At 51.3% G+C, this 66,256-nt stretch overlaps 4 protein-coding genes and 2 long non-coding RNA genes across 20 annotated transcripts; 3 read left to right on the forward strand and 3 right to left on the reverse strand.

Moving 5' to 3' along the window:
- The first annotated feature begins 15,570 nt into the window (after positions 1-15,570).
- Positions 15,571-32,464, forward strand: DDR1 (discoidin domain receptor tyrosine kinase 1). 7 transcript variants are annotated; one of them, XM_077161250.1, is made up of 19 exons: positions 15,581-15,616; positions 17,134-17,321; positions 21,601-21,733; positions 21,850-21,952; positions 22,152-22,380; positions 23,693-23,840; positions 24,071-24,170; positions 24,650-24,836; positions 24,960-25,206; positions 25,740-25,835; positions 25,929-26,080; positions 26,860-27,025; positions 27,702-27,812; positions 28,938-29,182; positions 29,356-29,483; positions 29,719-29,937; positions 30,410-30,644; positions 31,226-31,375; positions 31,483-32,464. In XM_077161250.1, exons 3-19 carry the CDS (start codon positions 21,643-21,645, stop codon positions 31,621-31,623), a joined length of 2,748 nt encoding a protein of 915 aa, XP_077017365.1. In that variant the 5' UTR covers positions 15,581-15,616; positions 17,134-17,321; positions 21,601-21,642; the 3' UTR covers positions 31,624-32,464. The 7 variants fall into 7 exon arrangements, with proteins under 7 accessions (XP_077017364.1, XP_077017365.1, XP_077017361.1 ...); XM_077161249.1 differs by lacking the exon at positions 17,134-17,321 and having other exon boundaries at positions 15,571-15,616; XM_077161246.1 differs by lacking the exons at positions 15,581-15,616; positions 17,134-17,321 and adding an exon at positions 15,701-15,977.
- LOC143684359 (uncharacterized) lies at positions 26,244-29,333 on the reverse strand. The gene is made up of 4 exons (XR_013176002.1): positions 29,222-29,333; positions 28,624-28,755; positions 28,025-28,472; positions 26,244-26,719 (listed from the first exon to the last, which is right to left on the reverse strand). It is a non-coding gene; the product is annotated as an uncharacterized LOC143684359 (long non-coding RNA).
- Positions 32,465-36,819: 4,355 nt separating the features above from the next.
- Positions 36,820-44,201, forward strand: GTF2H4 (general transcription factor IIH subunit 4). 3 transcript variants are annotated; one of them, XM_077161256.1, is made up of 14 exons: positions 36,821-37,068; positions 37,685-37,827; positions 38,099-38,203; positions 39,971-40,102; positions 40,360-40,456; positions 40,549-40,637; positions 40,855-40,966; positions 41,093-41,161; positions 41,371-41,454; positions 41,709-41,841; positions 42,057-42,187; positions 42,870-42,917; positions 43,074-43,152; positions 43,859-44,201. In XM_077161256.1, the coding sequence occupies exons 1-14, from the start codon at positions 36,835-36,837 to the stop codon at positions 44,029-44,031; spliced, it is 1,629 nt and encodes a 542-aa protein (XP_077017371.1). In that variant the 5' UTR covers positions 36,821-36,834; the 3' UTR covers positions 44,032-44,201. The 3 variants fall into 3 exon arrangements, with proteins under 3 accessions (XP_077017372.1, XP_077017371.1, XP_077017373.1); XM_077161258.1 differs by having other exon boundaries at positions 36,947-37,051; XM_077161257.1 differs by lacking the exon at positions 43,074-43,152 and having other exon boundaries at positions 36,820-37,068.
- Positions 44,202-44,313: 112 nt separating this feature from the next.
- VARS2 (valyl-tRNA synthetase 2, mitochondrial) lies at positions 44,314-55,627 on the forward strand. Of its 3 annotated transcripts, none has more exons than XM_077161254.1 (31): positions 44,325-44,407; positions 44,587-44,680; positions 44,842-45,069; positions 45,186-45,267; positions 45,382-45,482; positions 45,793-45,914; positions 46,026-46,092; positions 46,216-46,313; positions 46,941-47,022; positions 47,162-47,281; positions 47,734-47,845; positions 48,520-48,608; positions 49,217-49,307; positions 49,535-49,662; positions 49,767-49,870; positions 50,052-50,133; positions 50,430-50,506; positions 50,589-50,664; positions 50,951-51,056; positions 51,250-51,320; positions 51,454-51,579; positions 51,803-51,907; positions 52,062-52,130; positions 52,246-52,324; positions 52,443-52,570; positions 52,704-52,856; positions 53,524-53,730; positions 54,431-54,542; positions 54,689-54,864; positions 55,031-55,159; positions 55,269-55,627. In XM_077161254.1, exons 3-31 carry the CDS (start codon positions 44,869-44,871, stop codon positions 55,362-55,364), a joined length of 3,189 nt encoding a protein of 1,062 aa, XP_077017369.1. In that variant the 5' UTR covers positions 44,325-44,407; positions 44,587-44,680; positions 44,842-44,868; the 3' UTR covers positions 55,365-55,627. The 3 variants fall into 3 exon arrangements, with proteins under 3 accessions (XP_077017368.1, XP_077017369.1, XP_077017370.1); XM_077161255.1 differs by lacking the exon at positions 44,325-44,407 and adding an exon at positions 44,463-44,477; XM_077161253.1 differs by lacking the exon at positions 44,587-44,680 and having other exon boundaries at positions 44,314-44,407.
- LOC143684363 (uncharacterized) lies at positions 47,489-56,047 on the reverse strand. Of its 5 annotated transcripts, none has more exons than XR_013176010.1 (6): positions 55,237-56,047; positions 53,713-54,858; positions 53,144-53,214; positions 50,035-52,995; positions 49,740-49,894; positions 47,489-47,827 (listed from the first exon to the last, which is right to left on the reverse strand). It is a non-coding gene; the product is annotated as an uncharacterized LOC143684363 (long non-coding RNA). The 5 variants fall into 5 exon arrangements; XR_013176009.1 differs by having other exon boundaries at positions 50,035-52,534; positions 52,854-53,214; XR_013176007.1 differs by having other exon boundaries at positions 50,035-50,163; positions 50,534-53,214.
- A 3,118-nt stretch (positions 56,048-59,165) lies between these two features.
- Positions 59,166-60,135, reverse strand: SFTA2 (surfactant associated 2). Its single transcript, XM_077161259.1, has 3 exons — positions 59,847-60,135; positions 59,502-59,587; positions 59,166-59,355 (listed from the first exon to the last, which is right to left on the reverse strand). Exons 1-3 carry the CDS (start codon positions 59,905-59,907, stop codon positions 59,269-59,271), a joined length of 234 nt encoding a protein of 77 aa, XP_077017374.1. The 5' UTR covers positions 59,908-60,135; the 3' UTR covers positions 59,166-59,268.
- Positions 60,136-66,256: the final 6,121 nt, after the last annotated feature.

Below are 66,256 nucleotides of genomic sequence, written 5' to 3' on the forward strand. Positions count from 1 at the left end.
ATTAGCTTCTTCTTTTACCACTAGAATTTCTGATGTCCTTATTTGTTTAATTTATGATTGGTTCTATAGCTCAGGACACAGAACTTTTCATTTTAATCCCTTCCTCTACTAACTGTCAATCTGAAAACACACATACACAAAGATGTTACTTAATGAACTGTGTGATTCTTTTGAAAGAGGGATTTTTTAAATGATTTGAATCATTTTACCCTATTTGCAAATAGGATATCCTAGAAATCATGTTATAAAGTCTGTTTAATAATTTAAAAGGCTGATATTATTAGGGGAGGATAGATCTCTGCAAAAAAGTTTCCCCTTCACTTCTCACCTCCAACACTCACCCCAGACCAGTGTTTTCATGGAGAACATCTGCCAGGCTTTGCTCAAGGTGGGATTCCTGCTGTGACTGAGGAACGGCTGGGGAAGTGGCTGATATACCATGTCTTGTTGTTGGTTGTGGGCAGTGGAGAGGTTGCACACATCCAGAGACCTAATGTGAACGCCAAGCCTCAGCTGATGATCGCATGGTTGTCTGGTGGCAGCAGACCATTTCTGTGGTGATGGAGGGAGGGACGGGGACTGCCAGGTGCCCAGCACAGAGGATGATGGGGCACTGTGTCATTTATCACTGTCACTCTCGTGGGACAGGTCATTATGAAGTCCTTGTCAATGCCTTCCCTCCTGGCATGAGCATGGCTGTCCCTTGGGCACAACCTCTGTCCCGACCCCAGGTGAAAGTGGGTATGAAGGGGGTCTGCTTTGCAGCATTGAAGCAGTGAAAACTCCATTTTCCCAAGAAAGCACCTGCGCTTCTGAGAAATGGCCAAAACTTTATTGCTGGCAGGCCCAGAGGATTTCCATCCAAAGTCTGAGCCTTGAATATTCTTGGTTTCCAGATTATATAGGCTAGTAAGCAAGGCGGGAGTCACTACGGGAATGGACATAAACACTGGAAAAGTACGGAATTTCTTTTGTCTGAGATGGGACATGCGCAGAGGACCCCTGTTCTGCAGGCATGACCTGAGGTCTGCAGGCGTGACCCGAGGCAGGGTCTGTGCGTGACCAGGGGAAGAAAGACGCCACAGACATTTTGTTTTACTCCCTGCTTTTTATATGCTTTAGGAGTGCATAATTTCTTGCATAAATTCATACAGTGATACGCACAAATATACATAAATTCATAAAGTTATGCAACAATAATACTGAGGTGATGCTCATGAATTTATAAAGTTATACAAAAATACTGAGGTTAAACTTGTGAACTGCCTCAGCATGACGCCTAAGATTAAATGGTTAAGAGAAGTCTCAGGTTGCCTGTGTGGTCTTGTGAGAGAGGATGGTTGCAGAACTTAGCACTTGTGTGAGTGTCTTTTGATTGAAATGTCAGCTCCTCACCCCTCCTCTGAATCCCATCTGCTGTGTTTACTTAGCTCCACCTTTTTTTTTTTTGCATGGGCAGGCACCAGGAATCAAACCTGGGTCTCTGGCATGGCAGGTGAGAATTCTGCCACCAAGCCACCGTGGCCCACCCATTAGCTCCACCTTTGGCTGAACAGCTGTGATAGCCATTTGTAGAGATCTTTAAGGTGGGTAGTTTTTGTTTCTCCTGCCATCCAGTAGGCCTGATGGGTTATCTATCCACCTGCCAGTTCTGGCAGTCTAATAGGTATATGAATGAGAATTAGAAGCACACACACACACACACACACACACACAAAACCTTATTATTGGCAGTCCTGCCTCAATCTCACTTTGCCTTAAAATCATCCTTTAGAGCATTATAGCATTATGCAAATCTGATTATGCCCTACCTCAATTTTTTATAAAGCTTTCCAGGGCCTACTAAACAAGATCCGAACCCCTTGGCATGGCAGCAGGTCCTGTCAGGAAAGCCTGTCTAATCTCATGGAAGCCTTTTACAGGAGACACTTTAGGTGCCTACAAAACAGCCATTCCCTTCATCCTTGCTGTCAAGGCTCTCGCACTTCGCATGTTTATTTAGTGTTTCAGTGCTGGCCTCTCATATATTCAGGTCCCTTCCCAGACCAAAGCTAGCCAAGCTGCTTCCATTCCTTTGCCCTGATGGGTTCAGCAGTGGGACTCTGGGCCAATGAGACATGAAGGGAAGTTGGCTGGAGCACTTCTGGGAAAAGTTTTCTACTTCTGGACATGATTGTTGAGAATGTGATATATGCAGCTGCGGCAACCACAGAAGACGATGAGAATGAATCTCAGAACACTGAGGATGGGAGAATAGGAAGCTAGAAAGAAGCTGGGTCTCTGATGACATCACTAAGTCACCATATCAACCGGGAACCTACCAGAATTTTTGTTTAGGGTACTTCTTCTGGTACTTGCAGCCACAAGCATTCTGACTGATAAACTTGCCCAATATTGTCTTTTGCAATTTACCTTTTCTTCCTTCTTCTTAAAGCCTGTAAATGGTCTCTCTTATACCTCCAAACTCTCGCACATGCTATTCCCTCTGCCTGGAACTCTCCCTGCTTCTGTGCCTAGAAAGCTCCTCATTTGTCATGTCTAGCTCACATGACCTCCACAGGCAGTCCCACAGGCAGACTCAGGGGAAGCCATCCTTGTGTCCCCCCTACCCCTTGTTGCTTCAATCTCCACATTCTCCAGAGTTTCTCCACCTTCTCTTACCAAAATCACTTGGTGAGCAAAAATATCTCCAAACCTTCCCTTTACTAATGTACCTAATGGGCAAATTTAGGTACGTCATGGGGATGCGTTCGTTTTAGAGGCAAATACAAGTTTGTAAAAAAAGTTAAATTTTTAAATAAAAAACACTTTACTATGGAAAGTTTCCAACATTTAAAAGGAGGGAATACTAGTAGACTCCGTTGTACCTATTGTTCGGTTGCAGCATTGTTAACTCATGGCAGTCTCAGACATTGTCATTTTATCTATCCATATTTTACCAGGGATCTAAAAGAGTAGCAACTCATTTTTTTTAGAGAAACATAACCATAATACCTTTATCACATCTTAAAGCATCAGCAATAATTCCTTCACATCATTATTCAGTCAGGGTATCTTAGAATCAACATCTGAATAAGGAGATGCTCAATATTATTAGCATCTTGCATTAGAAAAATGCAAATCAAAGCCACACAGAGATACCGTTTTACACCTGCTAGAATGGCTATTACTATTTTTGGGTGGGGGGGGGGGGTAGGCACCGGGAATGGAGCCCAGGTCTCCAGCATAGCAGGTGAGAACTCTGCCTGCTGAGCCACATGGCCCGCCTGATGTCTATTATTTTTAAAAAAGGAAAATGTGTTGGCAAGGATGTGGAAGAATAGGAAACTCGTGCTTTGTTGGTGGGAATGTAAAATGGTGTAGCCACTATAGAAAACAGTTTGGTGATTCCCAGAAAGTTAAACATGTAATTATCACATGACCCAGCAGTACCACTTATAGGTATATATACCCAAAAGAATTGAAAGCAGGGACTTGAACAGATATCTGCACACCGATGTTCATAGCAGCATTATTCACAATAGCCAAAATATGGAAGCAACCCCAGCGTCCATCAACAGGTGAATGCATAAACAAAATGTGGTATAGTCATACAATAGAATATCCAGATGTAAAAAGGAATGAAGTCTGATACATGTGCTCACATGGATGGATCCTAAAGAATGTGGGTGAAATAAGCCAGATATAAAAGGACAAATAGTGTATAATCTTATTTATATGAAATAATTACTATATATACAAATTCATAGAGTAAAGAATTAGATTAATTATTACCTGGGCAGGGGTGGGGGCAGGGCATGGGGAGTCAATGCTTAATTGGTAGAGAGTTTCTGTTCAGAGTGATGGAAAAAGTTTTGGGAATGGATGGTGGTGACATAACACAGCATTGGGAAGATAATTAACACCAAGTGAATATACTGAATTGTATACTGAAGTGGCTAGAATGGGAAATTTTATGCTGTACATATGTTGCCACAAAAACATTTTAAAAAAGTACGAATAAGCTCGATATGTTACAATTGGTTGGTATATCAATTAAATCCCTCTTAAAAATAATTTAAACAGATCCGGAGTTTGAAAGGCAGAATTCATGCTTGCTCAAACAATGGACAATGGGACACACAACAAAGGCTTCAGGGGTCAATAACCTGTGGATCGAGATAAGTGAAAGCCCCTCTCAGGGAAGAAGCAGATGGAGCTTCAAAGGCTCTTTGGAACACAAGAGAAATGCTTCTTTTGTTTTTTAATTATAGTGCTTCTAACTCTGTCTCAGTTCTCTAAACTCCTTACTTTTGCCAGCCTATTTACGGGAGCAAATGCTTTCTATTAAAGCTGCACTAAAACGAGTCTCCTACAATTGTGGTGTGAGTATAAATTGGTTCAACCTCTATGGAAGGCAATTGGCAAACTCTATCATGATTAAAAATACCATTTTACCTTAGCAGACCCACTTCTAGGGTTTCCTCTACAAACAGACCCACATGTGTGCAACATGAGTTACGTTCAAGGTGTCTTGCTGCAGCATCGTTTGTACAAAAGTTTGGGAATAACATAAGTGGCTAGGAATAGGCGACAGGCTAAAAAAGTCATGAAACTTCCATTCAATGCAACACTTTGCAGTGTAAACAATATGTGCAAGCTCTATACACTGACATCAAACAACGCCCAAGTTATATTGATAAGAGAAACACACGTGCAGAGTAGTATATATTGCATCTGTATATTATGAGTATATGTGCATATTATGAATTTGCTTGCATATGTATAGAATAGAAGTGGAAAGAGATACAGAAATTTAGCATTATTGCCTCTGGGGAAGGAGACCAGGATGGCCCAGATGTCAGGGTAAGAGAGAAGCTTTATGTGCTTTTCTAATCTTTTGAATTTTGAACTGCAGGAACACATTGCCTATGAAAAACAAAATGATCTAAATACAAAAATAAATACTTGAAAGGGTCATCATAGGGTTTCTATTTATGGAGTGACACTTCTCAGAACTCTCATTATACTGCTGCCATGATCTTTTTACAAGCTACTTTCCCCAGGCCTCTAGCACTCCGCATTCCCCTGGCTTCCAGTCCAGCTCAGCATCTTTCCCGGCCAATCCCTAAACATGGATACTCCCCAGGGCTCAGCCTGGGGCCTCGTCTCTTGTCATTCTATACCAGTGCCAGTGCTTCGCTCTCCTTTCTCCCCCATGGGACCTCAGTTCACAGTACATTGTTATCATGATTCAGTACAAGCCCCATGTTTTTCTGTTTTTTGTTTTTTTTAATTAATTAGTTTATTCCACTACACCCAATCCCTAAACCATTTCCCTCTTTGTTAGGCAGCAGTTCTAATGGGCTCCATGTCTCTCCTTTAGTTCCAACATGCTTTTGTAAATGGTGTATCGCTGTTTCCTGTGCATGTACTTTTCACTTAAATAAATAGCATTGAAACAGCATTGTGTTACAAACCTCATTCTTTTTCTTATATTTTCACTCAGTGCTCTGTTTTTAAGAGCCATCAGTATTCCTGTCTTCCAGAACTCATCCCAACCCTGGCATGATTTACAAGCCCTCTTTCTCTCTCTCTCTCTTTCACTCTCTCTCGCAGCAAACCTTTATTGAGCATTTACTATGTGCCAGGCCCTGTGCTGGGCACTGGGGAAATAATAGGTGACATAAGTGACTAAAGCTGTGGGGCAGAGAGGAAGACAGTGGAGGGCTCATAATAGGAGATGAGGCTGGAGGGGTTGGCAGGAACCTGTAGGGGATGTTGGAAAATTATGTCTTTATTCTAGGAAAACAATGAGAATCATTAAAGAGGTTCAGTCAGGAGATGACATGATCAGAGGTTCATTTTGAAAATATTCTTTCTGTCTGCAGTGTGAAGAATGGATTGGAGGGGCTCAAGGAGGAGGCCAGTGGGTCTGGCTTTATTCCAGGCAAAAGGGCATGTGGGCTAGGAGGGCTGATGGAGGAGATGGGAAGACATAGGCAGATTTGAGGAATATTTAGGGAGTGAGATCCACAGGATATGGTAATGGATTGAACCTAGGTATAGAAAACAGAAGGCAGTCATAACTGTGAGTACGCCAAACTGCAGTGTCTAATTTGCTTATCTAGCAGCTTCCTACACAGGCAACTCCCTGGAGCCATATTTCAGGTTTAGTAGGAATTTGTTTAATGCCAGTTGGTAACGGGGAATAACACAGAGAGGCCAGTTAATCTTGGACACAGAAATATCATCAACTGGCCTCCACACATCCTAGAGCTTTATGAAGTTCAAAGGAAATAATGTGAAAAAGGTCTTGGAACACAAAAAAAAACTGTGCAATTGTGTCACTGTGATTATATATCAGTCAGGAAAGGTTAGGTTTTGCTGCGGTAACAAAAGCTTTACATCTTAAGGGTTCACAACATCCAAGATTCATTTTCTGCCCAGTGTCCATTGCCAATGGGCCATCGTTCTGCTCGTCATTTCCACCCCAGGAATCAGATGGCAGGACCACTTCTAGCTGGAACAGTGGCAGTTGTCATGACAGAGGACTTTGAAGCGATTCCCTCACAAGTGACGTAACACTTCTGCTCACATTTCGTTGGCCACAGAAGGTCACATGGCCAAACCTGACATCAAAAGGTGAGAAAGTGTAATCCTCCCATATTTTTCTTGTTTCCTAATGTTCCAAGATCCCTTTTTTTTAAAAAATCATCTTTGTTTCCAGAACTTCTTTTAGCCATTATTTAGCTGGTAGGTCTGCTGGCGGCAAATCCTCTTAATTTTCCTTCTAAGAATGTCTTGATTTCTGTTCCATTCCTGAAGAATATTTTCAATGAATCTAAGATTCTGGCGTGGAATACACTGTCATTTGAATTGCTCTTTCTCTAAAGGTAATGTGTCATTTCTTGCTGCTTTCAAGATTTTTTTTTTATCATCAGCTTTCAGGAGTTTAATTATGATGTTGTCTTGCCACAGATTTCTTTGGGTCTATTCTGTTTAGAGTTTGTTCAGCTTCTTGAATCTGTACGTTTATGTCTTTTGCCAAATTTAGGAAAATTTCAGCCATCATTCAAATTCTTTTTCAGTTCCATCTTCTTTTTTGTCTCCTTCTGGGACTCTGCTGACATGAATATTAGATCTTATGTTACAGTTTCATAGGTCGCTGAAGTTATGTTTGTTTTTTTTTCATCATTTTCTCTCTGTTGGATAACTTCTGTTGTTCTAATTTCAAGTTCATTGATTTTCTCCCTGTCCTCGCCATCCTGCTGTTGAGTCCAGAGAATTTTTTATTTTTAATTTTGGCTATGATATTTTTCAGTTCTACAATTTCCATTTGGTTTTTCTTTACATCTTCTATTTCTTTTCTGAGACTTCCTATTTTTTCATTTGATTTATAATTGCTTGTTGAAGCATTTTTTATGATGGCTATTTTAAGAATCCTTGTCAGGTAATTTTTAAATACGTGTCATCTTGGTGTTGGCATCTGTTGACTGCATTTTCTCATTCAACTTGAGATTTTCCTGGTCCTTGGTATTTTTTTTATCATATCCTGGACATTTTGGATATTATATAATGTGAGTGATTTTTTTTTATCATATCCTGGACATTTTGGATATTACATAATGATTAAATAATGAGAATATGGCTCCCATTTAAACCTTCTGTTTAGAATTCCTCCTCACACTACACTGGTAGAAGGAGGGTGCTGCCAGCTGCGGGTAGACGTCCAGGTTCCTCTCTTGGAGGGAGGGTTGCCTCAGTTCTCCTGGCTCCTCTTTGGTCTTCACTGACAGCTTGGGGAAGGAGCTGAGATGAGGAGCCCTTATTACTGCTGGATGATGGTGAAGGTTCAAGCTTCCCACCTCCCACTTGGTCTCCTCTCCTTTGGGGAGAGGGAGGAGCACCTCGTTACTTCTTGGGGTGGTGGAAGCCCAGGATCCCCATGTGGTCTCATTGGCACCACTGGGGGTGACTTTTTACCACTGGGCAGGGATGAAAGTCTGGACTCCTCACTTAGTCTTCTTGATCCACTCCCAGGAATGGGGAGGAGTCACTCAAGAGGTGGCTGTCACGGTCAAGTGTTGACGGAGGTCTGAGATTCCCCATTCAATCCTTGCTGATGGGGATGGATATGGAGCTATATTTTTTCCCTCCATGTTTGACTAGGGAAATGAGTTATTACCTCAAAGTTTTCTGCCTTGTTAGTTATAAATTCTTTCTTCTTCAAAATATAAAATTATTGAAAAAATATAAAATTAGTTAAGCTCATTATAAATAATTTTAAAGTGCTGAGGAGTACAAAATAAAAAGTAAAATTTCTTTTCCTCCCTCTATCCCCAGACCTCTGTGATCTCCTCCAGGTATCTTTCTATAGCATTCACCCAGGTCTGCCTATTCCAAGCACAGCATCCACACACACATAAATATACATATACACAAGCACCTCAGTCTCTGCCTCTCTGCTGGGTAGCTTTATGTGGTGCCAAAAGAGCTTGCCCAGCCTTTGCAGGCAGCCCAGGAGTGCCAGGGAATTAATTCCGCCAAGGTCAACACCCTACCAAGGAGAACCAGGAACCAGTGGATAAGTCTTCCCAGCTTCTCCATCTTTCAGGAGATAATCCTGAGGAACATTCTATATGGTTTCCCAGTAGCTTGATATCCGGGTTGCCCCTTCCCTCCAACAGTAACTTGCTCATCAACACAAGCTTCATTGGCTCATCTCCCTTTCCTGTCTCGCTCTTCCCACCTAGTGGGATCCCCTTCCAAATAAACTCATATTCAAGTCCTTGTCTCATGGTGTGCTTTTGGAGCAACATAAACTAAAACAAAAATAATTTTTGTGGCTTTTCACCCCTATTTATGAATGTTGACGTTTCTTCCCTCTCTACTCTCTTCCTTCCCTCTCTCTTCCCTTTCTTCTTTCCCTCCTTTCCTCCCTCCCTCCCTTCCTTTCTTTCCTCCTTTTGCTATACAAAACAAGGTCATAAAATCCTTGCACACATCTTTGTGCATCTGTGCAAATACATCCATTCGTAGAATAAATTCCTATAGCTGGAATTGCTGAGTAAAAGTATGCACATTTAAAATTTTCATAGACACTACTATTCCCTTAAATATTTTGTGGATACTTATTTGGGAAAATTTCTAAATGCTCTCACCTCAGTTCTTGGTTCTATCATGTAAATGTTCATTGGTGTTTTCCCAAGGAAACCTGCCTTGTGACCTCCTTGCTTTATAAATCTCTCCCTCACCCCAATCCCCCCAACCAAGCTCAGTAGCTGAGATGCTGAATGTTCTAATTTCGGTGCATGGATCTTGAGGGTGGGGAAGGTTTTGGAGTTTAAACAGCATTTTCTTAGGAGACTCCTGAAGGTACAAGTTTAGTTCTAGTCTTGTCCCTCTCCAACCTGATAAGGTGTGAATCCTTTTGAAAAGGAAACAATTCTCATGGACAAATTATTTTTTATACCTTGAACGTGTGCAGACTATGTGTGCAAACATAGCTAACCATGATCTGCTTACACTTCCGTTCCTGTGCCATATTATACAACCAACACAAGGTAGCAAATAAGTACAAATGAAAGTAGAGAGGTATTTACATTTAAATTCGCATTAATTTAATGTGATGAATAGTGTTGTTTTTCTGAAATGAAGTTGCTGCTGGCAACATAACACATATTGCCTGGTGCAGATCCTTCTGAACTTGGCAGGTATCCCGCTGTTTGCCTGGGGATGAGTCAGTTCTCCTCCTTTTAGTGTCTATTCAAAATACTGAGAGATTTTTGTCAGTAGAGGTCTCCCAGCCTTCATTTGGTATAAATGTAACCTTTCTTGTTCAGCCCGAGACAATTAAAGAAGTGCTAACAACCAAAGATAGGTAAAAACAAACACGAGTACAGGTGTCCACACAGCAGGGCAGGAATCAGCTCCATATGATCCAGAACATGCTTGTAAGACTTTTATTCTTACTACCAGTGAAATGAGAACATGGAATTTAATAATTTTCACAGGACATTCATGGGTCCCCAGGAGTCCCGGGACTGCAGTTTGAGAAACGCTGTCCTAGCACATTTTCTGACCTTGACTTTCCGTGTAACCTTGAGCAAATCATGTGCCATGTTTGGACCTCTGTGCATTTATCTGTGTGCAAGCAAGAATGATTTGAGCCAGCAGTATCCTTGAGCGATGAAGGAAGCTAGAGGAGTTAAAGATAATGCTCCCAAGATATTTAAGGACAATAAGGGAAAGGATACGATTTTATTACAGACCCCTGGAGCTGGAAAAGTAATGGTGGATAAGACCCCCTGTCTAGCTTTGGCTAGAATTCCAGATCTGTCCATTCCTATCTGTGTGTCTGTGGGCCAGTTATTTCACTTCTCCAATCTTCAGTTTCGGTTTGGGTAAAATGAAGCCATTTCTGAATGCTACACTGAGGAGCAGCTGGGAGGGCTCTGTGATAGGATCCTGGAAAGTGCTGAGGTCAGAGCTCGGTTCCGTAATCCCAAACCTACCAGGAAGAAGCCACGGGCTTTTAGCAAAGGACAATAGAAAGGAGAAAATGGAGATTCTAAGATTCCGTCTATGAATGACAATGTCTCTGACAGATAAATCACAGGATATTTCTACTTAGCCCTGCAACTACGCTGAGCTTCTGGTCAGCCTTTCTCACATCTCCCTCCCCACCTGCCCCTGTGCGCTCTTCTCCCTGCACACCCTGACTTGCCCTCTTTTCTGGGAGGCTTTCACTTCTCCCCAGTGTCCTGCCTTAATTTGTGTGGATGACCTGTGTGGACAGCGCCTCTGGTGGCCGCCCGGGCCACTGCAGGGACCAAAGCGAACCACAAAAGGCTCCCACAGTTGAGGTTTACGAAAGGTGGGTTCCCGGTGAGGCAGCTCTCGAGGGGCTCAGGCATGTGCCCAGTGCAGAGGCCCAGGGCCGGGCATTCTGGACTCCCCCACTCTTAGCCCCTCTTTTCCTCCCTTTTTGGGAGAGTGAGACGGAGAATGTAGGAGAAGTTCTGGGTAAGAAGTGGCAACTTGCCACAGATCTAAGGCAAGTTACAACGTCTCTGGGCCTTCTTCCCTTTTTATGGAAAGCCACCTCAGAGGGCCCTGAGGACACAATTAAATGATAGGTGAAAACACAAGGAAAATACCCAGCATGTGCGTTGCATTCCTGTAGGATCCGACCACTTCCTTGCCGTTGTTCTCCTGGCATTCCAGGCTGGGGTGCAGGCGGAAACGTCAGGGGGGATGTGGGCAGGATAAAGCTGAAATTAATCCCTCAGCTTCTCCTCACTAATACTAAAAATGAACAGCTTCTGAGCGTTTACTACAGGCCAGACACTGTTCTAAAGCATTTTAGCCCATAATAGTGGGTTCTACAGACAAGGAAGCAGAAACACAGACTCAAGCCCAATCAGGTGGCAAGTGAAGCCCCCGGTGCCCACCCTGACCCCTGAGCCACTGTCCTGTACAGTGCATCTGTCCCCCCACCAGACACGACTTTTTAAAAATATATATTTTTGTTGGGAAATCCTCATACACATACATTCCATACGTGGTGTAGAATCAGTGGCTCACAAAATCATCACATAGTTGTGTATTCATCACTATGATTATTTTTTAGAATATTTGCATCACTCCAGAAAAAGAAATAAAAAGAAAAAAACTCATACATACCATACCCCTTACCCCACCCTCTCATTGACTACTAGCATTTCCATCTACTCAATTTATTTTACCCCTTGTCCCTTCCTATTATTTATTTATTTATTTATTATCCATATTTTTTACTCATCTGTCCATACCCTGGATCAAAGGAACTTCAGACATGACTTTCACAATCACGCAGTCATATTGTAAATGTTGTATTTTTATACAATCGTCTTCAAGAATCAAGGTTACTGGAACACAGCTCTACAGTTTCAGGTACTTCCCTCCAGCCACCCCAATACACCATAAACTAAAAAGGGGATATATATACATAATGCACAAGAAAAAACTCTAGGATGACCTCTCAACTCTGTTTGAAATCTCTCAGCCACTGAAACTATATTTTGTCTCATCTCTCTCTTCCCTCTTTTGGTCAAGAAGGCTTTTTCAATCCCTTGATGCTGGTCCCAACTCATCCCAGGATATCTGTCCCACTTTGCCAGGGAGATTTACACCCCTGGGAGTCATGTCCCATGTAGGGGGGAGGGCAGTGAGTTCACATGCTGAGTTGACTTAGAGAGAGAGAGACCACTTCTGAGCAACAAAAGAGGTTCTCTGGGGGTGACTCCTACGCCTTACTTTTAGTAGGCTTAGCCTATCCTTTGCAGGAAAAAGAGAAACGACTTTTAAAATAACAAAATCTAATCCCGTCATTTCTCATCTCAAAACAGCAGGACTTCTCACCTTCAGAATAAGCCAAACTACCAGCAAGAGAGTCCACTACCTGCCTTTCTGGGCTTACTTGCCAGAAGAGAACCCCTTCTTACAGTCCCAACAGCATTTTCAAATAACCACACTCAGGTCTTCTTGCCCATCTTCCCTCGGCTTCCTCAGCCGGAAACGTCCTTCCCTCATCTCTGCAAATTCTTAGCCTGATTTAAGGCCTAGATCAAGCGCCAACTCTTCCTGAGTTCTCTGTCCTCAGGAGGACCTGGTCTGGCCCTTCCCCCCGCCCCCCACCCCCACAGCCTCTTCCAGCTCCTTCTCCAGTGCAATCCTGCACTTCTACCTGTCCCCCTCCTAGACTGGAAAGGGGCAGAGGGCAGGGAGTGGGTCATATTCCTCAATGAATCTTTCAAAGCTTTGACCATCACAGCCCCGCCCTAGACAAACCCTTAATAATAACTGTGGAATGAACTGGGGAGTGGAACTCAGAAGGCCTGAGAGACACATCAGAAAGCTACAGAGGGAGAGCATGCTGCAGGAGCTTGGAAGGTGGCTTCCATCCAATGGACCTGCACTTCGCAGATGTTGTGTCACTTCCTCATCCCAGCAGACCACCGGGGCAAGGATTATTATCTCTACATTACTAGGGAGGGCACTGGGACCCGGTACAACTCAGCCAAGATCTGCTAGATGGTGAGGGGCAATTTCAAACCTCACCTCTCAGATTGCAAGGCAGTGCCTTCTCCCCTCCCCATTTGGTCCTCTCATTCTTGTCACCTGCTCCTGAGAGGCATTTGGTCTCTGCCTCCATGCCTCACTCCCTCCAGACCTCATCAGAGTCACATTTGGCTTTGGGGAGCATATTTTTCCAGACCAAGAATTGGACTGCGTTGTCCAACGATGACATTTGTCCTTAAGTCAGAGTATGTTTGAAATCAGGCTTGTTCTTGAAAATGGGGGATGCCTTTCACGGAACCAAGCAGGTTGTCGCCCAAGGACCACCACCAGTTAGTTCTCATCTCTGTGCTCCCACTTTAAAGTGTGGCTGTCCCCCTCTGGTCTGGATTCTCTCTCCTCCTCAGGAGGGCCCCCCACTGCATAAGCGCTCAGCTGCAAAGTTGCTTTCTCCCCACTCTGCCGCCCTCCGTGTCCCTTTGTCTGGGGTCTCTTTGTCTGGGGTCTCCCTTTGGTTGGTTTCACAGTCCTCTGCTTCCCCTCCCTTTCTCCGGGCCAGGCTGCTCCCTCCCTCTCTGCGGGGGCTGAGGGGAGCGGGGCTGCGTTGTCATGGTCACGGTGAAGCCAGCCGCAGCTGGCCAGGGCAGCTGCTCCAGGGCACCCGGCCCGGACGGGCGGACAAAGCCAGGCAGCCTCGGCAGCCCCAGACCTGGAACTCCAAAGGTGTAAGGCTGGGGGGGGGCCCGGACCCGGGAGAACCTAGTGCTGGAGGTAAGAGGGAGGAAAGCAGAGCTGAGTTGGGAGGGCAGGCCTGGGCACGGGAGCTGGGCCCTCCCCTTGTGGGGAGGGGCCAGGCGGTCCGGCTGGAAGGAGAGTGGGAGGAGGGGAGCAGGCTGAGAGCGGGAAGGATGGGGAGCAGAGCTGGGGCAGGCTAGGATGGCCCCAAGGGGAGGGCTGGGACCTCTGCGTCCTGAACCACAGAAATGAGGTTTGACTAAGTCTCTGGGCCTCGGTCTTGCCTCCTCTGTTGCGCAGTTGTCCCCATAGCCCTTAGTTTCAGCCCTTGTGCCTCAACCTTCTGTTTCTTTCCCCAGTCTCTCAGTTTGACTCCAACGTCCTCTTCCCTCCCTTTGTCTTTGCTTCTCCTGCCCTGTGGTCTCTCTCCACCCCTCTCACTGCTCCTGTTTCCCACGGTCCTCTCCGAGGACCTCTGTCTGCTCTGCAGTTCACTCACCAGGGCCACACCTCAAGGCTCTCCCTTGAGTCCTGAAGTCTTCCCACCCTAGGTGGCCCCTGCCTCTATCCTCTTCCTCTTTACACCCAGTTTCCCTCAGCCTCGACCTCAGTCTATCTCCTGCCTCTCTCTGAGTTTGGTCACCACTATCCCCATCTGACCATAAGCCTCCCTCCTCCTTCTGGTCCCCTGTTTCTGCTCTCTCCCTTGCCCAGGCTCTCCACAGCTGAGCCCTGTCTCATGTTTCCCCTGGACCAATGTCATCTCTTTCTCCTCCTTCTACTCCTGGACCTCAGTTTCCCATATGTACTGGGAGCCACCAAGCTCTGACTCATGCCCGGGCCTTGTTCACTCTCACTGCACCCCCACCCCCTACCCTCAGCAGCTTCTCCCTCTCCCCAGCTGCTGACCCAGCCTGCTCCCTCCAGAGGCAGCTGCATCTCCAGGAAGGTAGCCTCTGGGGGCCCACCTGGGCCATCCTCCCTCTCACTGGTCCTGTGGGTTTCCTGCAGTGGCCCGGTGGTCTGCAGGCCGGAAGCCGCTCTCTCCTATGTGCCTCTCCTCACATTTTTTCAGCTGTTTCCCCTCCTCTCCTTCCCCGGGCCCCAGGAGGCCACTGACTGGAGAGGGAAGCCCTGGAGGGAAGCCCTGGAGGAGAAGGCATGGGGAAATGGGTAGAGGGTCCTTTTGGGGATTCAGGAAGACACGGGGGCCTCTAGGGGTGGGGAGGGGCCTCTAGGGGTGGGGAGTGATGCAGGACGTGGGATGGGCTCTGCAGGGGCACAGGCAGGTGGGTGGGTATTCTTGGTCTTTGGTGCTGCTCTGGGGGCCCCTGCATGGCTGGGATTTCCCTCCTTGGCCCCTGGGAATCTCAGCTCCGAGCCCACATTCCAGCCGGCTCCAGCCTCCTGTCCACTGTCACTTGACTCCGCAGGGTCCCAGCCCTGCATACTTCCCCACTCTTCCAGCCCTGGGTTGGGGCGAGGTGGGCATCACCCACTAGGAATTTCTCCTGGGGGAGTAGGGAGAGGGTGTTCAGGACTCTCTGGCTTCCTCCAGTCTCCCCAGCGGAACCTGCTGTCTGGCACCACCATGCCACCTGGCCCGGTCAGCGCCAGGCCTGGGGTTTAGAATGTCTCACTGGGGTGTGAGGGGCGCCTACTCCATTCCAGCTTAGCCCTGCCAGCCTGCCCCGGCCTCCCCAGAGTACAGCCCTGGTAGGAGGGACTGTGGTCTGCCCAGGTGAGGTTACTTGGGAAGCTGGGCTCCACCCCTCCCCCAGCTCCACCCCTGGCCCTGCCTCTCCAGGGCCCAGATTCCCCAGCGGCTGTCTCCGGAGGGGTGAGAACTCTGGGTGGGGAACCCTAGGGGTCCGGTGGGAGGGAAAGGCCGGACAAGGGACTTGTCTCAGTGACCACCGGGCTCTCTGCTCGCAGATGTCCCTTAACAGTCGGGGCGTCCTTGGGTTTATGTGTTCAACGTGGGAGTGTCCCTATGTGCCATGGCCTCTCCCAATGGCCAGCCTCTTCCTGGTGGTGTTGCTGTGTACTTATCTGGTCGGGACGTTGTGTTTCTTTCCTGGGACTGCTGTCTGGGACAGCACAAAGCTCATATCTGCTGGGAGGTATCAAGGGACAGAGCTCTCTACTGGATGGTGACATCGGCTAGTTGCCTGGCAGATGTGGGCCTGTGGAGAGAGAAGGTGCGGCCCCAGGGAGGGCTTAGGGTGCAATGCCTTCGCCCCACAAGCTCTGTCTTCATATCTCACCCCATTTGTTTGGTTTCTCTCTCTCATTTCATTTGTTGACCCTGTCTACTTGCACCCATCTTCTCTGGCTCCCTTCTTCCCTCTCCTGTCCACTGTGTCTGATTCCCATGGTGCCTCTATCCTCCCCCTCCCCACCTGGTCCCTTGGTGGAGGACTTCTAGCCAGTCCCTGCCAGGGACCAGACCCTCGGGTCCCCTCCAGGGCCAGAGCTGGCTACACCTGAGGAGTCTGGACAGAGGCTACCCTGAGAGGACAGAAATGCCCTGCAGAGAAGGGGAGAGGAACTGGAAGAGAGTGGGTGGGCAGTCCCAGGTTGGGGTGCAGGGCAGCAGATTGGTGGTGTGAAAAGAGTGGGTTCAGGGGGCCTGGCTGGCCACGTGAGCCCTGCACCCTTCCCCCCCCCCCCAAACTCCTGCTGCCACGCTGAGTCGGGCCTGTGAGAACCTGCTCCTTCTCCTGTTCCCTGGAGCTGCTCCCCTTTACCTTCCTCCCCAAGAACTGAGCCCAGAGAGAGGGAGAAGGGGGAGCAGGGGAGGGGAGCGATCTCCCTCCAGAGGCCTGAAGGTGCCCGGGCCTGGAGGTCCGGATCAGGGTTCAGTTCGGCCCCCTGGGGTCTCAGCTTTGATAGTTTTCATTTGTGGGGGACACTGGGGCGGGGACGGGGTGGTAGGCTCTGGTGGGAGGCGATGGGCAGGGAGCCGGCAGGAGGACACCGCGCTGAGAGGCTGGGCTGCCTGGGAGAGGGCGGGGGGCGGGGGGGAGGTGGGGAGGGACTGCAGCGCTGAGCAGGGGACCGCACGGTGGTTACCTGGGGAAGGCCGCGGCACGCGGGGGAATGCGGGGTGGGCGTGGCGGAGCGCAGAGGAGCGCGGGCCGCGAAGGCGGCGCCAGGCTTGGGAGCCGCGGGAACCAAGGTGGAAGGGAGGGCAGCGAGCCCGACGCGCCGCGAGAAGGCAGAGGGGAGGGAGCGGGGTGGGGGCGGCGAGGAGGAGGAGAAGGGGAGGGGGAACCGTGGCGGAGGTGGGGGGGGAGCTGGGGGGCGGCGCCTGGGCTCGAGCCGCCCCAGCCTTGGCTCCTCTCCCCGGAACAGGCCCCCCGACAGCTGCTCTTGGGAGCCGCCTCCCGACACCCGAGCCCCGCCGGCGCCTCCCGCTCCTGGCTCCCGGCTCCCGGCTCCCGGCTCCCTCCGCCTCCCCCAACCCCTCCCCTCGGCCCAGCCGCCGAGGAGGCCCCGCTCCCGGGGTCGGACGCCTGGGTCTGCGGGAAGAGCGATGAGAGGTAGGGGGAGCGGAGGGAGGACCCCGGCCGGGGCGCCGGGTAGCCAAGGCCGGAGGCCTGGGGCTCCTGGGGAGGCGGGATGTTTGGGGGCTGTCCTTGCTTGTTCAGCTTCTAAGTCTGTCCCTCCCGGCCTCCCCAACGCTCGGCTTGCTGTCTGAAAATGGGGAGGGGAGGAGCCTCCCGATCTCAGAGGAAGAGGGTGTTCCGGCATTGAGGAACCGACCCAGGACAGGTGCTCAGACTAGCCCCACTGAGGTAACCTCATCTGCCCCCTAGAGCACGGGGCCTGCCCTCCCTCCTGGCCAGGAGACAACTACTAAATGTGAAGCCCCCACTCCATGCACTCCCAGCTGGAAAGCCTGGCCTCAGCCCAGCAGAGAGAGGGACTTAACACCCCCGCAGCCCGTGATGGCCACTCAGCCTTGCTGGATGGTCATTTGCTTCTGCCATGAGCCGACCTCATCGCCCTACAGGCACCACCCTCAGCACTGGCCTCAGGGTCCCTCCCTACCTCACCAATTCCCCATCTCCCCCAGCTCCCCTGCTGGGTGGACATTCCTGCCCAGCTCTTCAGCCCCATCTGACATGTGCTTGGGGATGTAGGGGTGCCCAGATGAAGTGACGGAGGGGAGACAGGTGGAAGCAGACGTGTGCATGAAAGTGGAGAAATGGCTCTTCTTCCCCACAAGTTTCTGCCGGTTCTCTACCCCTTGGCTTTCCCCTGCTTGGTCAGCCTAGTGCACTGGGGGCAGGCCCCAGTTCTCATGGAATCTCTGCCCTATGGCCGCAAGAGCTCTGGGTGCCCCATTTCATGTTCACAGGTGTCTGAAGATGACTGTTCATTGAGCGGATGTGAAAGCACGTGGAAGTCTGGATGGCGTTGGGGTGTGTGTGAGAGTTTGTGAGCCCTGACTGGGAGTCTGTGTGTGTTATTGATTTATGTGTGTGTCACTTGCCAGTGTCCATCTCTGAGAGTCTCTTAGGGGTTGTCTGTGAGACACTGAGCGTTTGTGTGTGTGTGTGCGCGCGCGCGCGTGTTCACGCAAGCGTCTGGCCTCTCTGGAGCTACATTTAGCCTGAGTGTTTACAGCGGGCTCTGTGAGCGCCTGTGTCTGACCACGTGCATCTATACAGAGCTCTGTGGGTGTCTTGTCTGGTGTGGGGGGGTGGGGGTGGGAGAAAAGGGTGCAGGGCCTGCCTCTGGGTGTCCCAGCTGCTGGCCTGTAATTGGTTGCAGTGGGGTGGGGTGGGGCTTCGGGCCTGTCCTCCTGTGTCTGTTTAGACCCAGGGGAGGGAGATGGGGTGTTTGGGGGTGTTAGTAATGGATCGCCCCAGATGTCCCTGTGAGTTTCTCTGCTGGGCTCTGTGCCCTGGGTTTCTGAGCCTGTTCTGTTTACCTCTTGCTTTGTGTGTCTGGCCCCGTCTCCCCCTGCCTCCTGTCCTCTGCCTGTCTTTGTATCTCTGCCTGGAGCTCCTCTGGGCTCCGTCTGGCTCCGATGACTCATCTGGGATAGGCATGAAGGTTACTCAGGGGAACAAGGGCCCTGCTGTTCCCAAGAGAGGTGGGGGTGGAGGACAGCACCCAGGGATTCCGGGCCAGACGCCTGCGACCCCGGCAGCCTGTTCCCCTGTGTCAGGCCGACCCTGAGGGACCCGGTGTGCTGCCTTCTGGGTTTAGTTCTCCTCTGATAGCGGGGTGCCCCCAGCAAGGAAGCCATCCCCCTCAGCTGCTGCTTCAGAGCTGCGGGGTCTCAGCTGCCTCTTACATTCCTGCCCTAGAGCATTGTGGGAGCAGCTGGAGAAGGACAAAGGGATGGGGGAGTATCCCCCCCACTCCTCCTACCTCCTGGGGTGACCTGGCTTCCCAGTCTTTAGTTTCCAAGGCAACTCAGTCTCATTTTCAGCTTTAGGTTCTTCCTTCAGAGGCAGCCACTTTAAGACAGCGGGGGACCAGGTGGGGACAGGATGGCTGTGGGAGGGGAGGTTGTGCAGAGAGAGCTGCAGAGAGCTTTGGGCCTCTGATGGCAGAGGTGGGCTGGGGACTTGGGGGGGGGCGGGGAGAGAGTGGCACTCGAGGTCCCTGAGGATTCCAGGGCCTGGAGAACCTACTGCCAGCCTCCTGGACGGGGATAGGGCAGGACAGCTTTTCCTGGAGCTGGGGCTGGGCAGGGCAGATACCTGGGTTCATGATGCCAGTCAGAATGGTTTTTGGTGGGGTAAGCTGCTGGTGTCCCATTGAAGAACTGAGCCGGGATTCTCAAACTGTCACATGCACAGATCGCCCAGGAATCATATTAAAATGATTCTGATTTAGCAGTTCTAGGATAGGGCCTGAGAGTCTGCATTTCTCACTAGCTCCCAGGCACATCGCCAGGCCTCACAGGGCTGTGAAAAACAGTGAGACTAGAAGGCACCAGGGCCCGTACTTTTCTTAGTGCTCTGGGCTCCTAGGTGGGGAGGGGACGGGTTTGGCTGGTCCAAGCTCATCTGATGCTTAATTCTAGCTCCACAAGCAGTTGCCCAACCTTTCCTGGGACACCTTCATTTTAAAAATCCAAAAGGAGTTTCATATTCTTTTTCTTTTTCTTTTTTAAATACCACAAAAACACCAAACAAATGCAAACATTCTTATTTTGATCATTCCGTTCTAGATATATAATCAGTAATTCACAATATCATCACATAGTTGCATTTTCATCATCATGATCATTTCTTGGGACATTTACATCTATTCAGAAAAAGACATAAAACAAAAACAGAAAAAAATTTATATATACTATACACCTTACCCCTCCCTTTCATTGATCACTAGCATTTCGAACTAAATTTATTTTAACATTTGTTCCCCCATTAGAGTTTCATATTCTTTTATGTACCACCTCATTTTACATGAATGCACAAAGAAATGTTACCATGTATTACAGGCTTTTAGAAAAATAGTAGAACTAGTCCATCTTGTTCTTTTTATTTGAGTTTTCCTCCCTTCCCTACCATTCAAGTGAACTAATGTTATATTCTAATACACGTCCTCTCTAGACATCGGTACAAGTATAAATACACAGGGGTTTGTCTAGTCATTGTTTTCACACTTCTGTGACTTGCTTTTCATATTCAACAGTCGTACAAGTCCCACTAAGCCAGACATTTATTATTTAATGCTAATTGGTTATTTTTCATAATAGTCTACAAACTTTAGCTCTTTTCTCTTCCCCAGTTGGTTGCCTATAGCTCGCATTCATACAGTTCATGTTTTTGGGTCTTTACAAAAGGTACCCTAAAAAACATCTTTATATAGATGTTCTTTCTTCCTGGTGTGGCTTCTACACTCTTTTGGGTTAGATCACTAAACAGGGAGTACTGAGCTGAAGGGGATATATATTTTTAATAATGACAGATATTGCTTGATTGCTTAAGGGAATATATATTTTTAATAATGACAGATATTGCTTGATTGCTTAAGGGAATATATATTTTTAATAATGACAGATATTGCTTGATTGCTTAAGGGAATATATATTTTTAATAATGACAGATATTGCTTGATTGCTTAAGGGAATATATATTTTTAATAATGACAGATACTGCTTGATTGCTTTCCAAACAGATGATGAATAACACTATATTTCTGCCATCAAGCACATGTCCCTTGTTCATATAACCACGTATAGGTATTACAACCTTAAAAATATTTTGTCAATCTGATGGGTATAAAATAGTATCTCCTTGTTATTTAATTTGTATTTCCTTGACTCTAGTGAATTTGACTATTTAAGGAAAAGTGTTGGCGATTTGGCTGCGCTCTTCTATGAACTATCTATTGTGTTGTTAATATTTTTCTTGTTGATTTATAGGAGCCCATAGGATTTTATGACTGTTAACCCTTTTTCTGTCATCTGTGCTGTGAGCATTTTTTTTGTAGACCAGTCGCGTGTTTGCAGCCCTTGTTTATGGGGTATTTTGCTTTCTATGAGTCCTGCACTGATTGAGGGAATGGGGCTTTTAGGCAGTTATTTAATCATCTCTGCCCTGGTGATGTGTTAAATGTGCATAGTCACAGTATATGCTTTACATGATGACTGTGAAGGTTAAATCCTGGATTCATTCAAGGGTTCAGCCCAGTGTCTCGCTCATGGGAAGCATTTTAAAAGGGTAGCTGAGGTTGTTAAATGATGGCCGCCGGGGTCATTTTACTGCAATTTTCACCAATGCATTACATCGTCTATTATCCCTCTGACTGCCCCTTAACTCACCACTACCCCCCCCATTTCATCCCCTGCAGAGATGCTGGCCCCACCCCCATAGGCCCAAGGGATCAGGAGCTATGGAGCCAGGGGCCCTCTTGTATCTCCTGCTGCTGCCGCTGCTACTGGTGGCAACCGGAGATGCCGACATGAAGGGGCACTTTGACCCTGGTAAGGAGACTGGACCTTGGCCCGAGAAGGGTAGAGCTTGGTAGGCAGGGTGGGGAGGGAGGGGTGGGGGGGTGGGGGGGTGGGGCTTGACACTCGGGGCACCTGTGTCTGTCCAGCCAAGTGCCGCTACGCCCTGGGCATGCAGGACCGCACCATCGCTGACAGTGACATCTCCGCCTCCAGCTCCTGGTCAGACTCCACTGCTGCCCGCCACAGCAGGTACCCGTGCACCTGGGGCTGCCCCCTAGGAAGCTGTTGGGACTCCACCTGTCCTTCCAACCCCTCTGCCCCAGCCAAAAGGCATTGGAGGCTTTGCTCTTTGCCAGTGAAACCCCTGCCCTCCTGGGGGGATTTATCTACTAGAGACGAAGGCAGACTGAGGACCAGCTGTTCTCTGTGACCTCCTACCCCCTTCCAGGCTGGAGAGCAGCGATGGGGATGGGGCGTGGTGCCCAGCAGGGCCAGTGTTTCCCAAGGAGGAGGAGTACCTGCAGGTGGACCTGCGGCAGCTGCACCTTGTGGCTCTGGTGGGCACCCAGGGGCGCCACGCCGGGGGCCTGGGCAAGGAGTTCTCCCCTAGCTATCGCCTGCGTTATTCCCGGGATGGCCACCGTTGGATGATCTGGAAGGACCGCTGGGGCCAGGAGGTGAGGCTGGCAGGGGCAGAGCATCACCCAGTCACTGCCGACTCTCAATGCCCATCATCTCCAGCCTAAGTCTCTCCCCTGAGCTCCAGCCAGTATTGCAAACCTGACCAGCTTCTGGACCGCTCCACCTCGTTGTCTAACCAGTGTCTCAAACTTACCATTAACTCGACTGAACCTGATAATACCCCTGCCTCAATCTGCCCCTCCTCCAGCATTCTCCACTGGGAAAATACTACCGCCTTTTGCCTAGTTGCCTGGGCCATAAGCTAAGGTGAAATACTCAATTTTTCTTTTTCTCTCACTTCCTACATCCAAACCATCAGCAAGGCCCAACTGTTTGATCTCCGATGTTTCCTAGATCCTCCCACTTCTCACCAGTTCTCCATGTCTTAGGCCAAGCCCCCACCATCACAGCCTAGAAGACTGCAAGTTTCCAAACTGTTATCCTGTTTCTGCTCTTTCCCTATAGTGTCTAATCTGTACCTGCAAGCTACATACACCGCGCTTGTAAATGTAAAGCTGATTACGCCACACCTCACTCTAATCTCTTGCTGGCTTTTCAATCTACCAGAACAAGAGCTAAAGGCCTTCCCTGGCACAGGAGGCTTCTCCTGACGTGGCTATTGCTGCTTCTCTTCTCTCTGGTTCTCACCCTACCCTGGCTGCACTTGATTTAATTGCTGTCCTGGAACAAGCCAGAGCTCGTTCCCTCTGCCCCAAGCCATTTGCACTTGCTCTTTTCTCTGCCCAGGGAGCTCCACTGGCTAGCCCTCACTTCATGCAGCCCTTCCCCCGGCCACCTCTTCACAGCCCATTCTGATCTCTCTCCCTCCCTACACTGGTCCCTTACCCTGCCTCTACGCAGCCCTTTCTCCTGGGGGTGTGGGTGCAGGGCTGTGCCAGATAACCCCCCAAAACATGCCTAGCTCAGAGTGGGTGCTCAGCCAATGTCTGTTGAATGAACAAAGGGAATGGGGTGAACGCAGAGGGGCAAGCTGAAGCAGGGGTGCAGAGCTGTAAGGAAATGGGTAGAATCTAGGAAAAACAGGGACGACACTTTGAGCCAAATGGGTGGAGCAAGGCAAGCAGAGAGGGGAGAGCTGACAGTGGAGTTATGAGGACAGATCCGAGGGCTGAGAGAGGTGTCAGAAGTCTCCGTTGCAGGCCCTGATATTACAGATGCATGGCTGGGCCCCCCCAGCCCTGTGTGCAAGGGGCCCCCCTTCCCTGGGCCAGGGGACAGCTGGTTACTGGGAGTTTAGATCGCCCCTGGAGCCCTTCCCAGTCATCCATGCTCTTTCCTGGCCCGCAGGTGATCTCAGGCAACGAGGACCCTGGAGGAGTGGTGCTAAAGGACCTCGGGCCCCCCATGGTGGCCCGGCTGGTTCGCTTCTATCCCCGGGCTGACCGGGTCATGAGCGTCTGTCTGCGAGTGGAGCTCTATGGCTGCCTCTGGAGGGGTGAGGAGTTCAGCCCCCCGAGAATCCATATGCTGTTCTGGGGGTGGGCGGTGGGGAATGGGGAGAGAGTAACCCTGACCCTCTTTTACCTGTCGGGAGGCTGTTATTCCCAGCAAGGATGGGACTGCCCAGCATTGCCTCCTCCATGTCAGTGGGCCTCAGAGGGTGTGAGCAGGGGCCGGGGCATGGAAACTTCCCTCCTCTAACACTCTGCCTCCCATGCTGCCCAGATGGGCTCCTGTCTTACACGGCCCCCGTGGGGCAGACGATGTACCTGTCAGAGGCCGTGCACCTCAACGACTCCACCTATGATGGGCACACTGTTGGCGGGTGAGAGAAGAGACCCTTCAGGACCTGGACCTGGGGTGGGTGGGAGGGCTGAACTGGGGTGGGGGAGGTGGCCAGTTGTCTAGGCAGTGAGCTGGAAGGGCTGGGGACAGGGTGGCTAGATGGGACCTCAAGGGATCGAACCAGGAGTGGAGGAAAGTAGGGCCACCACCAGCCCCTATAACACCTTCATGCAAATTAAGACAAGGCACCCCTTCTCCAAGATAACATCTGTTGGCAGTGATGACAATAAACATGCACATCATAAACTGAATGACTCTCCTTAGAGGTGGCGCCTTTGTATAGTGTGCAACCTGCAAAGCACTCGTGATGGGCCTGGGGGCTGGGGAAGAGAGTGCATGAGGTTGGGGCAGGAGCTGGGGAGGAAGGGGACCAGCGGAGGGGGCCAGGCTGGCCGGAGCACTTGGATTGGTGACATCCCCTCCTTGCCCATCCTCTTTTCTCTGTCCCCATCCTCCCAGGCTGCAGTATGGGGGTCTGGGCCAGCTGGCGGACGGTGTGGTAGGGCTGGATGACTTCAGGAAGAGCCAGGAGCTGCGGGTCTGGCCTGGCTATGACTACGTGGGATGGAGCAACCACAGCTTCCCCAGCGGCTACGTGGGGATGGAATTTGAATTTGACAGGCTGAGGACCTTCCAGGCCATGGAGGTGAGTGGGTCTGGCTTACAGCAGGGGGTGCTCCGAGGCTAGGGTGGGTGCTGTGGGGTGCCTGCTGGGACCCTCCTGGTCTTGACCCTGTACCCTCCGTGCCCCCCACCATCTTCCCCACAGGTCCACTGCAACAACATGCACACGTTGGGAGCCCGCCTGCCTGGAGGGGTGGAGTGTCACTTCAAGCGGGGACCTGCCATGGCCTGGGAGGGGGAGCCCGTGCGCCATGCTCTGGGGGGCAGCTTGGGGGACCCCAGAGCCCGGGCTGTCTTGGTACCCTTGGGTGGCCGCGTAGGCCGCTTTCTGCAGTGCCGCTTCCTCTTTGCGGGGCCTTGGCTACTCCTCAGCGAAATTGCCTTCATCTCTGGTAAGCCCCTGGTCTACATCCAATCCTCACTCCTGGCGTGGCCAACTGATAGGATTTTCCCTCAGTCACCAGCTCCACCCGTCAGCCATGAGACTTACCAACCAAGGGTGCCCAAAATTATTTGGACCCCTCCTTTCCTTCCTCCTGCCTCCCACATATCTCTGTCTTTTCTTCATAAGCCCCTCACTCATGACTGGTCTTGAGTCAGTGTGAAAGTATTGATTGTGAAACTATTGAAACACTTCCGTAGTAGTTGGGAAATAGGCTCTTTTCCAAGCCTTAATACCCAGGGCCCTCCCCCCAGGAGGCTTCCACTTCCCCACCATCCAGCAACCAAAGGGTTCCCTTCGGTCACTGCAGGGACTCTGCAGGGGACCCTGTCCCCAACACCTGGTCCCTTGTTATAAATAGAGTGCTCACACCTGCCCTCCTTCCTTCACCCAACGACTCAGCACTCTAGGTCTCATGCAAGTACACCCCCTTTCGCCTCCTCCTCACCTGATCCCCTCCTTTCTTCTCTCCCTTCTCCCCAGATGTTGTGAATGACTCTTCTCCGGCTCTGGGGGGCACCTTGCCGCCAGCCCCCTGGTGGCCCCCAGGCCCCCCACCCACCAACTTCAGTAGCTTGGGTGAGCCGCCCCTGAGGCCTCCCCCCTTCGCCCTGGGCTACCCTGCCGCCGGTGGGAAGCCCCCTGGGTTTCTGACATTTCTGCCCCCACCAGAGCTGGAGCCCAGGGGCCAGCAGCCTGTGGCCAAGGCAGAGGGGAGCCCGAGCGCCATCCTGGTCGGCTGCCTGGTGGCCATCATCCTGCTTCTCCTGCTCATCATCGCCCTCATGCTGTGGCGGCTGCACTGGCGCCGGCTGCTCAGCAAGGTGGGCAGGGCCGGGGCAGCCTGGCGAGGACCCTGGCAGGATGGGGCCTGGGCCCCTGCAGGAATTAGGGTCCATCAGGGAACATGGGGCAAGTCAGATTAGTGAAGGGGACTTAGTACTGGGCCTACTTACAAAGGAGTGGGCAGGGCATACAGATATCACAGGGAGTAGTCACAGCAGAGCTCTCTCCATTACAGCGCCTGCCGGCATGAAAAGGCAGTTACTGGAATCTGGGAGTTGTGCATCTCTGGAGAGGGTGTCCTCAGAGAGCACGGGTGCAGGGATGCCGCTAGCCCAGTCCCCTTCCCAGGGAGGGACCAGGGAATAAGTAACCTGACTTCATTTTCTGCCTTCCTTTTAAACTCCTACTGGGGTTCCTCTCTGGCCAAACCCAGCCAAGAGCCTGTTGATGCAGTCCACGTTGGTCAGCCTTTTTGGGCAGAAGCAGGATGTAGAAAGGTAGAGAGTAGAGCTGGAGGGGCCGATGGAAGAAGTCTGGCATGCCCCACCCCACGTCTTCTGGGCCACAGTCCCGTGGTATGAAGGCTGATAATTACAGGTGGCTCAGATTTGGGTGGAGATCCCCTTGTGGGACATTGGACAAGTTACTCCAATGCCTTTGAACCTCAGTTTCTCTACCTGTAAAAATGACACTAATGGCTACAACTCTAGGACTGTTATGAGGACTCAAGGGGAAAACCTAAGTCCACACTTAATGCAGAGACCAGACGGGCGTGCTAAGCAGTGGTTGTGGTTGACACTCCCCATTCCCTGTCAAGGCTGAGCGTCGGGTGTTGGACGAAGAGCTGACGGTTCATCTCTCTGTCCCTGGGGACACCATCCTCATCAACAACCGCCCAGGCCCTCGAGAGCCACCCCCTTACCAGGAGCCCCGGCCTCGTGGGAACCCACCCCCCTCGGCTCCCACTGTCCCCAATGGCTCAGGTAAGTATTGCCTTGTTCCGTGCCTACCTCCGTCCTCTCTGTCTGCCTGTTCTCTTATTGTATGCCTTTCCCTCTCCTTTATTATTCCCTTTTCCTGTTCTCCTAGTTTCAACTCATTTTCCTTCTTGTTTCTGTACCCTGGTCACCTTCCATATTACTCTATGTTCTTGCCATATAGTCTACCTTGAGAATTGCCCATAACCCTCAGCAGTCTCATCCTGTCTCTGTGCCCTAGACATGCATCTGTCTCTCTTCTCTATTGGGCCCTCTCCTTGTGTCTCCCTGTTCCCTTTCCTTTCTCCCAGACTTGCCATGTCCATTCTATCCATCCCTCCATCCTTCCTTTAGTCATCTGCCCATTATCCCTCCATCATCCATCATTTACCTTTCATTACACATCATCCCTCCATCCTCTATCATCATTCCATCCATCCATCCATCCATCCATCCATCCATCCATCCATCCATCCATCCATCCATCCATCTGTCCAACCATCCATCCATCCGTCCATCTGTCCATCAGTCCATCACTCTCTTGGTCTTTGTTTTATCCTGTTTCTGTCTCTTAGCACTTTTTCCCCCATCAGCCACGGTCTTGCCCTATTTTGGGTCTCCCTGTCTGTCTAGCCTCGAGTCTCATCCCTTCCCCGTGTCTCCCCCCTCCTTCTCCCGACAGCGTTGCTGCTCTCCAATCCGGCCTACCGCCTCCTTCTGGCCACTTACGCCCGTCCCCCTCGAGTCCCGGGCCCCCCCACACCCGCCTGGGCCAAACCCACCAACACCCAGGGTAAGCCCCTCTGTCCCTGGGCTCTGCCAGGCTCCCCAGACCCTCACGGGGGCTGGCAAAAGTCCTCACACCTTGCACTCCCTCCTCTGCCCACTGTGGCCTCTCTGCTCTCCTGAGCTCCCGAGGAAGATGCTCTTGTGCCCTTAGCTCTCCTCTGCTGCTTCGTGTTCCTTTTTAAGGCCTCCCCTTGAGCTGAGGAGTTGAAAGCTTACTGGTTCTCGGCGCTGCTCCCCTCCTCCTTTTCCACCTCATTTCTTCAGCTCCCCAGAGCCAGAGAGGAGGTGGTTGTGGTGGCCGCAGGCTCTCCTGTAACCCCTCCTTTATTCTCCCCTCTCTCTAGAGCTGTGAGGAGGAGGGCCTCTCACTCTGGGCGCTTGCCCCTCCCCTCATGTGTCCTCTCTCTGCAGTCTCAGAGGTGAAGGCTCACGTCCCCATCCTTCCTGTCTGCTCCTCTCCTTGGTGTTGCCCTCTCGTTGTTGCTCCTCCCCGGGGCTGAGGGGACCGCTCTGCTTCTTCTCCTTCTGTCTGTAGATTCCTTGTTGTGAGGGCTCTGAGGAACTGTGACCCTTTCCCTCTCTCTGTGTGCCCTGTCTCTGCTTGTCTTCGAGCTTGGTGTGTTGGGACAGGGAGGGATGGGCAGCATGCCATAGAGGGGCCAGGCTGAAAGCAGAGGGTAGAACAAGCTAAGTGAAGGGGAAGGAGCTGGGGATGGGGAGGACAAGGGTTTGGAAAGTGGGGGGTAATTGGATGGCGTGGACCATCCTTCTTTCTGATAGTTGGTAGAGGAATTCCTCTTCCAGTGAACACTTACCTCATGGTCTCTTGGGCTGTGCTGGGAGAGCCCTAGAGAAAAAGACTTGATGGCATTCTTTGCTCAACTATTTCCACTGCTCCGAAACTACCCTCTGGAACAGCTGTCATCACCCCTGCCAGCATCTTCTCTCTGGGTTGAGGTTAAGGGGTGGAAGTCCAGGGAAGATAAGGGTTGCTGCAGACCCAGTCTCTGACCCTGCTGGGGGAGCACGGGGGCCTCTAAGGTGTTTGGGGTCTGGGGAACCATGGTTCTGGGGGGCTGCTGCGTGGTTGCTGATGCCTCGTTCTTTCTTCTTTCCCCTCACCCTGCAGCCTGCAGTGGGGACTATATGGAGCCCGAGAAGTCGGGCGCCCCGCTGCTGCCCCCACCTCCCCAGAACAGCGTCCCCCATTATGCCGAGGCTGACATTGTTACCCTGCAGGGTGTCACTGGGGGCAACACGTATGCTGTTCCCGCACTGCCCCCTGGGGTGGTCGGGGACGGGCCTCCCAGAGTGGATTTCCCCCGGTCGCGGCTCCGCTTCAAGGAGAAGCTTGGCGAGGGCCAGTTCGGCGAGGTAAGGAGGACTCCCACCCAGCCATGGACAGTGTCCGACCTGGCCAGGCCTCTGATGCCATGCCTGCACATCCCCCTTGGCCAGGAACCTCAGGCGGGTAGGGTGTTATCCCACTCGGCCCTCTGACCTTGGTGAACCTTGTGACCTCATAGCTAATGACCTTCTTTCTCCAGGTACACCTGTGTGAGGTAGAAAGCCCTCAAGATCTGGTCAGTCTGGATTTTCCCCTTCATGTGCGCAAGGGACACCCCTTGCTGGTAGCTGTCAAGATCCTACGGCCAGATGCCACCAAGAATGCCAGGTGTGTGCCAGGGATGGCATCTGGAAGTGGGGAGCATGCGGAGTGGGGAGCAGTCCAGAGGGGAATATGGTCACGATGACAGAGGGGTAGTGTCTGGGGAAGGAGGCCAGGTCTTGGGGGAGGAGGCTCACGGCCCAGACTGTGCTCTAACTAGTGGCAATGGGCTCACATGAGCAGGGGGTGAGGGGCACGTCGCCCTGCGGCCTTCCCTGCCACCTCCCTCCTGCTCCTCCAGAAATGACTTCCTGAAGGAGGTGAAGATCATGTCCAGGCTCAAGGACCCGAACATCATCCGCCTGCTGGGCGTGTGTGTGCAGGACGACCCTCTCTGCATGATCACTGACTACATGGAGAACGGTGACCTTAACCAGTTCCTCAGTGCCCACCAGCTGGAGGACAAGGCAGCTGAGGGGGCACCTGGGGATGGCGAGGCTGCCCAAGGGCCCACCATCAGGTAATCTGCTGACCCACTGCCGGGCCTTCCCTGACAGCTCCCCAAGGAGGTCTCCTCTCATCCTGCCCCAGTCTGTAGCGAAAAAGGGGACCGTGGGGTAGTGGGGGCCGGAGCAGACAGAGGTTCTAAGAGGAGCCTAGAATGAGGAACATGTGACCATGTTAATCCAGGAGTTTGAGGGACAGGCCGGGGATTACGATGGAAGAGGTGGTGAAGGGGTTTGGACCCTGCTACGGATTTCCCTTCTGCTCTTTCTCACCCTTGTTCCCTCTGAGACCAGACTGGGGAGTATATTAAAAGAGGGCTCCGGGAGGCGTAGGCAGGCCCCATGGGTATGCCATTTCCCCTTGGGAGCAGGTGCGACCTGGTGCCTGCAAGAGGAGGCCCCGTCCTACCCTCCATGGGAACCCGTGGAGTAGGAGGCGCCTGGGACTGCTCCCCGGTGACCCCCTGCTGTGGGCCCCGGCTGCAGCTACCCGGTGCTGTTGCATGTGGCGGCGCAGATCGCCTCAGGCATGCGCTACCTGGCCACGCTCAACTTCGTGCATCGGGACCTGGCCACGAGGAACTGCCTGGTTGGGGAAAATTTCACCATCAAAATTGCCGACTTCGGCATGAGCCGGAACCTCTATGCCGGGGACTATTACCGCGTGCAGGGCCGGGCGGTGCTGCCCATCCGCTGGATGGCCTGGGAGTGCATCCTCATGGTGAGCACCCCGGGAGGCTGGTGCAGGCGGGCAGAGGCAGGGGTCCTGCCTCTCCCAGCCCCATGGTCTCGCTCTGTCAGTCGCCTTCTCTGGACTCAGGTTTCCTTCTCTGTAAAATGAGGGTCTGGACTAATGAATGCTCTGGGAGGTTCCTCCTGGCTCAAGGGACTGGAGAAAGTGGGGAGCCATGGTGTGATGGGAGAAGGGTCCAGGAGCCAAAATGAAGGGGTGAAGTCATGGTGGCAGAGGGCATGAGAGAGGAAGACCAAGATAGAGGGGCTGGGTGGGAGGTAAAGGGGTAAGGATCAGAAAATGGAGGCAGGGTAGGGAGTTAGCATGGAGGAAGGAAGAGGTGGGCCAGGGCCCAGGAGAGAGGCCTAGAGCTTGAAGAAAGGAGGCAGAGCCCGAGAGAGAGGAGCAGGCTTGTTAAGGATGGTGGGCAGCTAAGGGGAGTGCTGATCCTACAGTGGGCAGGGGTTAAGGCTGGTAGGGGTCAGGGGGCAATGCAGTGCTGAGTGGATGTGATGGGTCTACGTTGGCTGATGGCCTTCTCTGCTTCTGTTGCCTTCTCCACGTGCCAGGGGAAGTTCACGACGGCAAGTGACGTGTGGGCCTTTGGGGTGACCCTGTGGGAGGTACTGATGCTCTGCCGGGCTCAGCCCTTTGGGCAGCTTACTGACGAGCAAGTCATCGAGAATGCGGGGGAATTCTTCCGGGACCAGGGCCGGCAGGTCAGAGGGGAGGGGAGGGAAGCTGGGGTGGGGGGAAAGCAGGAGAGGCAGAGCCTGCCATCTTGGGGACTAAAGAACATTTGCTCACCTGTCTTGCCACAACGCAGGTATACCTGTCCCGGCCTCCTGCCTGCCCCCTGGGCCTGTATGAGCTGATGCTTCAGTGCTGGAGCCGGGAGCCTGAGCAGCGGCCACCCTTTTCCCAGCTGCATCGGTTTCTGGCAGAGGATGTAGTCAACACAGTATGAATCCCAGCATTCAGCTGCACGCTCCTCAGGGGAAGCCAGCGGCCCTAAAACAGGAGGAGGCAACGGCACCCCACCCCATTACCCCTCCTGACCGTGAGAGAGGCAGTATGACCACAGGTGGGCTGGGCCTGCCCAGGGAGCTGCTGCCCTCCCTTCCCCGGACATGCTGTCATGCCTCCTTCCTGTCCCTCCTTCCATCTCCACCTCCTCTCCTAGAAGCCTTTGCCTCCCACCCAGCTGGCCCTGTGGATGGGATTCTCCTTGACCTTTTCTCTAGCTATTCCTTGGGGCAAATATAGGGCAGACACTGGACACGGCCCAAGGGGGTGCCTGGGCCCCACTGGACAACACTGTTTCCTAGAGAGATGGCTGTGGCCCCTAAGCCTCTCTCTCTTCCTGTCACACACTGGACACCACTGGCTGAGAATGTGTGGGGCAAGGAGGACAAGAAAAGGAGGAAGATGTTCCCTTGCGCCCACTTCTGGAATTGTCCTCTACATTGGCTTCTCCCTCCTCCCTCCCCTAAAACACTGGACCTGGGGCAATCCCTGCTCCCACCCCTCAACTATCCCTGCTTCCCACCTGCCCTGTTGGAGTTAGAATTTCTCTACGCCTGTATGTTTCTGTGGAATAAATACTGGGATTAGGGGGAGAGAGGGAGCAACGGCCCTGGGGACGGACATCTCTATAGTAGCTGCCACATTGGTTTTTCTATAATCACTTGGGGTTTGTACATTTTTGGGGGGAGAGACACAGATTTTTACACTAATATATGGACCTAGCTGAGGCAATTTTAATCCCCTGCGCTAGGCAGGTAATAATAAAGGTTGAGTTTTCCACAGCTGTGTGTTGGGTTTTTTGAGGTTTCAGTAAAACCTGCCTCCAGTACCCCTCACCCCCCTCAACCCATTTCCTTTGCTTCCCTCATCTCTTTTCCATCCCCTCCCCATCCCATTTCCAACTACCTGTTTGCCCGGTATTGGGTTCTATTTCTATATAACCCAGACCCTTGCCTGTGGGACCTCGGGAGAATGCATGCATGTGTGGACGTGTGAGCCAGGAGGGAAGCGGGCAGTGCTCTGCGGGAGACCCGGCCCCCACACTGGTTGGGGAGGTGGATTAGAATGCATGCATGTGTGGACGTGTGAACCAGGAGGGAAGCGGGCAGTGCTCTGTGGGAGACCTGGCCCCCACACTGGTTGGGGAGGTGGATTAGGCCAGGGGTCCCTAACCTTTACTGTGCCTCGGACCCCTTGGGCACTCTGCAGAGGCCTCCGGATTCTTCTTCAGAATCATACTTTTAAAACCCATAAGACAAATACATAGGATTACAAGGAAAACTAATTGAAACAGTTACCAAAATGTTTTTTGAAAGGTGATGCAGTAGTATATGTTTCTTTTAAATATATTTAATATTAACATCCAGCAGGAGTTGTGCTAACTGCTGACATTTTCATGTGCCCATGAGCATGAAGAATATTTTGAGAGTTCCACAACAGCTGTAATGAGATATAAAAATACCTGTGATGTCCTATTAGTGACAAGCCACAGGTACTGATTTTCAGTGGGGTTTTCTATGTTCATAATTGAAGGAAGTGTTTCAGTCAGAGGTTAGGAAAAACAAAGGTGTAACCTTTTTTTCTTACCCAAATTCTAGGACCCTCTCAGGATCTGGGAGGTCCAGGTGAAGTCCAGCCTAATTTAGATTAGGCTGATGAACTGTACAAATAGCCCAATAGGTTCGAACTGTTTGGATAGAAGCCAGAACCCAGAGCCTAAATTATCTCAGAGGCCTGGAAGGATGAGTCACAACCACCAAGAGAGCATTTAACAAAGAGTACAGATTTGGCTGGAAAGGGAGGAGGTAAAAAAATAATAATAAATAAAAAAAAAACAGCCACCAAAAATAGTTGCAAGTATCGGACTGGGCAGACACGTATTGCTAGCAGTTCATGAGAAATAAAGACCCTGGGGTATTTGGTTGATGCTATTCTCAAAGCGAGTCAACTGGATAATGAGCACACCAATAAAAGATACTTTAGTCTTACGTTGAATGAACAGGCTCTCGGGGGTCAGGTCTAACAGTCCTACTGAAACCTACACAGGTCAGACCACTGTGTACCACAATTTAAGACGGGCGCCCACAGGTTGGAGTTTCAAGGCCAGACCCAGAACGGCGAGCAATGGAAGCCATAGCGGTAAGCCTGGAACTCTCTTTTGAGCTCTAGACCTCAATAACCACCTGAAGTTTATTTGAATGTCAATTTCAGCATGTCCAAACCTGTTCCTCCTCCCTGGTTTCTTGACTCAGTAAATCATCATCCACTCAACTGGACAAGCCAGAAACCAGGCAGTTCTTCTTAACACCTCCTCCCCCCTTACTCTCACTTCCCAAGTCCAGTCTGTCCATGAAGACTTGTTGATTATGCTGCCCCAGTTTCCCTTTAACTCATTCATTTCCCACCATCTCCATCATTGTCCCGACACGGGCTACCGCCCTCTTGCCTGAACCGCTGCAGTCTCCTAGCCGGTCACCCCCAGATCTGCTCCTGTTCCGCTGTGGTTTCCTTTTGGCACTGCAGCCAGAGTAATTAAAAAACAAAACAAAACACACATGTCCGACTCTGCTCCTTTATTTCAAAACCATTGATCTTAGAATAAAAAATAACATCTTCTGGCCAAGTGTGGGCCACACACACCTACCTCTCTAGAGTCCTTCTCTGACCTCTCCTCTAGGCATCCCTAGCCTTCTTTCAGCTCTTCCAACATGTCACAGTTCCTCCTGCCCAGAGCCTTTGTAGCATGCTATTCCTTCAGCTGGACCGTGCCTGCTGTCTTTGTCCTGTTAACTTCTACTTGCCCTTCAGCAGCCGTACCTCACCTCCCTAACCAGGTCAAATCCTCTACTGATACTCTCAGAGCCCATCAATCTCTTCTTTGTAGCACTTTTACAGGTGCGATTTTACATGTATTTGTGCACATATACTTTCTTATACCTGCCTTTCCCACTAGACTAAGCTCCACAAGGGCAAGTTCAGTAAATACTGGTTGAAAGGTATCAGTAAATACTGGTTGAAAGAAAGAACTTTTGTCAAATATCTAAAGGTTAATATAAGGGATTGGATTACTCTGTGTAGCTAGGGAACCAGGGTCAATACGTGAAAGTTATAGAAATCAGTAATGATGATGAATATTTGTTAGGTATCCTACTTATTTCACAATGAAGAGTATTAGGTTAAGCAACATGCCTAAACTTGCATAGCCAGCAGATGGCGGCACTGGGTGGGAAGCATGCTAAAGGGTGGCTCTATGTTCTTTCTGTCCAGGAAGCTGTCTGTTGGGAGGAGGTTGTGAGCTCTCCATAGCAGGGCATTTCCAAGCACAGACTGGACAACCCTCTATCAGGGAGCTCCTTCCACAATTTCAGCCCCCAGGCCCCCTGTCAGGCCCAGCAAGCTGATTTTCTTCCTTAAGTTCAGTTCCAGGAACAGTTATGTGCTCAGTTCCTGCCACTGGACATCTTGCCCTCACCCACTGCATCCCGTAGAGCAGGGCTCGCCAAGAGGTCTGCCCAGTTGGCCTTTGTCTGCTCCCTCCAAAACGAACCAAATGGCCTTTCAGTTTTACACATGCCTAAAATCTGTTTACAAAGGTGCCATTAATTTATGTACACCATTTTGTAATCTGCTTTTCTCCCCTTGCTGATAGGCCATAGATAGCTCCAGGCCACTAAATATACCTGGCCTCCTTTCAAAGTGTTGCCCAGTATCTTACATTGTTGGGACTATGCACGTTTTATATAACCGACCCCGAGGGCAGACATCTGGGTTGTTTCCATTGCTTTCATAATACAACAACAAACATGCCTCACTAAACATCTCTGCATGTATATTCCTGCACCCATGTGGGAGAACTTCAGTGTGATATATCCTTAAAGCTGGAGTTGCTAAGTCACATTAAAATATTGCTAGATACTGCCACATTACCCTTAAAAAGGCGTGCATATGCCAATCTTCAACACAAGTGTATGTGTATGCTCTTACATCCTGGCCAGCACTGACGTTGTCAACCCTTAACTTCATTTTTTTCCTAATCTGACATTTTATTGTCTCTTTAATTTACCATATTTTGTTTCATAATTTACTTTTCCTTAATTACTAGTGAAGCTGCAAATTGTTCCTCTATTTATAAGGCATTTGTATTTCTTCTGCTTTTTGCCTGTTCCTCTCTTTTGCAGATCTTTTCATTGCACTGTTCCTTTTTCTTACTGCTCTGTAAGTTTTCTGCATTTTATCTGTTTTATCAAACATTTCTTCCCAGGCTATAATTTGTATTTTGACTTTCTTTACCTTGTGCCATAAAGAAGCTTTATCAGTTCTCTGTCATGCTTTGAGGATTTTAAACACTGACTGCCACAGAAACAGGGAACAAGAAGATAACATGTACCAGCTGCAAAGGCTAACGAAGTCTTAGGCTGTCCTTAGCATTTTGGTCTTCGGTCCCTCGCTTCCTTGTAAACGCGTCTCAAAACCCAGCCTCATCACTTCGTAGCTGTCTCATACGTGGGCAAATTTCTTCATCTCGCTGAGCTTGGGTTTTCTCGTCTGTAAAGTGGAAAGAACAAAGGTCGCCTCACAGAAACTTGGGGAAACGCGTAGCTCTGGTCTCGACTGAAGACATTCCTTTCCCTTTCCCTGCAGTAGGTTCGAAAATCAAATCAGAGCAAACGACTGGCTTCTTTAAGAAATTGTATTTATCAGGACCTTCTAATAAACGGTGTAAGCGTGGTGGAGGTGGAAATTAAGATTTACATGCCAAGTAAGGCGTAATGGGTCGTGTTAACACCTAACTCGCGAAAACACTTTAGGAGTGTGCTTTATGACAATTTTAGGGGGGTGTAAATGAGCTCAAGGAACCCAGTTTCGTGTATCTATAAGCCTAAGCGTCTCACCGCCGCCGCATCTCAGCGCGCTTCCTCCAAGCGGCCCATCTACTCCCGGGTCCCGCCTCCCGCTAAGGCCGGTGAGCAGCGCCGTTATCAGCGTGGGCGGAGTGAGCAGCGGAACCAATCGGCCCGGCCTGGCGTCCTCGGCTCTCTCCATTAAAACCAGCCTCTCCCCGGCTCGCTTCTCCGCGGTGCCTGTCGGGAGTTGTAGTCATGCGCGTGCGAGCCCGATGGGAGCGAGCGAGGACCAGACTCCAATTCCCAGCATGCCCCGCGACAGGCGGGTGCAGCACTTATTCTTGCCTTTCCACTTTTCCACTCCTCTTCTGAATCCGTCCCTCTCGGCTCCTGTCTGTGGAGTCTTTCGTTCTTCTCCCCATTTTTTTTTTCTCGTATTTTTCACCATTCTTTCCCCTATTCCCAGGAGCTACTGCGAAACATTGGCTCCGATTAAGCGACCGCTCGAGACTCGGGGTGCACGAGGTGGGATCAACAAAGTGGTGAGGCAGCCCTGGGAAGGTGGGGTGGCGGAGGTATCAGGCAGAGTTGGGTGAAAGGCGCGGAGTGGGAGGAAAGTAGAGGAAAAGTTAGGACATAGGACGGTGTGGGGTCAGAGTGAATGGGGTGAAAGAGACTTGGGGGGGAGGGAGAAAGGTGGAATTCGATTGGCGAGACATGGAGGGCAGAGGTAGTTTATTGTGATGCTTAGCAAGAGACGCAGGGCGAAGAAATAGAAGGTGGGAAGGACTGACAGATTTGCATCTCACAGGTTGATCTGGCCAGGAGGGGCTGGGATGAAAGCAAATCGGGCTCAACTGCTCAATTAAAGATAAGACAAGTCATTGAAATACAAAATGATCATTAATTCTGTCACCTGGAAACAGAGAAGACTGAAGTTGAGGACAGAAGTGGGTTGAGGAGGCAGGAAAGGAGAGGAGGCTGGTCAGATTTTGAAGTAACATGAGATGAGTGGCATATGGAAGAGGGAGCCACAGAAAACCTGGGTTATTTAGGGTGGGGGTAGGGGTGGAGGGATCTGGAATTCTGATGAGAAAGGTGAGGGGAGACATAGTCATGGATGGTGGGGATGTGCTTCTAATATTTGGCGTCTCTCAGGTGATGGAGAGCACCCCCACACGGGGTGGACTGAACCGAGTACACCTACAATGCCGGAACCTGCAGGAATTCTTAGGGGGTTTGAGCCCAGGGGTATTGGACCGATTGTATGGGCACCCTGCCACCTGTCTGGCTGTCTTCAGGTGAGGACCTCTTCATGGCAAGGACCATGGTGGGGAAATGTAATGGGAGCCTGCAGACTGGAATAAGTTAACCCTGAGGGTTCTTGGAGATTACTCCAAAGGGTGGCAGACCAAAACGAATGGACTTTTGAGATTTGGGGGGCACCGGCACTTGTAAGGACTTGTATTTGTGTGTGTAAGGAGGTGAGATGAAATATTTGAGAGGTTCTTGGAGGCAATTATAGATATAAATCAGCTTCTGATGATAACATTTGACCTCTACTTTCTACAGGGAGCTCCCATCTTTAGCTAAGAACTGGGTTATGCGTATGCTCTTTCTGGAACAGCCTTTACCACAAGCTGCTGTAGCCCTGTGGGTGAAGAAGGAATTTAGCAAGTGAGTTTCCAATGCATCCTCAGATAGATACACATTTCTTTTTTTTTTATTTTTTATTTTTTTTTATTTTTTATTAACGGAAAAAAAAAAAGAAATTAACACAACATTTAGAAATCATACCATTCTACATATGCACTCAGTAATCCTTAACATCATCACATAGATGCATGATCATTGTTTCTTAGTACATTTGCATCGGTTTAGAGGAACTAGCAACACAACAGAAAAAGATATAAAATGTTAATGTAAAGAAAAGAAATAAAAGTAGTAGTAATAGTAAAAAAAAACAACAACAAACAAACCAACAAGCAAACAAAAACAAAAAAAACCCTATAGCTCAGATGCAGCTTCATTCAGTATTTTAACATGATTACTTTACAATTAGGTATTATTGTGCTGTCCATTTTTGAGTTTTTGTATCTAGTCCTGTTGCACAGTCTGTATCCCTTCAGCTTCAATTACCCATTGTCTTACCCTGTTTCTAACTCCTGCTGAACTCTGTTACCAATGACATATTTCAAGTTTATTCTCGAATGTCTGTTCACATCAGTGGGACCATACAGTATTTGTCCTTTAGTTTTTGGCTGGATTCACTCAGCATAATATTCTCTAGGTCCATCCATGTTATTACATGGTTCATAAGTTTATCTTGTCTTAAAGCTGCATAATATTCCATCGTATGTATATACCACAGTTTGTTTAGCCACTCTTCTGTTGATGGAGATTTTGGCTGTTTCCATCTCTTTGCAATTGCAAACAACGCTGCTATAAACATTGGTGTGCAAATGTCCGTTTGTGTCTTTGCCCTTAAGTCCTTTGAGTAGATACCTAGCAATGGTATTGCTGGGTCGTATGGCAATTCTATATTCAGCTTTTTGAGGAACCGCCAAACTGCCTTCCACAGTGGTTGCACCCTTTGACATTCCCACCAACAGTGGATAAGTGTGCCTCTTTCTCCGCATCCTCTCCAGCACTTGTCATTTTCTGTTTTGTTGATAATGGCCATTCTGGTGGGTGTGAGATGATATCTCATTGTGGTTTTGATTTGCATTTCTCTAATGGCCAGGGACATTGAGCATCTCTTCATGTGCCTCTTGGCCATCCGTATTTCCTCTTCTGAGAGGTGTCTGTTCAAGTCTTTTTCCCATTTTGTAATTGGGTTGGCTGTCTTTTTGTTGTTGAGATGAACAATCTCTTTATAAATTCTGGATACTAGACCTTTATCTGATATGTCGTTTCCAAATATTGTCTCCCATTGTGTAGGCTGTCTTTCTACTTTCTTGATGAAGTTCTCTGATGCACAAAAGTGTTTAATTTTGAGGAGCTCCCATTTATTTATTTCCTTCTTCAGTGTTCTTGCTTTAGGTTTAAGGTCCATAAAACCACCTCCAGTTGTAAGATTCATAAGATATCTCCCAACATTTTCCTCTATCTAGATACACATTTCTTAACAGCTGTATTTCCCGAACTGCTGTTTCTTGGGTCACTTCCAGGAAATATTAATGGGTATACTACAAAATTCATAATTAAGTAATTTTAAGAAACTCTGCCTACTGTATTTTTCTTCTTGGCAATAGAGCAAGTCATGACATGTATAGACTTTTAAGTCTTATAGTAAAGGAAATTTATAGTAAAGAAATTTGTCTTAAGAAGACACTGATTTCATTCTGTGTTCCAGGAATCATCCATTGAGAAAAGGCAGAAATGGATGCCTGTGTAGGCCTCCTTCTTGTTCTCCAGAAACCCCACTCTCTGCTTCTGTTCCAGGGCACAGGAGGAAAGTACAAGTCTGCTGAGTGGACTCCGTATCTGGCACACCCAGCTTCTCCCTGGTGGTCTCCAGGGCCTCATCCTCAATCCCGTCTTCCGCCAGAATCTCCGCATTGCCCTTCTGGGTGGGTATGTCACTTCCATCTCTTCCCAAGCTAGGACAGGATCTCTTCCCAAACTGCAAATTAAACAGCTGGATGGGGAGCTTCTGAGAGACCTCCCTAGAACCTTGTGGGCTTCACCTTTGGGAGCTCCTTTAGGAATAAGTTGGACCAGGGTGTAGCTGCGTGGTGAAGGAAATATCCCTCATTCATGGCCCATTGGGATGAGGGTGAAATGTGGGCAGGGGCGGCAGGTTCCTTACTCTTGGCATATCCTGGCCATAGGGGGAAGGCCTGGTCTGATGACACAAGTCAGCTAGGACCAGACAAGCACGCCCGGGATGTTCCCTCACTGGACAAGTATGCTGAGGAACGATGGGAGGTGAGGACTTGAGACTCTGTGTCTCTGCTTGTGTTCCCACTTACCCATGGCCCTTAGAGGTGTTAGTCTCTCCATTCTCTTCTGTTATTCAGGTGGTGCTGCACTTCATGGTGGGCTCCCCCAGTGCAGCCGTTAGCCAGGACTTGGCTCAGCTCCTCAGCCAGGCTGGACTCATGAAGAGGTGAGGAAGCCAGAGGTACAACAGCTCCCTGCTTTACCATCTCCTTGAGTCCCTGCTAAACTGGATACCTGGAGTGGGTCAGGATTGGAGCAGGTCAAATGAAAAAGGAAAGCTGAGTAGAGTAAAACCAGAGGTACCAAGAAAAAATGTGAGGGAGCAAGTGGGAATGGTGGCCTTTCTCTGTATATCTCCACCATTGTCCCTCTGTGTGTCCTAGTACTGAACCTGGAGAGCCACCCTGCATAACTTCTGCTGGGTTCCAATTCCTACTTCTAGACACTCCTGCTCAGCTCTGGTACTTTATGCTGCAGTATCTGCAGACAGCCCAGGTGAGGAGGCCAGGGGCTGCTTACCAGTATGCTATGCTGTTCCCAGGAACATTTTGCTGAGAGATCCCTGCCCTGATTTTCTTTTCTTTGTCCTCCCGTTCCCCTCCCTGCCACTTTCCTTTCTAGAGCCGGGGCATGGATCTAGTGGAGATTCTCTCCTTCCTCTTTCAGCTCAGCTTCTCTACTTTGGGCAAGGTAAGCAAGCAACTGAAGCTGAGAGCTTGGTAGGCAGATTGAGGGATAGGGAAATGGGAAGGGGGGAACGCAGTTGTGGGGCAATAGAGCAAGAAAATAAGAACAAATACCGACTGATCAGAGATGGGGCAAGTGGAAACAATCTGTGGGGTCAGGAGAGGAAGGATGGGATATGTTTTGGACACCAGCTGACCAAATTTCTTCCCCAGGATTACTCTGTGGAAGGTATGAGTGATTCACTGTTGAATTTTCTGCAACATCTTCGTGAGTTTGGGCTTGTTTTCCAGAGGAAGGTATGAGCATCTAAATGCATGGCTTCTAGGGAACAGTATGGTGGTGTGTTATCTTGACCTTTAAAAAGGAGGGTTGGGGATGGCTCAGGAGGCAGGAGCAGGAAGTAGTTTCCAGGACTGAAAACTTGGTTCCCCAGGGGAGAGAAGTTGGGGGTTGAGATTGGACTGTGAGGGATCTGATGTCTCAGGCAGGAAGATGTAGGGCAGTGACACCTGAGCAAGGGCCCTCTGCCCTGCCCTTCTGTCCTTTCCAGAGGAAATCCCGGCGTTACTATCCCACGCGCCTGGCCATCAATCTCTCGTCAGGTGTCTCTGGGGCTGGGGGCACTGTGCATCAACCAGGCTTCATTGTCGTAGAGACCAATTACCGACTGTATGCCTACACAGGTGAGGACAGACAGAGGACTCCTGGGAGAGCAGGCTGGGAAAAGCAGGCTTGGGGTGGGTGGTTGGCCGGAGGGGATGCCAATTTCTGTTTCCATTCACCTAGCACCTGGCAGTTTACAGAGTACTCTGACATTTCTCATTACACTTGAAGGTAGGGTTTGAGGGTGTCTGCATGTGGGGCTGTCCCTCCTCATTCTCTCTCATCCCTGGATCAGAGTCGGAGCTGCAGATTGCCCTCATTGCCCTCTTCTCTGAGATGCTCTATCGCTTCCCCAACATGGTGGTGGCACAGGTGACCCGGGAGAGTGTACAGCAGGCCATTGCCAGTGGCATCACAGCCCAGCAGGTACCCCACACCTGGGGGAGGTGGGGACCAGATGATGACCTGCACTTGGGTTGTGGGGAACAGGGTGATCACATTATAGAAAGCTGGCACCAGGTCTTTTACTGTAGGTGGTGGGTGGCTTGCCTTTGTTTGAACACTGGGCATATGAGATAGAGCTCTAGGTGTAAGAATAGGAAGACCCTTGAGAAGAAAAAGCATGGAAAGAGGAGGTATAACCCTGGATGTTATGTCTCAGTGTCACCACTTCCTACTGTGAAGACTGAGCCTAATTGTTTCACTTCTGTGAGCCTCAGTTTCCTCATCTGGAAAACAGAAATAATGACAGTCCTCACCTCATAGGGTTGTTGGAAGGAGTCAATGAGAGAATAAAGGTAAAGCATTTAGCTCAGAGCCTGCCATGCAGTAAGCGCTAAAAAAAAAAAAAAAAAAAGAAAAAAGCCAGTATTTTAAAGAAAGAAAAACAAAAGAACACTGGAAAAGGCAAATGTGCCAGAGAGGGAATAGCAGACATGACCAGTGGGAGCAGCAAGAACAGCAGCTGTACAGGAATGGGTCAGGTTGGCAACAGGCACAAGTATTGAGGGATTAGCTGTGAGTAACTTGATGTTCCTGTGACATTAGGTCAGGGAGCTTTCCTGCCCTCTTACCTTAGCTCTGATGCTATTCTTCTCTATTTTCCTAGATCATCCACTTCCTAAGAACAAGGGCCCACCCAGTGATGCTCAAACAGGTACACTTAAGATACTGGAGGCTGGCAACCTCAGGCACCTGGTGCTGAGATGATAGAAAAGAGAGAGGGGCATCCAAGCCTGGGGAATGAGAGAAGTGCTGGGGTTGCCTGGGGGCCCTATTCCTGAATCCTTACAGCCATAGTTCACCCCTGCAGACACCTGTGCTGCCCCCCACCATCACAGACCAGATTCGGCTATGGGAGCTGGAAAGGGACAGGCTCCGGTTCACAGAGGGTGAGTGGCTTCCATGGCTCAGTCTTGGTTATGGCCAGAGAAATGACAATTCAGTTTTGACTAACTGAAAAAAATTCTTCATGCATTTAATTTTTTTGTTAACTGCCATGAGCTGGGAGAGAAAAGCTGGCAAGACACTTCTATTTTGGGGTGGGTGGTTGGCAGCAAATAATGTGGCACAAACCGGCACAAGTTGAAACTAGCTAGAAGAGGAAAAGTGAGAGTGATAAGCTACAATAATTTTTGTTTTGTTTTTGTGCTATATTGCCTTCCTGAATATGGCTGGGTCACACTAGTTTTTTAATATTTTTATTGACAAAACACCATACAAACGCGAACATTCTTAACATATGAACATTCCTTACTTGGTGTACTATCAGTGACTCACAATATCACACAGTTGTATATTCACCACTATGATCATTTCTTAGAACATTTGCATCACTCCAGAAAAAAATAAAAAGAAAAAACTCATACCCCTTCCCCCTTCCCACTCATTGACCACTAGTATTTCCATCTACCCACACGCTAGTTTTAAGATGAGCCAGGAAGAGACAAGCATAGAGGAATAGTTTTAAATTGCAGCGGATTGCAATCCCAGACTTGTGGCCTGAGGCTGCCAGGAAGGGGCTGGGAAGACTCCTTGGGTCGCTAGCGCAGAGCCTCACGTCTGATTTTCTCCTTCCCTCCCGACCTGTGCCCCCAGGCGTGCTGTATAACCAGTTCCTGTCGCAAGTGGATTTTGAACTGCTGCTGGCTCACGCGCGGGAGCTCGGCGTGCTCGTATTCGAGAATTCGGCTAAGCGGCTCATGGTAGTGACCCCGGCCGGGCACAGCGACGTCAAGCGCTTCTGGAAGCGGCAAAAGCACAACTCCTGACCGGGACCGGGCGGGACCGGCAGCTCCTGAGTGCGGGGACCGGAACTCGGGCGAGCAGAGCCGGTCACGGCCTTAGGACTCAGGGTTGTTGTTATTGTTTGTTGGCTCTTTCTTTTTTTTTTTCGATATACACGTTGGTATTTTTCTTGTTTATTAATAAAATTGTGAAAAGGAAATGAGCGGCGCCGGCTCCTCCCCGCATCTACTGGCGCCGGTCGGCGTGGACTGCCATTGGGCCGCGGGAGGGGAGGGGAGGGACGAGGCCGGCTGCTGCGCATGCGCGGGATTGAGGACCCACCTCGAGGCCCCGCGCTGATCGCTGGTCACGTTACCGCGCGCGGCGGGCACCGGCGCTGTCAGGGCCTACGGCCGGCGGGTGAGAGTGCGCCGGGGCGGCTTACGGGAGTGGGGGGCGCTGCGGGGATCGGGGCCGCGCGGTGGAATGGGTGAGAAGGCTCGGGGCCTGGCGTACGAAGATCGCACTGACCCTGGCGGGACTCCTCGCCGGCTCTCGGGCATGCCAATGTCAGTCATATCTGAATTCCGCCCCCTCAGGTGTTGTCGGTCACCTCCGTGTCGTAGATGCATGGGTTGAGGGCCAAAGTCTCCGACTCTGCACCAAAGCATACCTCGTCTCCATGATTTCTGGGTACTGTCCCTGTCAATACTAAACTCCTAGAGGAAGGGTTTGTGTAGGAGAGAACGGATATTTAGAGTAACCACAGGGCAGTGCTTCTAGGAAGAAGGGCTAAAGAGGAGAGAATAGGAAGAGACAACATGTCTTCCTGATGTACATTCTGTCTGAAACAGATCTTGACCCGTTTCCAAGCACTCCTGATGCCTCATTTGTCTCTGGCTTCTTTTCGACCACCACTTTGGGGGCTGAGGCCTTCGTGGGGCCTCTCCAGGTCCCATGCCCTTTCAACCCAGCCGGAGCCCCATGGATCCCCCATCTCCCGGAGGAACCATGAAGCAAAGCAGAAGCGCCTGCGAGAGAAGCAGGCGGCCCTGGAGGCTGGGATAATCAGGAAGAGCAAGGTTAGGGGTCAGACAGCTTGCAATGTGGGTCTCTGAGAAGACTTGGGGAGGCTGGGGGAGATGGCTGCGATATGCTGGGAATTGCAAACCCTCCTTCAGTCTCTCTCTTTCCCCAGTCTCCTGCAGAATCTAGTAAGGCCTGGACTCCTAAGGAGAGAATATTGTATGAAATCCCTACAGAACGCGGTGAAAGGAAAGGTAACTGGGGAACTTTGAAGGCTTTTTCATTTACACACTTGTTGCTATTTGTCTGTTTAAATGCAGCATGGGATAAGGTTTGGTAATTAGTAGAGCTCTTCTCTGTCTCCACAGATGTATCGGGGTCGCTGCCTCCTGCGTATAGCCCCCAATATGTTGAGGCTGCCTGGTACCCCTGGTGGGTACGAGAGGGCTTCTTCAAACCAGAATATCAGGTCAGTACGTGGGAGGGAGGGGTTCTAAACTGTTCCCAGGACAGAGTGGCCTGTAAGGTTGGTGGGCACAGCTGACTTTCAGAATCTGGACCTTACAGCCACATTGCAGAGCTTGGTCCAGAAAAGACGAGCTTATCTTCTGCCCTTAGCATCTCCGAAGCTTTCTCTTGGCAGTTTCAACCCCCCACCCCCACCACTGCCCCCATTTGCAGGACAGTTCTTCCCTTAGTTCTTTCTGCCTTGAGGACGCCAGGGGGTGCTGTTCCCTCAGGTAACATCCAATCCTTTCCTGCCCTTTGACTTCTTTTAGGCCCGGCTGCCACAGGCCACAGGAGAGACCTTTTCAATGTGTATCCCACCCCCTAATGTCACCGGCTCCCTGCACATCGGCCATGCACTCACAGTGGCCATACAGGATGTCCTTGTGCGCTGGTGAGAGGGGCTGGGGGCTTCTTGAGTTCTTGGAAGGCAAGTAGAAAGTAGGAAAAAAGTGAGGATAAACATGTAAGCTTGGGCACTCATGTGGGGGGGCTTCTGTTGCAGGCATCGGATGCGTGGGGATCAGGTGCTATGGGTCCCTGGTTCAGATCACGCGGGCATCGCCACGCAAGTATGTCTTTTGCTACCTTTTTCTTTTCTTGTGTAAAAGAGATTTCCTTCTTTTCTTGTGTAAAAAAGAGTTTCTCCAAAGCAACCTGGTTCTCTGTTCATTTGCCCCCTAATTCTAATGTAGGCTGTGGTTGAGAAACAGCTGTGGAAGGAGCAGGGGATGAGGAGATACGATCTGAGCCGGGAAGACTTCCTTAGGGAGGTGTGGAAGTGGAAGGAAGAGTAAGTGGGATGGGAAGGAATGGAGGGGGCTGAGATATTTGAGGCTTGGGTCCTCAGCTACTTTCTTTCCTAACTTGTAGTCTGTGGCTCTCCCAACCCCAGTCCTAACATCCCTTAGAAACATAAGGTCTGAGGCCCCTTAGCACTTGCTGAGATTCTCCAGCCATTATGTATGTGTGTTTATGTACCTATATATGTGTGTGCATATATATACAATATATAAATATATATATACATATGCTTTTAAATTTTTTTCTTTTTCTTCTACTTATCCCATTTTACCTTGTGTAGATTTTACCAACCCTCCCACTTACCCATTCCCACTTTCCATCTGTTGAAATCACTTTTATTCTTCCAAGTCTGTTACCAAATGCCATCTTTTCTATGAAACTTCCTTAGATTTCACACATATTGGCTGCCCCCTCCTCTGTTATTGTAGAACTTTATGCTTGTTTTAGTATCATAGAAGGCTCCTTACTAGGTCTTGTGTTTGTCTCCAATAGCTTCTAGAGGCTGGGTCCATGCCAGACCTACTTTTTATTTCCCTCCAGCCCCCAGCATTGCTGGGCCTGGTACGTAGCAGCTGCTTGGGACGTGTTTGCTGACAAGTATTCTCTCTGGGAACAGGAAAGGTGGAGAGATCTGTGAGCAGCTCCGAGCTCTGGGGGCCTCCTTGGACTGGGACCGAGAGTGTTTTACCATGGATGCTGTAAGCATTTGATGCTTTGGTCCCTGCGGGTGTTGGGGTGTGGGTGGCGTTTAGAGATTTCTGCAGGCGAGAGTGTGGGCAAGCCTGTGGGTGAAGGGCTGTGAAGGGGCTGTGGATGTGAACGCTTAGGTCATTCTAGGGCTCCTCAGTGGCTGTGACTGAAGCTTTTGTGCGACTCTACGAGGCAGGGCTGTTGTACCGGAACCGGCAGCTCGTCAACTGGTCATGCTCTTTAAGATCAGCCATCTCGGATATTGAGGTGAGGTGGGGGAAGAGGAGAAACAGGTCTGTGGGAACTCTGAGGCAGGAAGGTAAGGTGGTTCAGAGCGCATCCTCTGGAGCCAGGCAGCGCATGTTCAAAGGTGAGTCCTGCCGCTTAACAGAGTGTGACTTCTGGCAGATTTGTTGGCCTCTTTAAGCCTCAGTTTCTTCAGTTTGTGAATTAGACATAATGGAAATGCTTACATCATGGGGGTGTTGTGAGGCTCAAATAAGAACACTGTAGTTTAAATGCTTGGTGAATATTTTACTGTAACTATCACTGCATGAGAATTTGGTGAAGGGAGAAAGAGAGAGGCAGCACCAGAATCTTTGAATGGCTCTTAGACAAAATGCAGGAAGGCCAGGGTAGAGGGGTGAGTGGAAGTGGGAAGCCTGGGTGGAAGCCTTGCAGAAAGGCTGCTCTCTCACGTGGCTTCCTGACACCTCCAGGTGGAGAACCGGCCCCTGCCTGGCCGCACGGAGCTCCGATTGCCTGGCTGCCCTACCCCTGTGTCTTTCGGCTTCCTCATTTCTGTTGCTTTCCCTGTGGATGGAGACCCTGGTGAGTGTGGGCCACTTACCTCTCACTCCGACCCATGTCAGGCTGGTGGGAACCACCGGATTGTCTCTGGTGATCTGCTGGGAAAGTGCATAAGCTGCCTCTGTGGTGTTTGTGTTCTTTGGAGCACTTCTGAGTATTCTGGGAGAGGTAAGAGAGGTGTGCATGGTGACTGCTCTCCAGGAACTGAGTCTAATTCTGCAGGGGTCTGCTATCCAGGGGAAACAGAAGACCAGTTCTAAAGTGTGGTCTGAACAGTGTTTTTACGAGTCCAGAGAAGGGACAGATAAATGAGCTGGAACAGTCAGAGGACGTTTCTTGTGGGAGAGGCTGGTTCTGCCCTGGGGACTGCACAACATTCATGATCAGGATAATTCCCTGGGGTCCTCTGGTACCAGATAAGGACTCTTAAGTGCTTTTAGTCTCTCCCCATTTCTCCCACTCGGCTGTTGAGGGTTTCCTTCACCCAGATATATTCTCAGGCCTCTTGTCACTGGCTAAGAAGGAAACCCTGGGCTCCTGTGGATACTGGTCCTGATAAATGACTCTAGTGATCCCTGGGGGCCTGTTCAACCTTGACTGTCCTCTCCTCTCCCTCTTCCTTACTGACTTCAGCTCTGTGGGGAGTGAGGGACGGGGCAATGACCAGCTCTAAGTGCTTGAACATTTGTCTTCAGAAGCAGAGGTTGTGGTAGGAACCACGAGGCCAGAGACGTTGCCTGGAGACGTGGCTGTGGCCGTCCATCCTGACGACTCCCGATACATAGTAAGAAAAACCTGCGTGCCCCACCACCCTGCTTTCCTGCCATAGGACCTCGTGTTCTTTCCTGTTAGAATGGTGACTCCTTCTTTTCTACTTCTTTCTTTTCCCAAGATTGCTCTTCTCATCTCCAACCTCCAGGGGCTCTGATTCTGCTCCCTTCTCTTTGTAGTATTACATTTTTTCTCTACTGGCAATCTTACGCTTCATCCGTTGCTAGATGAAGGCGCTAAGATAGGATTACCTATAGAAGGGCAGCACATAAGGTGGTCAAGTTCAGGGCTTGAAAACTGTGGCCCACGGGTCACATCCAGCCCACCGTCTACTTTGGGTGAGCCACACTCATTCACTCAAGTGTCAGCCACAACCACTTGGCCTGACTCTGCCACAGTGGCAGCCTAGAGTCATTGTGACAGAGACTAAATTTGCCTCTAGGCCCACAAGATGTTAAATATTTACCCTCTGGCTCTTTAAGGAAAAGTTTGCTGACTCCTACTGTCTTTCTTTACCATCTGGCCCTTCACCCCCTTACTTCCAGTGCTCCCATGCCCCAGCCCAAACCTTCCCCCTGCCCCGACATGTGCTTGTCCCTGATTTCTCTCCCCTCCCTTCAGCATCTCCATGGGCGACGGCTTCGCCACCCCTTGACGGGACAGCTTCTCCCTCTCATCACAGACCCTGCTGTTCAGCCACATGTGGGCACAGGTGAGTGGAGGGACGGGATAGAGAGAGAGCCAGGGGCTTCTGGGGGAGAGGAGAAGGAAGAAGGAAGTGGTGGGGGTAAATCCTCGTGGAGGGTAGTCTGAATGAGTGGTGGGGAAGGAGAGGAGGCATAGTCTGGGAAGGATGGGGAGGCATAGGCAGTGGCCATACACTGGGAAAGGAAAAGTCAAGGTCAAGGTTACGCGCTCACTGTGGTTCTACGTCCCCAGGGGCAGTGAAGGTGACACCAGCCCACAGTCCTGCTGATGTGGAAATGGGCGCCCGACACGGCTTGAGCCCCCTGAGTGTCATCGCCGAGGATGGGACCATGACCTCCCTCTGTGGGGACTGGCTGCAGGTGATAGCAGGCACAGAATCACCCCATCTTTTGGGACACCTTTCTCTCCATTTGCTTGTTTTTTAGAGGCCTCTCACCTTTAGTATTGCCACTTTTTTCCCCAGGGTCTTCACCGATTTGTGGCTCGGGAAAAGATTCTCTGTGCACTGAGGGAGAAGGGGCTGTTCCGGGGCCTGCAGAGCCACCCCATGGTGCTGCCTCTCTGCAGGTAATCACACCTTGATGCCTTCACCTAACAGTGGATGAAGACTGACAGTAGCAGGGGCTCTGTAGCCCCAATTAGAACACAAGCTATATCCCTACTGAGGCCCCGACACATGGGGTCCCGTGTTCTTGAGAGATAGGCATAGGGCAAAGGAGCAACAGACTAACCTTTGCTGCCCTTTCAGTCGTTCCGGGGACGTGGTGGAATATTTACTGAAGAGCCAGTGGTTTGTCCGCTGTCGGGAGATGGGGGACCGAGCTGCCAAGGTGAGGCTGCAGTGCGAGGAAGGACCTGGGCTGGGGTGGGGGCATGGGGGGCTTCCCTGAGAACTGGAATGAAGAAACAAGGCTGGAGGATCTCCTGCCCCAAAGATCTCACTACCTGGGGTAATTGAGAGGAAAACTGTGTGGGAGGAAGGCTCATCCCCTCACTCAAGCCTGGGATCTTTGCTGAGGATTTGGGAGGTCCTTTCTGAGTCTGAAAAGCACCTCTGTACTGCTCCATCCTGGAGAAGTACAAGTGCAGGAAAGGAGGCATTGTCGCAAGGCCCTTTCCTCTCTAGGCTGTGGAGTCGGGGGCCCTGGAGCTCAGTCCATCCTTCCACCAGAAGAACTGGCAACACTGGTTTTCCCACATCGGGTAAGGGTAAGGGGCGCCCCCATGGACCTGGAAAGGGGTGCACCCTGCTGAGGCTGAGAAGTCACTCGTATCTGCTTGGCAGGGACTGGTGTGTCTCCCGGCAGCTGTGGTGGGGCCATCAGATTCCAGCCTACCTGGTGAAAGAGGACCATGCGAAGGTTCGTAGGAGGAAACTGGTGGGAGTGTGGGACATGGCACAGTCTTATCCTGGGAGTCAAAGGGCTTCCAGGGCCAGTCCCAGCTCCCTGCCTTATTCACCTGCTTCAAGGGCTTAGTCACGGAGCCTGCTGGGCGACAAGAGCTCCTAGAACCCGAGTTCTTTCCTCTTACCCCCAAGACCAGCTGTCCAAGGACCACACAGAGAGCATGACAGCTGAGTGATGCTTTACACCTGTCGGTGGTCATCATTCTTCCCCGCCCTCTCTCCCACTCCATTCTTTCCAGGGCAATAAGGAGGACCGTTGGGTAGTTGGGAGGTCGGAGACTGAGGCCAGGGAGGTAGCTGCTGAACTGACAGGGAGGCCGGGGTCGGAGCTGACCCTGGAGAGGGGTAAGTACAGGCGCCTTAGTGGAGAGGGTGGGGTCTTTGAGGGGAGCAGATACTGAGATGGAGAAAGCTGGGGATGGGGCCAGCGGTCAGACTTCTGGTTGATGGGGGTTGAAGTGGGGCTGGAAGGGTGGGAGCAGTTGCTGAGGTTGTAGAAGCCCATTCGGTTGTCCCCATTTCTTTTTCTGTTTCCCAGACCCTGATGTCCTGGATACGTGGTTCTCTTCGGCCCTGTTCCCCTTCTCTGCTCTGGGCTGGCCCCACAAGGTGAGGTGGGTTGAGAGGGGAAGAGCCTGTGAAAGTGGGGATGATAAAGTGGGTGCTGGGTGCCCTGGAAAGCCTTAAGAAGAGCTGGAGGACCAGGGCCTTGAGCCTCTTACACGCATCTCTTTCCTCCTAGACCCCAGACCTGGCTCGTTTCTACCCACTATCACTTCTGGAAACAGGCAGCGACCTCTTGCTGTTCTGGGTTGGCCGCATGGTCATGCTGGGGACCCAGCTCACAGGGCAGCTCCCGTTCACCAAGGTAACCGCCCTTCTACACCCTCCCCTTTCTGTGACTCCCCAGTTTCCCCAGACCATACCCTCCCTTCTTCTAACCCTTAAGGCAGTGTTTTCCAAGTTCCCAATTTCTTTTTCCTGATTCCTTTTTCACCTTAGCCCCTAAAGTGCGGAGGCTAGAGATGCCAAGGGACTCTCCAAGGAAGGGCTGTCTGATCCCTCCTCTGCTGACTCTCTCCGTGCCCCAGGTGCTTCTTCACTCCATGGTTCGGGACAGGCAGGGCCGCAAGATGAGCAAGTCCCTGGGGAATGTGCTGGACCCACGGGACATCATCCGTGGGGTGGAGCTACAGGTCAGGAAGAAGACCCTGGGTGAAGGGTGGGCTTTGGGGGAGAGAAGGGAACCCAGGGAGAGGAGCCGGTGGGGAGGGAGGGAGTGTGGGGGGCAGTGGCATGACCCTCGTTAGGGCTGGAGATAGGCCCATGGATTACTCCCCACATTTCTAGGTGCTTCAGGAGAAGCTAAGAGATGGGAATTTGGACCCCGCAGAGTTGGCAGTTGCAGCTGCAGCACAGGTGAGTGGTCAGGTTCCGTCCAGCCCCGGAGACCACCCATTTCCTCCACAACTCACGCTTCTGGCCTGCACCCTCATGGACGTCTGACAGCCCTGTTCTCCCTCTCTGGTCGCAGAGAAAGGACTTCCCTCATGGGATCCCTGAGTGTGGGACAGATGCCCTGAGATTCACACTGTGCTCCCATGGAGCCCAGGGTAAGCCCTGGGTGTGGAGAGGGCAAGCAGGTCCCTATGGAGAAGGGGCAGGGGATGGCCCAGGTCTTTCTGGGCTGCTGCTGTTGCCACCTGCATACTCACCTGTTTCTCCTCCCAGGAGGCAACCTGAACCTATCAGTCTCCGAGGTCCTGAGCTCCCGACATTTCTGCAACAAGATCTGGAATGCTCTGCGCTTTATTCTTGGTGCCCTAGGGGAGAAATTCATACCCCAGCCTGCTGAGGAGGTGAGACAGAAAGAAGAGGTGCTTGTCGTGGCAAGGGTCAGAGGTCTGGGAAAACGTGGGTAGTGTCTAGAAGGAAAGGAGGCAGGGGGTTGGGGACTGAGCCACCCAGTCCTGAACCCCCTGCTGCCCACAGTTGTCCCCATCATCCCCTGTGGACTCCTGGATCCTGAGCCGCCTGGCCCTGACCATGCTGGAGTGCGAGCAGGCCTTCCTCGCCCGGGAGCTCTCGCTCGTCACCCACGCCCTGTACCGCTTCTGGCTCCACAACCTCTGCGACGTCTACCTGGTGAGTGAGCCAGGGGGCAGCACCGGGCATCTCCACTCCTGCAGGCCTGCCTCTGTTTCCCCAGGAAGTCTCTGATTGTCCTCTCAAAAGAGGCAGTCTCAATTCCCTTCTTCCCTATGCACTGTTGCCTGCTTGTCACCTGGGGGGAGACCAGGAGGAAGGGATAGTGAGTCTGACAAACTGGGTTAGGAAAGCAGATGGGAGGGTGTTCCAGTCCTTGAAATTCTGCGACTGCGGGCTGTGAGACACCCGGGAAGGAGCAGAGTGGTCTGTGGACAGGTTCCTACCTGGTGCTGCTGCTGGTGCTGGCTCAGGGCCAAACTTTGAGAATCACTGATCTCAATCATTGTTTTTCAACCTTTTAAAAAAAAACCCTTTTTTTACCCTCCCCTACGGCCCTTTTGATTAGCAATAACCTCAAAGCTTTTCTTTCTAAACCACATATGTTTCACTGGCGGTCTCCCCATCCACCTGAGCACCATGCCTTAGATGTCCCTTTATTACATGCTTCCGTCCTGCGACAGCCAATGGTATCAGAGATGCAACGTGCTTCTGCCCCTCCCTCTCCCAAGAGCTGCCCCTTCCCCCAATGTTCCCCATGGGGAGGGGCCTTGTGGAGGGAGAGGTGGCATGGGGCCCTGTCCTCTGACGCGTGGCTTCCCTGCAGGAGGCAGTGAAGCCGGTGCTCTCGCACTCTCCCCGCCCCCCAGGGCCACCCCAGATTCTGTTCTCCTGTGCCGACATTGGTCTCCGCCTCCTTGCCCCACTCATGCCCTTCCTAGCTGAAGAGCTTTGGCAGCGGCTGCCCAGCAGGCCGGGTTGCCCCCGTGCCCCCAGCATCTCCGTTGCACCCTACCCCACTGCTCGCAGCCTGGTGAGTCACACATGTTCGTGGCGTCTTGGGGTGGGAGCATGGCGGGGGTCTGGGGAGCAGTCTTTTAAAAGGGTCTGCTGCAGAGGTTCATTTCCAGCGAGGTTGGCGGTTACTGCAGTGTCTGTGGGAGGATGGGTTGTCACTGCAGCATTGCTGGGATCACATGGGGGTCTTAGAGGTCCAGAGAGTGGAATGGCCAAGAAAACGGACTTTGTTGTTAGACCGATACCGCCTGGCTGTGTCCCCGTGCCTCAGTTTCCTTCTTCTTTAAATTAGAGACGGTAATAGAGCATGCCATGGTTGTGGTGAGGGTGAGATGAGCTTACAGGGTGTCCTAGAAATCTCAGGTCCGTTTTAAGCTTTAATAACTTAAGAAGTGAAAGTGCTATAGAGTCACCCAAAAAGTTTAGAGTTAAAGTTTAACTTAAAAATGTTTTTACACTTGGTTTTGTGAGTTTTGGATAATGCATTGTTAATTGCAACTTATGTTTGCTATCTTCAGTCAGAGCAACTAAACACAGAGCAAGCTCTGATGATCTATAATCTTAAATGACACCCCCATTTTTTGCTGTGTTCCGTTCCTTGAGGAGAGGACAGATCCCTGAAGAGATGGAGTGGGTGGAAGGGGCCAGAGCCGGAAGAGTTTTGATAGTGAGTTTCCCTGAAGCCTTTTTGCCAACTCTGGGTGCCCTATCCCCAGGAGCACTGGCGCCAGCCGGAGCTGGAGCGCCGCTTCTCCCACGTCCAGGAGGTTGTGCAGGTGCTGAGGGCTGTCCGTGCCATGTACCAGCTCACCAGGGCCCGGCCCCAAGGTGAGACCCTGGTACCTGGGTCCCTGCAGGAACAAGGGGCTGGCAGGGTAGGGGGGCAGCCTGGAGGGGCAAGGTTAGGAAGCCAGGATGGAAAGGGAGGTGGAATCTGAGGCCTCGGCACTGACGATCTCTCTGCCCCTCCCCAGTGCTGCTGCAGAGCTCAGAGCCTGAAGAGCAGCGTCTCTTTGAGGCCTTCCTGGAGCCCCTGGGCACCCTGAGCCGCTGTAGGGCTGTGGGCCTCTTGCCCCCAGGTGTTGCAGCTCCTTCCGGCTGGGCCCAGGTTCCATTCAGTGACACGCTTCAGGTCTACATGGAGCTGCAGGTGACCAGAGAAGATTGAAGGAGAAGGGGAAGAATTGAGAGGAAATTCTGGGAGGAGGGGAAGGGGGCGGGTGCTATAAAGACAGGGAAGAGACTGAGAAATGGGGAGGAGGGAGGTGTTGGGTGGGCTGTGGATAACTGAGTCTTCTCTCCCTGTTCTGCCCCAGGGCCTGGTAGACCCCCAGACCCATCTCCCTCTGCTTGCTGCCCGAAGACACAAGTTACAGAAGCAGCTTGATGGCCTCATAGCCCAGAACCCAGCAGAGGGGGAGGCAGAGACTCAGAGGCAGCAAAGGGTGAGGGCTTGGGGAAGGTTACCCTGGAAGCCCAGCTCCCCAAGGGAAGGTGGGCTGTGCAGGGGCAGGCCTCGTACCTGGACCTCATCTTCTTCTCCTCCTCCTCCAGCTTTCTGTCCTCCAAATGGAATTATCAAAACTGGACAAGGCAGCCTCTCACCTCCAGGAGCTGATGGACGAGTCTCCCAGCCCCAGGCAGCTATGAGCTCCAGCTCTTACCATCCCTGTCAGTTTCCCTTCCTCCCAGACCTGCCTTTAAGGACAGACAGACACATCAGCCACCAGGGCGGGAGGCACTTCAGAGACTTTTGGGTCCACCTCCCTCATTTTGTAACTGCAAGCGTCCTGGCTTGGCAGGAGTGACTGCAGGCATCCTCAGAACGCTCACATTCCTGCCCAGGCCTCCTTCAGAAGGAGTCCCACCCTGGAAGCTCAGGAATGAGGAAATATAGATAGGCTTTATCCGGAGCACGTCTGCATGTGGTCTTTTCACCCCCTCTTCCCCTCTTACTTCTCAGTTCTTCCCTGATTGCTTAGTCTAGGAAAAGAGGAGATGGACCCTCTTTGCTCGGGTGTGAGCATGGAAATGAGCCTGCCTCTCTGGAGGAAGGGGGAGCTTTCTGGTGGTGGGGTAGGGTGTGAACACAGTGACCCTGGTTCTGCCTCTTTCCCAGCTTAACTAACAGTGCCCCGACTTCTGCAGGCCCTTCCTTTCTGCTTCACTCCAAATAGAAGCCTCCCTGCTCCTTGGCTTATCCCCAGGGTACTTATTAGAGCCCCAGGACTGAGGGACTGCAGGGCTGCAGGGTGTGCCCGAGACCCACTGCCCACATAGCCTTTGATGAGTTCCACACTCTCAGGTGCACAGACACCCATACTACCACCCCCCCCCCCCCCACACACACACACACCTTGTCTCATCTTACTGTATTTCAGGGGCCCAGCCCTTCCACTCCCAAGTCACATTTTGTTCAGCGTCTCTGAGTAGCTTTTATTTACAGAGGACCTATCTTAGGCTGGGTCCTCTGTGGTACTAAATATATAAGGCCATTTAACCCTCCCAAGAACCTAATGAGGTGGGTGTGAGCTCCATTCTGGAGATGAGGACGTGTTCGGAGAATGAAAGTAGGTTGTCCAAGGACTCAAGAGCTGGACCCAAACCCTTAAATGAGATGTGGTTTCTTTTTGGCAGCTGTAACAGAACTTCAAATATAATAGTTGCTTAGACAAGCTAAAATTTCTTTTTGCTGCTCTTAAGAGTGTAAGATTAACCTTTAATCTTATTTTTCTTCCATTCTGACACACTTTCCAACTCTGGAGCCAAGATCTGCTGCAGTGTCCACCACCAGGTCTACATTATCACGCCAAGGGAAGAAGGAAAAAGAGAAGGGGGTGGCACTTTCCTTTTTCTTGTCCCCCTACCCAACAAGCATTTCTTGAGCATCTGCTCAAGAACAGGTTCTGACACTGGATTCATGAGTGAATGAAGCAGACAAAGCTCTCTGCACTTGTGGTGCTTTCATTCTAACAGGAAGAGGCAGAAAGAGACAGAAATAAACTGTAGTATGTTTGAAGGTCATAGTGCTATGGTGGCAAAAAGGTAAAAGAAGGTAAGGGCATGAGGTTTATGTCTGGGTGGCAAGGGTGGTTAGGGAAGCACTCACTAGAAAGGTCAGGTTTAAGCAAAGACTTGTGGGAGGTGCAGGAATTAGCCATATGGACGTCTGGGAGAAGAGAATTCTAGGTAAAAGGCAGACCCAGTGTAAAACCAAGGTGGGAGTATGCTTGGAGGGTTCACAGGAGGCCGAGAGAGTGAAGGGGAGAAGAGTGGGAAGCAAAGTCAGCGAGGTAAGGGACAGGAAAGGTTCAGGGCTGTCCCAAATGGTAGCCACTTGACTAATTAAAATGAAATAAAATTAAAAATTCCATTTCCTCAGCCACACGTGGCTAGGGGCTATCATGTTGGTCACAGGTTATGAAAACACTTCCATCATTGCAGAAAGTTCTGTTGGAAAGTGAGTCTTGAAGTTTGTAAGCTATTGGAAGGATTCTGGTTTTCTTTTCCTCTGAAATGGAAGTTCCATTCCATTAGAGGATATTGCCTCTAATATCCTCTAAAGGATATTAAAGGAAGTTTGCATGCTTCCTTTCTGCTTGCACCCTCTTGGATAGAACCTAATCACATGGCCACACTGAGCTCCATGGAAGGCTAGGAAAAGTAGACAACAGTTAGACAGCCATGTGCTCAGCTAAAATTTACATGACTCCCAAAGGAAGAGAATGTCTATTATGGGAATAGCACCAGTCTCTACCATCCCCAGGTCCAGGGAACCCCAAACAGTTCTCTTCACTGCACTGTCCTGTCATGAGTCTTGGAAGAACATTTTTTGTAAAAAGAATTGGAAATCATTTGCTGGTGATCCCAGTGTATGAGACCTAGGAGCCAGGTTGAGGAGCAGCTAGCTGTCTGCTCCTCCAGCCCTTTTGGAGCTTCAGACATCAGTCCTCCAACTTGTTTACAGGCTACATGTCTGACTCATGGGTGACATCTGCTCACTGGTGCAGGTAAATCATGAAATACTGGTTTCCTTTGCAGCCCCCAGCTGCCTTTCCTCAAGGCTACTTATGCCAGGACAGTTGTAAAGGTGGCTGGGAGGAGTTATATATGTTTTTAACTTCACTCTCCAACTTTTCTGCATCTTCTGTGCTGCTCATGGTGAACTCTCGTCACTCCACTCCATGGTGCTGATTGGGGGTGGGAGTGGGGGTGGTGAGGAGGGTGAGCCAGGGAGAGTATTGTGGAAAATAGAAGGCAATCATCAATACCCGCAAATGGTCAAGTCTGGGCTGCCCACTTGCATTTTGAGAGCACTGGTGAGAAGTAAAGATAATCTCGAGGGAGTCAGATGAGTGCCTGGCTTCAGAAGAAAGCAGAGTAAGGAGGACTGAAGTCCTAAAGGGACTAGAACTTATGTGTTGGGGTCGAGCTCCCCTCCTAATAACACTTGCCATCCATGCCCACTTCCTATAGGACAGGCATTGCGGTATGTGCTTTCAAGTCCATTAGCCACACAGTCCTCACAACAATCCTACAAAGCAGGTGCTATTACTAACTCCATTTTTTTTGGGCGGGAGGGGGTGCATGGTCTGGGAATCGAACCCAGGTCTCCTGCATGAAAGGTAGGCAGTCTAATCACTGAACTGTATCTGTGCACCCTTACTAACCACATTTTGCAGACAACAACAACAACAAAAGATTGAAGCTCTGAGAGGATAAGAAACGGACCCAGATTTAAGCTATGTGACTGTTCCGAAGGTTGGCCAGTGCATGCTCTGTGAGGTGTGTCAACCCCACCTCCTTTTCCCCACCATTTGCCTAGGACAGACCATCCTCCCTCAAGGAATTGTCGAGTGGAACCCCTCATCCCTCACCTGAGCTGCCCCCCACCCCACCTTCCACCCTAACTGAAGTGTGTTGGTCCCTGGGGCCAGGGGGACCATGTCCTGGTGTGTTCCATCCACATCTCTGTGACCTCAGCCCCAAAGTTCAAGCAAAGGGAGATGAAGGTAAAACCTTGCTTGAGCCAAGACATTTGTCTGGTGCCTTCTCTGCAGGCGTCCAAACCTGACCTCTCCATTCCTAATGGACCTTAAACAAGTGACATCCTCTCTAAGCCCTAATTTCCTCATCTGTAAAATAGAATGATGATACCTATTACACACAGCTAAGGTTGCTGTAAGCACCAAAATGGGGAAGAATTATCCCTGGAATAAAAAAATACAATAAATGTTTGCTTTCCTTTAATCCTAGATGTTCTGAAGACCTCATCCTCAAGTGTGTGTGCTCCCAAACAGTAAATTACCCAGATTCCTTCCAGACCTTTGACACTGGTGTTGAGGGAGGGTCCATTCTGGAAACCTCTGCGTAACAGTGGGGAGTCCCTGACTTGGGGGGCCAACTCCTTTTTCCAGCTAGCCCTATGCTCACAGACACAAAGTCAAGTCACTGAATTCAGCATTTTTACTGCCACGCGTTGCAAACTGAGGGCCTGCCCAGACAACCCGGGCCGAAATGCCCACGCAAAGGGGGCGCAAGGCTTTAATTGCTCTCAGACGTTGCAGGTGGTATGGCGTCGGGATCCTCCACGATGGAGGGTGACGTTGGTCCCTGACGGGAGATGGAAGAGGAAGCAGAGCTGGAGAAAAGAAAGGGTTTGGGGTTGAGGTTTAGGGAGCACCTCACTCACCCCCGTGAGACAGCCAGACCACAGCAGGGTGGCTCAGAAAGACTCAGAAGCACACCAAATTCATGCACTCCACCTTTCCCCTCCCAATAAACTACCTTCTCGAGCAATTCCAGGAAGCTGGAATCATAGACATTTCCCAGGAAAGACTCCTTCAGTTTCAGTTGCAAAGTCATGCCCGGCCCTAGGGACCCAAAGTTATGGCTTAGGACCCCACAATCAGGGCCAGATTCCCTCAGAGAGGCGGGCACCCCTTCCTGCTCCACACCCCCTCTCAGTTCCTCTCCCTCCAACCCCCAAAAGCCCTCCCAGATCCTTTTGCATGCAGGGGTTCACCCCGGAATCCCTGGATGCTCAGGTCTGGGGTGACCCCATCTTTCAGAGACCAAGGAGCACCACTCCCCCTCCTCGGGCCTCTTCTCGCCAAGACTTCCACCCCTCACCTGCTCCGTGTGAGCTGCCCAGAAGAGTCAGCAGGAGAAAGATGGGCAGCTTGGTCCCCATCACGGCCACCTCACTTCTTCCACCCACTGACAGAAGATATCTGAGGCTCCGGCCAGCCTCTCCTTACCAGGCTTCCCTGCTACCCCCCACTCAGTCCTTAGAACAAGTGCTTGGGGGGAGGGGGGAATGGCAGGGGGAAGCCAGTGAACTGGATTTTCCAGTTCTGCCAGGATGGCTCTGAGGACCCAGGAGAGGCCATTCACTGGGCTCTCCAGGTAAATAGAGGCTGGTCCTCTTCTTCCCCAACCCTGCATTGCTCTCCCTTCCCCGTGTCTAGAGGTTCACAAGCCGGGCACCTAGATCCCACAGACAGGGAAAGCCAGAGTCAGGGAGGCGTCCCGGCTGCACGGGTCTGGGCGCCACCCGAGCCTGGGCCTCCCACTGTTCTTTAGGGATTAATTATTAACTGCAATTAATATCCATCATTTGTGCCACCGAAGGGCTCAGGAATGCGGGCCCAAAAGGGAGGGGTGGATTAAAGTCAAGTTTCTTCCCAAATCCAGTACCCTACTCCCTCGGCCAGGGTGGCTTTCTAGGTGAGGATCTGGGTAATGGGGAACGTTTTGTTTTAGTTGCTCTGACACATCCTGGATACTCAAGTGGAGACACAGTATCCATCAAATCCCTGGCTCTCTGCACCCCTCCCCACCTGCCTTGCACACTCACAAAAAAAAAAAAAAAAAAAACAGAAAAACCAACACCCTTACATGCCAGCGCTCAATATGTAAGACAAAAGGACAGATTTGCAGGCTTTTAGTATGGAAACTGAGTGGGGGACCCAGTTTTTTGCAATGGTTCTTTTAAAACTAGGAAACTAAGGCCCAGAGAGGGTAAGTGACTTGCTAAGGTCACACAGCAAATCAGTAGCAGGGAGATTAGAACTCCTCCCTCATTATACCAGACACACAGGGACATGCTCAACAGACTGGAACACACTCTGACCCAAGGGCACATGCCCCGTGTCTTCCCATCTGCCTCTTGACACTCATCCCACACACACCCTAACACAGTAGGATCCAGCAACAGGGAAATGGGAGGCAGAGAGAGATTGAGACCCTGAGCAGAGTCAGAGAGGATCCAAAAGCAAGACCAGGGAAATTGGAGAGGCAGAGACAGTCAACCCCATCTGTGTAAAGCAAGATCTCTAGGGTCTCCCAGACTTGTTCCGTAGAGCAGGAAGATCACAGTAGGAAAAATAAATGGATAAAAAGAGAAGCAGACACAGAACGTGTGAGCAGGGAGCACAGAGAAATGCTTTGGGGTAGTCTGACTTTTCCTCAGAAGAGAGTGGGGTCTCCCTCACCTCCTTCTCAGCTGGGCCCCCTACTCCTACATGATCAGAGCTGACATGGCTGCACGCCAGGCACATTACAAATGTGATCTCCTTTAATACTTAAGACGACCCTTTGAGGTAGTGCTGGAGAACCCCGCCCCCCCCCCGCCCCCCCCCCCTCCCCCCGCGTTATAGATGAAGAAACCAAAACTGAGAGCTCTGCTCAGATTTCGCAGCACGGGTGGTCTGGCTTCCAAGCTGGGCCCCGGCCACCACACCTGAGGGCCCCCCCCCCCCCCCCCCCCCCCCCGTGCCTCTCCTCCTCTCACCCGTTCCCCATCTAAGAATTGCAAGGCTTGGAGGGATGCAACTTACTAGGCAAGAGGTGGCTCCGGTATCCACACTCCCACCCTGTCCTGGGGTCTCCACAGGGTCAGCCACACGGTGCCCAGTCCTGATTGCCTCCCTCCCCCATCTCTATTGCCCCCTCCCCGAGTAGTGACCCAGGTGTCCTGGCCCCCGTGGTGAGCTTCTAGGAGCAGGACAGCCTGGGGATGGGAAACTGGGTCTCCTCCGTTGGGGTCGGGGTGGGGGGCAGATTTAGACCTGGGGGGTGGGTCCTCATCGGGAAGAGCCCCAGGGCCAGATTTGGGAGTCCTCAGGCTCTTACTCACTGTCCCCCTCCACCAAGCGTTTCCTGGAATCAGGCCGGGACAGGTTAATCCCCTGGGGACAGCTTGGTGACCTCTCCCTGGGGATGGAGAGGCCGGTGTTGATGGAGTGCCCGGCACACCTTGGCTCTCCCGAGACTCATCACAGGCTCCAGAGCCTTTATAGGGCCGAGAGACGGGCTGGACAAGGCAGCCCCACCGCATCATGGACCTCGCGCTGGTGCTGCTCCTGGGCCTGCAGGCCGTGGGCGCGCAGGGTGAGTGCCCGCCCGACACGCGGGTCGGAGCGAGGACGTGGGGCCGGCACCAGGGTGCAGTCCCCTCTCCTAACCTTGTCACTGTTATTTCTCCGACAGCACAGCCCATCTCATCTGGACTCTCCAACCCAGTCTCTGGAAACCCTGTCTCTAGTGATATCTCTGCAGGTCTCCCCGCTGTCTCTGGAGATTTCTCCACTGTCTCTGGAGGTCTCCCCACTGTCTCTGGAGGTCTCCCCACTATCTCTGGAGGTCTCCCCACTGTCTCTGGAGGTCTCCCCACTGTCTCCGGAGGACTCCCCACTGTCTCTGGAGATCTCTCCACTGTCTCTGCAGGTCCCTCCACTGTCTCTGGAGGTCTCCCCACTATCTCTGGAGGTCTCCCCACTGTCTCTGGAGGTCTCCCCACTGTCTCCGGAGGACTCCCCACTGTCTCTGGAGATCTCTCCACTGTCTCTGCAGGTCTCCCCACTGTCTCTGCAGGTCTCCCCACTATCTCTGCAGGTCTCCCCACTGTCTCTGGAGGTCTCCCCACTGTCTCTGGAGGTCTCCCCACTGTCTCTGCAGGTGTTCCCACTATCTCTGGAGGTCTCCCCACTGTCTCTGGAGGTCTCCCCACTGTCTCTGGAGGTCTTCCCACTGTCTCCGCAGGTCTCCCCACTGTCTCCGGAGGTCTCCCCACTGTCTCTGGAGGTCTCCCTACTGTCTCCACAGGTCTCCCCACTATCTCTGGAGATTTCTCCACTGTCTCTGCAGGTCTCTCCACTGTCTCTGGAGGTCTCCCCACTGTCTCTGCAGGTCTCCCCACTATCTCTGGAGGTCTCCCCACTGTCTCCGGAGGACTCCCCACTGTCTCTGGAGATCTCTCCACTGTCTCTGCAGGTCTCCCCACTATCTCTGGAGGTCTCCCCACTGTCTCTGGAGGTCTCCCCACTGTCTCCGCAGGACTCCCCACTGTCTCCGCAGGTCTCCCCACTGTCTCCGGAGGTCTCCCCACTGTCTCTGCAGGTGTTCCCACTATCTCTGGAGGTCTCCCCACTGTCTCTGGAGGCCTCCCCACTGTCTCTGGAGGTCTCCCTACTGTCTCCACAGGTCTCCCCACTATCTCTGGAGATTTCTCCACTGTCTCTGGAGGTCTCCCCACTATCTCTGGAGGTCTCCCCACTATCTCTGGAGGTCTCCCCACTGTCTCTGGAGGTCTCCCCACTGTCTCCGCAGGTATCCCCACTGTCTCCGCAGGTATCCCCACTGTCTCTGGAGGTCTCCCCACTGTCTCTGGAGGTATCCCCACTGTCTCTGCAGGACTCCCCACTGTCTCTGGAGATTTCTCCACTGTCTCTGGAGGTATCCCCACTGTCTCTGCAGGACTCCCCACTGTCTCTGGAGATCTCTCCACTGTCTCTGCAGGTCTCCCCACTATCTCTGGAGGTCTCCCCACTATCTCTGGAGGTCTCCCCACTGTCTCCGCAGGTATCCCCACTGTCTCTGGAGGTCTCCCCACTGTCTCCGGAGGTGTCCCCACTGTCTCCGCAGGTGTCCCCACTGTCTCCGCAGGTGTCCCCACTGTCTCTGGAGGTTTCCCCTCTGTCTCTGCAGGTTTCCCCTCTGTCTCCGCAGGTCTCCCCACTGTCTCCGCAGGTATCCCCACTGTCTCTGGAGGTCTCCCCACTGTCTCCGGAGTTGTCCCCACTGTCTCCGCAGGTGTCCCCACTGTCTCCGCAGGTGTCCCCACTATCTCTGGAGGTCTCCCCACTATCTCTGGAGGTCTCCCCACTGTCTCCGCAGGTCTCCCCACTGTCTCTGCAGGTCTCCCCACTGTCTCCGCAAGTCTCCCCACAGTCTCTCCTAGTCTCCCCACAGTCTCTGCAGGACTGCCCACTGTCTCTGTAAGTCCCCCCACAGTCCCCGGCAGTCTGTCAATAGCTTCTTCAACTTCTGTGGGCTTTCCCAATAGTCCTCAGACTCTCGCCTCAACTGTTTCTGGGAGCACTTCAGGAGGAGTCTCTGCACCACCAGGTGATGTATCTGTTGCTCAAATCATCTCTGAAGAGCTCCTTAACTCAGCTCAGTGTGGGGCGGGGATTTCCTGGTGCCTACAGGTAACTCCGGCAGTTTCCCAGAACAGCAGTGCAAGCGGCAACTTTTGCTTTGTGGTATGCAAGCTCCCCTCTTTCCGCTTTTTGATGCATCACGCTTCTCTCTTGTGGTGTCTTTCCTGTTCTGCCTAGGGAGTGTTTGAATACTTCAGGATCATGTAAATGCCTCTTCTAAGCATTAAAGTTTTAGTTTTCAAATCTAAGTATATGATCTACCTCAAGTTCATTTCTGTTTAGTATGTAAAGTAGAGGTTCTTTTTCTCTTTTTCCTTTTCCTTAGAAATAGCCAGCTGTTCCAGGACTACTTACTTAAAAGGCTTCTCTTTTCCCTGCTGCTGAATTGTGTGAGCCCCTTTTTGGAAAATCAAGCTACCATATAGGTGTCTGCCTATTTCTGGACTCTATTCTCTTCCTCTACTTGTCTCTTCTTATTCCAATGCTTAATGACAGTAGCTTTGAAATCTGGCAGTGTAAGTCCCCCAGCCTATTTCCCTATCAGATTGCCTTGGTTATTCTCCAGCTTTTGATTTTCATAGAATCAGGAGATTGATTTCTGCCAAAACCCTGCAGGGATTTTGATAGAGATTGCATTGGATGTGATTTCTGCTTTTTGGTCTCGCCTGGATCTCTTCCCGTCATCATTTGCCTCTGCCCCCTAGGATCTGTCTCCTGAACAGCAATCCCTGGAACTGCTCCAACCATGCCGGGGGACTTCAGCATCCTCTGCTGCTGTCTCAGGAGGTTACAGTCCCACGATGGCTGGAGCAGCCGCCACTTCCCCCGGGCTCAGTGTCCCTGCCAGTAAGGCACTCGTATGTGCACTGGGACATTTACTGGTAAAACGGTGGGCGAGCCCACTCTCTCTTGTCCTCACCCCTGGCTCCTGGGCATTCCTGCCCCTTTGTAACTCCATCTCAGTACGTCTGAGGATGTGGCTCTATCTTAACGGGACTCAGCGTCTCCCTTCAGAACAACAGCCGGTTGCCTGTTACTTGATTCTTTCCTCAAAACTGTCTTCCTCTTGCTGCTTCATGGCCCAATCTGTCTTTGTGGGACAAGAACCAGACCCTGCATGGGTCCTGCCTGTCTCTCTCCCTCCGCTCTTCTCCTGCCTTCCCCTTCGCTCCTGGAAGGGGAGGCTTGGCCAGCTTCCATCGAGGTAGTCTGAGGGCAGGAGATGAGGGGAGGGAAGATGGAACAACAGGCGCTGCTCCTCTTGGTGTCCAGAATCAGGGTGGGGTGGCAGGGAAGGGCTGGGGCTCAGAGAACAAAGAGAGCCCCAACCCCACCCCGGGACCCACAAAGCCCAGAGACATCGAACATGGGGAGAGCCTGGGGGGTGGAGGGGGCTTCACAGATATGGAGAGATGTGGACGTCAGCCAGGAGTTTGGAGACGGACAGACATCCACGGCATCAGGGAAAGGGTGACAGGCTCTTGGATGGAAGCCCTCAAAACCCCCTTCCTTTGAGACTCTGGTCCCAGGATGATAGGAGGCAACCATAGAGCGATGTGGACAAAGATCAGTAGAGACTTCGGAGGCAAAGTCCCATCTACCTCCGTCCCTGTCCCTCTCTTTGTTCCCCAGGCTCAAAGCCCCAGCAGAAGGGCTCTGTCCCAGACTGGGCCATCGTGTTGATCACTCTCGCTGTGGTGGCATTAATTGTCATCCTACTGTATGCCATCAAGCAGGTAAGTGCAGCTGTGCTCCAAATGAGTGGGAATTGTGGGAGCACCAAGGCCAGTGGGGCAGGGGACCTGGCATCCTGGCTAAGAAGAACAGGGGCTTCAGGGAGAAGGGTGACAGACACACTTAGGGAAGTGGGGGTGGGGAAGGAGGAATCCCCAGTCTGGGCCCCTAGAGGAAACATTGACCAGGCAGGGATGAGGGGTTGGGGTCACTGAAAGAGAGGCTGAGAAGCATTGGCGGCTGACCGACCCAAGGAACCATTAAATTCAGTTCCAGGAGTTGAAGAACCAGCTCTGTGGAGCCACGTGAGCCTGAGTTTCGAATTTTGACTCTGCTATTTATAGCTGTGTGACCTTGTGCAAG

The sequence above is a fragment of the Tamandua tetradactyla genome, chromosome 5 (assembly GCF_023851605.1).
Source record: "Tamandua tetradactyla isolate mTamTet1 chromosome 5, mTamTet1.pri, whole genome shotgun sequence".
Lineage (NCBI taxonomy): Eukaryota > Metazoa > Chordata > Mammalia > Pilosa > Myrmecophagidae > Tamandua > Tamandua tetradactyla.

Bases quoted from the DNA above. Each gene is read 5' to 3' on its own strand.
- DDR1 (XM_077161246.1), top strand. From the start codon at position 15,777: ATGGCCTCTCCCAATGGCCAGCCTCTTCCTGGTGGTGTTGCTGTGTAC. The intron at 21,953-22,151 runs GTACCCGTGCAC...ACCCCCTTCCAG, and splicing joins ACTGCTGCCCGCCACAGCAG to GCTGGAGAGCAGCGATGGGG. The intron at 29,183-29,355 runs GTAAGGAGGACT...TTCTTTCTCCAG, and splicing joins GCGAGGGCCAGTTCGGCGAG to GTACACCTGTGTGAGGTAGA.
- GTF2H4 (XM_077161256.1), top strand. From the start codon at position 36,835: ATGCCCCGCGACAGGCGGGTGCAGCACTTATTCTTGCCTTTCCACTTT. The intron at 37,828-38,098 runs GTGAGGACCTCT...TACTTTCTACAG, and splicing joins ACCTGTCTGGCTGTCTTCAG to GGAGCTCCCATCTTTAGCTA. The intron at 40,967-41,092 runs GTGAGGAGGCCA...TTTCCTTTCTAG, and splicing joins AGTATCTGCAGACAGCCCAG to AGCCGGGGCATGGATCTAGT.
- VARS2 (XM_077161253.1), top strand. From the start codon at position 44,869: ATGCCTCATTTGTCTCTGGCTTCTTTTCGACCACCACTTTGGGGGCTG. The intron at 45,483-45,792 runs GTCAGTACGTGG...GACTTCTTTTAG, and splicing joins TCTTCAAACCAGAATATCAG to GCCCGGCTGCCACAGGCCAC. The intron at 52,571-52,703 runs GTGAGACAGAAA...TGCTGCCCACAG, and splicing joins TACCCCAGCCTGCTGAGGAG to TTGTCCCCATCATCCCCTGT.
- SFTA2 (XM_077161259.1), bottom strand. From the start codon at position 59,907: ATGGGGACCAAGCTGCCCATCTTTCTCCTGCTGACTCTTCTGGGCAGC. The intron at 59,588-59,846 runs GTGAGGGGTGGA...TTGGGTCCCTAG, and splicing joins GGGCAGCTCACACGGAGCAG to GGCCGGGCATGACTTTGCAA. The intron at 59,356-59,501 runs GTAGTTTATTGG...TCTTTTCTCCAG, and splicing joins TCCTGGAATTGCTCGAGAAG to CTCTGCTTCCTCTTCCATCT.